This window comes from Carassius auratus, linkage group LG30F, assembly GCF_003368295.1.
Source record: "Carassius auratus strain Wakin linkage group LG30F, ASM336829v1, whole genome shotgun sequence".
In the NCBI taxonomy this organism is placed as follows: domain Eukaryota; kingdom Metazoa; phylum Chordata; class Actinopteri; order Cypriniformes; family Cyprinidae; genus Carassius; species Carassius auratus.
This window is the reverse complement of record NC_039294.1, coordinates 622,777-691,266: the sequence shown is the minus strand read 5'-3', so window position 1 is coordinate 691,266 and position 68,490 is coordinate 622,777. Positions and strand designations below refer to the sequence as shown.

The following is a 68,490-nucleotide window of genomic DNA, read 5'->3' as shown; positions in this document are numbered from 1 at the left end:
TGCCAATTGGATGGCACCTACAAGGTGCATCTCAGTAAATTAGAATGTTGTGGAAGAGTTCTGCAGATTCTCGCAGATGTGGATGTTGATCTCTCCTCTTTCTGCTACCTCCTGCCGATTCCTACTGACAAATAGATTGCGGATATTTCTCAGTAACCTTAAAATCTAATTCATCCCACCCCCTTTCATTTTCCGAATTCAAGATTGCATTTGGCCGATACATGGAGATAGTTTGCTCAACTTTTCCCTATAGACGGCGAAAGCTCAATGATTATCTGGCAATAGTCACGGAACTCGTGCTGCTATTATGGCGCAACCCATTTCTACACGTACCACAAGTCATTCTCAGCCAAATGCACGGTACATGTCGCTCAGTGGAATCAGTGCCCCTATTGGGGTGCCCTGGATGCTGATATTCACAACCGCATATTTTTTAGTTGTTGCAACATATCGTGCGCAATCTGCAGGTTAGTATCTCACTCGACCATCTCATGCCCTCAAATTAATCCTGCTATAATACACTGCCAAGAACCAACGCAGGTCAAATCAACTAGCTACATTCCAAGTTTGGCAACCACCAATCCAACATCAGATTCCAGGAGAGAATGTTTCTCAGTCGCCACTAACCAACAGGTCTGACGTAACTTCAACAGAGGAAATAAAAAAAAAATTAAAACTGATCCTTTCGGTTGCAGGGTCAATCTGCAGTCTGTTGTTCTGAGTATGACGCATATTCGTCAGTGGGAGCCTTTGGTCGCAGTGGGAGCCCTCCATCCGATGCATCAAACCATGCCTCATATTCAGTCGCAAGGGGGCTCTCCCTTCCGGTGCAGCAGACCCACAGCTCCCTTTGGTCGCAGGGTGAACCCCCCGTCTGAGTTATGTTGCATGCTCAATGGTGGCCAGAGATCTGTCTCCCGATGAAGTAGAGCTGCTGGCTCCCTTTGGTTTTAGTGAGAGCCCTCCATCAGATGCATCAAACTGTGCCTCATACTCAGCCACAAGAGGGACTCTCCCTTCTGGTGTAGCAGAGCCGCACCTCCCTTCGGATGCAGCAAGAGTTCCTCATTTGATATCTGGCATTGTGCTCCTCTCATAGCGGCATGGAGGGCTCGCCAGTAAGATGTTGCGAGCCGCAGCTCTTATCGAACACTGCACGGGCTCTCCTGGTTGTTTCTTCACCTTCTCTCTTCTCAGCATGCATATTTTGGGGGGCAACTAAAATTTTGCTCTCTGGCTGCTGTCCTATGCCTTTAAGCTTCTTTTAGGAAGTTCTTTGGGTTTGGGCTATGTTCCGGGCCCGTGAAATGATGTTTTATTAACAAGGTTCGAGAGGAGCACGATCAGATAAAAATCAAATTTGGCATAGGAACATCTCGTTTAGCTATCATCAACCATCTAAACTAGCACAACAAGTGTATATATATATATATATATATATATATATATATATATATATATATATATATATATATATATATATATATATATATATATATACAGGTCTTCCTACCTCTGTCCTACAACAGTTTTTCGGTATCCCTCCTCCACCCCAGCGCCTCACTTCTAATCTATTTTTATCCCAAAGTAGGGATAGGGGGAGTTCTTTGGGTTTGGGCTATGTTCCGGGCCCGTGAAATGATGTTTTATTAACAAGGTTCGAGAGGAGCACGATCAGATAAAAATCAAATTTGGCATAGGTTCATCTTGTTTAGCTATCATCAACCATCTTAATTAGCACAACAAGTGTATATATATACACGTCTTCCTACCTCTGTCCTACAACAGTTTTTCGGTATCCCACCTCCACCCCAACGCCTCACTTCTAATCTATTTTTATCCCAAATTAGGGATAGGGCGAGTTCTTTGGGTTCAGGCTATGTTCCGGCCCGGACCTCTCCCCCAGGACAGCACATCAAAATATGCTTACTATTTGCTATCATATTAGATGTAAGGGTTAACTCATGAACCAACGTTTGGTGCTTTTGTCAGTGTGGCCAAGGTGCCAAAACCTGCTGGAAAATGAAATCAACATCTTCAAAAAGTTGGTCAGCAGAAGGAAGCAATGAAGTGCTCCAAAATTTCTTGGTAAACGGGTACAGTGACTTTCAAAAACAAATACAATGGACCAATACCAGCAGATGACATTGCACCCCAAATCATCACAGGACTGTGGAAACTTAACACTGGAATTCAAGCAATTTGGGCTATGAGCTTCTCCACCTTTCCTCCAGACTCTAGGACCTTGGTTTTCCAATGAAATACAAAACTTGCTCTCATCTGAAAAGAGGACTTTGGACCACTGGGTAACAGTCCAGTTCTTCTTCTCCTTAGCCCAGGTAGGACGCCTCTGACTTTTGTCTGTGGTTCCGCAAATTCCTCGACACATCTGTGTGTGGAGGCTCTTGATGTCTTGACCCCAGCCTCAGTCCATTCCTTGTGAAGTTCACTCAAATTGAATCAATTTTGCTTGATAATCCTCATAAGGCTATGGTTCTCTCAGTTGGTTATGCATCTTTTTCTTCCACACTTTTCCCCTCCACTCAACTTTCTGTTAACATGTTTGGATGCAGTACTCTGTGAACAGCCAGCTTCTTTGGCAATGAATGTTTGTGGCTTACCTTCCTTGCGAAGGGTGTCAGTGATTGTTGTTGTGGAAATTCAAATTCAATAACAATTTGTAGAGACTGAGAATGAAAAACCAAACAAAGGAGTCCAGATCAAAGTCCACTTTGGCACACCGCAGTTTTCTAAGGGGATAAAGAGAAGAATTCTGAACAGAATGATCAAACAAATTGTTTTTGTATTGTTTTAATTCTCTGCAGAGAATGATCTGGTTTACACACAGCTTCCGAGTCTGTGTGCAAAGAGAAAACACACAGACTCACAGCCCACTTTTTATAGAATGTAAAAAGATACATTGAAGGACAGACTTGGACCTTTGAGCCAATCATGTTGCCCAGTGCACATCACATAATAACACATGCACATCTCATGCACATCTCACCGTAGATGCCTGGTAACTCTCAAAAACTGTCCGGCTCTGCTACACAGTTTCCCCTCAAATGTTGTTATTCAACCAAAACCAGTTACGTGCACAAGTTACATTAAATAACTCAAATGTCCCTATGGACTATATATACTACTTTATTCATTGTATGTTAAAAAAGATACTTAAATGAGATTAATGCAATCAATGCCAAATTAACAAAACTAAAAATTTCCATAACATTGTCTTCTGGACAACTGTCAGATCAACAATCTTCCTCATGATTGTGTAGCCTAGTGAACCAAACTGAGAGACCAATCTGAAGGCTCAGGAAACCTTTGCAGGTGTTTTGAGTTGATTAACTGATTGGCATGTCACCATAATCTAATTTGTTGAGATAGTGAATTGGTGGGTTTTTGTTAAATGTGAGCCAAAATCATCACAGTTAAAAGAACCAAAATGTAAACTTAAGACTTAAACTACTTCAGTCTGTGTGCATTGAATTTAATACACGAGTTTCACAATTAGAATTGAATTACTGAAATAAATGAACTTTTCCATAACATTCTAATTTATTGAGAGGCACCTGTATTAGCTGTGTCCCAAACTGAAGTTTGTGGACTCCGAATTGCACATTTGAAGAGAAACTGCATCACAGCATCGATGTAAGCTCTCCCAAAGGCTGCATCTGATCTTTGAAGACAGCATAGATGTATCCTTCGGTGCCTTTGATATCCCACAATCCTGTGCTTTCCATTCTGTGACATTTAAGCCAAAAACTAAAGATGGCATCTGAAAGTTGCGGCCGGTGGTCCTTTTGTGTTAAATGACGTATTTGATATTACACTTTATATGTCATTTCTAGCAAGAAATTAATATTGCAGTAATGGAATATCCACTTAGTTATCACCAAAGCTCTCTATATTTTGCTGTAGATCATTAAACCATTACTCTGCCTTAGAAGCCTGTCCAAAATCAGTTTCATTAGGTGCCTTTGTGCAAAAATGCTGCCTGGAAAGTCATTGCCTGATATGGCTGAGGCAGCAAGTCACCTGATCACGTTTTCGGATGAGGCCAAAGTCAGAATGCAGATTCAATGATGTATGTTAAGCTATGCTAAAAGTGCTATCCCCAGACTCATAGATTTGCTGAATGGATTCAAAAACGTTAAATTTATTAACTCTGGGGGACTTGGAGAATGGAGAAAAAAAGTGGAGTGTTCCTTTAACAATGTTTTACTTTTTAATAAGAAATGGTTAAATCGAACCATACAGTAATTTGAATATTTTAATTTCAAAGATTAAAGTAGATTGCTTTTGCTGATTATAGACAGCAAATGATTCTGTTAAAATTGTATTAACAGATGTGGTGAAACAATTACATAAATTACATTTACAACATACCCGTTTGAATATAAAATTCATGGTAATGTTTAAAAAAAAATGGATTCAAGGATGACACACATGTTTTTGATAGGAGTAAAATGAATATCCACTAACATGTTTTTTTTTTGTTTTTTTTTTTTTTTGCCAAAACACTTTATACAAACCGATTCCAAAAAAGTTGGGACACTGAACTAATTGTGAATAAAAACAGAATGCAGTGATGTGGAAGTTTCAAATTTCAATATTTTATTCAGAATACAACATAGATGACATATCAAATGTTTAAACTGAGAAAATGTATGATTTTTAGGGGAAAATAAGTTGATTTTAAATTTCATGGCATCAACACATCTCAAAAAAGTTGGGACAAGGCCATGTTTACCACTGTGTGGCATCCCCTCTTCTTTTTATAACAGTCTGCAAACGTCCAAGAGACAAGTTGTTCAAGTTTAGGAATAAGAATGTTGTCCCATCCTTGTCTGATACAGGCTTCTAGCTGCTCAACTGTCTTGTCGCATCTTCCTCTTTATGATGTGGCAAATGTTTTCTATGGGTGAAAGATCTGGACTGCAGGCTGGTCATTGCAGTACCCGGATCCTTCTTCTATGCAGCCATGATGTTGTAATGTGGTCTGGCATTGTAATGTTGGAAAATACAAGGTCTTCCCTGAAAGAGACAACGTCTGGATGGGAGCATATGTTGTTCTAGAACTTGGATATACCTTTCAACATTGACGGTGACTTTCCAGATGTGTAAGCTGCCAATGCCACACGCACTCATGTAACCCCATACCATCAGAGATACAGGCTTCTGAACTGAGCACTGATAACAACTTGGGTTGTCCTTGTCCTCTTCAGTCCGGATGACATGGCGTCCCAGTTTTCCAAAAAGAGCTTCAAATTTTGATTCGTCTGACCACAGAACAGTTTTCCACTTTGCTACAGTCCATTTTAAATGAGCCTTGGCCCAGAGAAAACGCCTGCGCTTCTGGATCATGTTCAGATATGGCTTCTTTTTTGACCTATAGAGTTTTAGCTGGCAACGGCGAATGGCACGGTGGATTGTGTTCCCTGACAATGTTGTGAGTCCATGTTGTAATTTCCATTACAGTAGCATTCCTGTATGTGATGCAGTGTCATCTAAGGGCCCGAAGATCACGGGCATCCAGTATGGTTTTACGGCCTTGACCCTTACGCACAGAGATTGTTCCAGATTCTCTGAATCTTTGGATGATATTATGCACTGTAGATGATGATAACTTCAAACTCTAATAAATTTTTCTTTGAGAAACTCCTTTTTGATATTGCTCTGTAATAATTCCCCGCAACGCGTGGGAACTACATAAATAAAACAAAGGGAGGACGAACGAGTGTATAAAGGAGATTGCACAAGCCAAATTAAATAGCCAAACCAAGTTTATTATACATTCTATATCACAGCAAACAAACCCAAAACAAGATACAATTATTCATGTGTGTGTGTGTAAAGTCTCTCAGTGTCCCAACCGTGTACTATATACAGCTCTAATCCACCCAGCGCTAGCGATGCAGATGATCTTTAGGTAAGTATTCCATTCACAACAAAACATCAAAAAGGAAAAAAATATATACATAATCCCCAAGAAGATATCATACAATCCCATAGGGAAAACACAGCCAAGAAGATAGGTACTCCTTTTGTCCGATCGTCGTATTTTAAAGAGACTTTTGAGCGACGCCGTTTTCGAACGCCGGTATTCTATAAATAAAAACAGATTTCCCACTTCCCGTTTGGATGACCCCACATCACGTGACCACGGGGCGCGAGATGACTCTCAAGAAAAGAAAGAAAACAGTACACAGGGAGAAAGCAATCAACAAATAACCAACAGACCATTGCAATTGGTACCTGAAGCTATAAATAAACTTCTCCTTATGTGGTGGTGCTACAGCTCCACTATTTTTCGCCGCAGCTTTTGGGAAATTGCTGATCCTCTGCCCATCTTGACTTCTGAGAGACACTGCCACACTGAGAGGCTCTTTTTATACCCTATTGACATCTTTTTATATTGCCAGTTGACCTAATAAGTTGCAAATTGGTCCTCCGGCTGTTCCTTATATATACATTTAACTTTTCTGGCCTTATTGATACCGGTCTCAACTTTTTTGGAATGTTTAGCTCTCATGAAATCCAAAATGAGCCAATATTTGGCATGAAATTTCAAACTGTCTCACTTTCAACATTTGATATCTATATTCTATTGTGAATAAAATATAAGTTTATGAGATTTGTAAATTATTCCATTCCTTTTTTGTTCAGACTTTGTACAGTGTCCCAACTTTTTTGGAATCGGGTTTGTATATGAAACATGTTTTATGAGGTCATGCTAGGTGTGATTACCTTTGATTATCTTGATTCCAAAAGTGTGAATTTCAGGAACAAAATGTAATAAAACTTTAAAATTGGCCAAATAATGTAACAATTGCATCATATAGTATACGTAATATTTATTTTTGCATTTGATTTGTTTAACTATTACATTGTAAAATTACACAATCTTTTGGTCATCATACAGTACACACAATTAACCATTGACTGCACCGGATGATAAAAAAAAAAAGGTTAATTCTGAGGACATTAACCCATGTCTTCATATATGCAATAGTAGCCTCATATATAACATGAGAAAATTCAAGTCTTCCCCATTAGAAGTGCTTCTGCATACTAGACAGGCAAAAATAACACGCAAAAGCGCAAATAGAAAACTCTGATTTCCCACATGGAAATAACCTATATGAGGATATATGCACATATAAGAAACCTATATGCAGTTTATATGCACATACAGTATATGCTGCATATATATAGCATATATAGTATGCACATATATGCTAATATATATGCTGCACATATGCGTATATATGCCACATATAGGCAAAGTTGAGGTGCATATATGTGCATATACATGCCATATAGGTCTCCTGTATCGCTTCTTTATATCCACATATAAGCCCTATACATAAAAGATATGTCTCCTACTGTATATAGCTCATGGCAGGATCTGGTCATTTTTTAGCTCATATCTCACTCTGGCAACTGTCATACATGATGCCTAGCTCATATTTTCTGTTATTCAATAACTAAGAACTAACTAAAATAAAATTATGCAAGAACTTATGTATGTGCAAACACAGGAGATGGTAAGCTATGATGTCTACACGTTTCCCTGAAACATTTACAAGGTCGATTCTTTCTTGAATGAAGATAGTGGAAAAGAAAATGTATGTCAAAATGGTTTCATTGGTTTGTCGTTTCTTTTTATTTTGTCTTGTACTATTTGATTGTTCTTAAGTAAATAAATAATGCAAATTTCTATATTTTGGGCTTTTATTTATGTTGCCCAGTAGCTATGGATTTTAACAATTTTACTAATATATAGGTAAACATATATGTGAATATATAGGTGCATATTTACGTGCATATATGAACCTATATAGGTATATTTATGCACGTAAATATGTAAACATATATGTACACATGTATACATATAATATATGACAACCATGTCACATATATTAAAAACCTATATCAAAACCTATATGAAAACATATGCTTATATAGATTATTTCCATATGGGTTTTAACATATACATTAATTACGAACAAATGATCTCTCCATATCAATTGCAATCTGGTCAGGCTGTCATGCACGTCCATGTGACATCTTTTTAAGGAGGGGAAAAAAAAGTTAAAAACTTGTTGAGTCCTAAGAGTCTTAATGTTCGTTATTTTTCACCTTACAGTCCTACAATACAGTGGGCAAGTTTTAATATTCCACCATATATAGGCTACACACCTTAACGAAATAGCCTACTTTTAAAAGCAAAACAGAGCAATATAAGAAAATATTTAACAGCCGTTGGCCCATTTATTTGTAACGATAAGCTACCTATCAAATCAGTGGCTGCAATCGTTGAATAAACATATAACAATTTATAACATTTTGTGCACAAACGAACAATTTAATGCAACGTAATCACCTGGTTGAAATGTTTTTTATGATCCGGTGAACGCACAACAGGAAACACATGAATATCCATATATGCTCATGCTCCGCGCGCCCAGTGACGAGTATTTCAGAAGAAGATGCCTTGGAGGAAATTCTATGTGCCGCCCTTATGAAATGGACATTTACTGATTCTGGTGTTTATTTGAGTCGTTTAAAGACTATCTGGTGGATACATCTGATACTAAGAGGTAAGCGATAGAAATATAAAAAGGATTGTAATGAACAGTTTCTAAAGGAGGTAATTAGGCTACTTTAAAGAAAAGAAAGTGAAAGTAAATTAATCTGCAGGCAGACTGAAGACAAACCTGCTACACACCAGGTCAAAATCGACATAAAACTGTTGAAAGACAAGATTATACTTTGTATTGTACTTGGTAAATTAAATTATATGCTTACTTGTTTTACAACATCTTTATCAATGTTTATTTCATGGAAGTATATGTTTGTGGGAAAATAAATTTATTTATTTTAATAAGAGCAGTTAAGATTCACTTAAAGGGTTAGTTCACCCGATAATCAAAATTATGTCATTAATAACTCACCCTCGTGTTGTTCCAAACCCGTGAGACCTCTGTTCATCTTCGGACCACAGTTTAAGATATTTTAGATTTAGTCCGAGAGCTCTCAGTCCCTCCATTAAAACTGTGTGTACGGTATACTGTCCATGTCCAGAAAGGTAAGAAAAACATCATCAAAGTAGTCCATGTGACATCAGGGGTCAGTTAAAATTTTTTGAAGCATCGAAAATACATTATGGTCCAAAAATAACAAAAACTACGACTTTATTCAGCATTGTCTTCTCTTCTGTGTCTGTGTGAGAGATAGTTCAAAACAAAGCAGTTTGTGATATCCGTTTTTTTTTAACCAGTTCACCAAATCTAACTGAATCGTTTTAAAGAGCCAGTAAGATGCAAATTCTTAGCTTCCTATCACTGTTTATAAGTCCTGTACAATAGGTTTAAATCCATCCAAGGTTAAAAAACATTGTCATTTTGTCAAAATATCATTTTAAAATTACCCCAATTCTCAGAGATCCCCAAACGGTTCGTGCGAAGCTGTTCAAAAGATTCAGTTTCCTTAAACCCCACCTTTCGGTAGCATACTGTGTTCTGATTGGTCAACTAACATAGTTTTGATTGGTTGTTCCGCACACAACTTCACGGTAAACTATGCGTTAGCATCTTTTTGGGGTGAATTATGTCTTATTCCTCTCACCGCGAAGCAAACAGTAAAATAAAAAACTTGAACAGTCTCGCTGCTTTTTCTTCTGTGTGGGTGTATTCAAGCCGCGCGCTTCAGTTTGAATCTGAATAGCGCGTTCAGCGCGGGGGCGTGGTCACATTAGACATAATGAAGGGAGACGTGAAAAACGGACATCACGTTGTTTTCATATGGATTACTTTATCACAGAATATCTGTTAGCAGCACTTGTTACACTTCATTTTAATGATGTGTTTGTAAATGAAGATCAGCACAGACAAAGGCTGCAGACAGCACACATACTGATAAGACGCTCAGGAGAAAACAAACACATAACTTCATAATCATACTTTGCGTTGTGATTCGGAGATGCTTGTTGGTCTAAATAAAGTTGGTAATGAACCCTCTTTTATGGCCAAACGCTTTGAAAATCCCGCCTTGTACTCACCGAGATTAGAAAACCAGTCATCAGTGAAATGTTGTGAACACAACAAAACGGATTTGTTGTACTGCTCTGTTATTGTGGTAAAAATGAATTTTAGCCATTGGTTCTTCTGATCTTCATTCTTTGGCAGTGAAAATAAAACAAACTTGCCTTTAAAATTAAAAACACACTGTCTCCTCGACATGATGCTCTCACACCAACCAGAGCGTCTGTGTGGGGGGGTGGGGCGGGTCATAGTTCCGTTTCTCCCAAGACGGTGGGCGGAGATTATTATGCAAAGTGTTCCTAGTGACGTACATAGAGATGGGTAAAAGATTTGAAATCTATAACGACTCGTTTCAGCGATTCAGAGTCGACTCCTTACTTTAGAAGCCAATAACTTTATAGATCGTGTACTTTTTGGTTTAATTACTTTGCACATTGTTTACACTGATGGACAGCTACATTATACACTGTAATATAGTTAATTTTTGATTTCCCATCTGTGTGGCTCTTTAAATGGTTCGCGTCTCCAATACGCATTAATCCACAAATGACTTAAGCTGTTCACTTTTTTAATGTGGCTGACACTCCCTTTGAGTTCAAACAAACCAATATCCCGGAGTAATTCATTTACTCACACAGTACACTGACTGAACTGCTATGTAAAGAGAGAACTGAAGCAGACTGACACACAGCACGTCTGAACTGGACTGGTTCCTTTAATGATTGATTCTGAACTGATTCTGTGCTAGTGTTATGAGCCTGGGTAAACCGAAGGCTTGAATCAAGGGCAATCATCGCCAATGATGCCATTACGTTGAGCGCAAAAGAACCGGTGAACCGTTTTCTTCAACCGGTTTATTGAATCGAACTGTCCGAAAGAACTACTGGTGATCCGAAAACTGATGCAACCGGTTCTTGACTAATGAACGCTGTGTGACAGAGAGGGAGGAGTTACAAGAAAGAATGTGAGGACAAAATAATTTGATAATTTTATGTTTGTAGTTTATTTAGAATATATTTAATTATCACACAACATAATTTAATATTCACTTGCGACTTGCATGCAATTAAACAGTTCATTAGGAACAATCAAAGCTGTCTTTCAAAGCTGAATTTTTTTGCATCATTACTCCAGTCACACAATCCTTCAGAAATCCTTTTAACAATCTGACTTTCTACAAAATACATTTATATTATTTACATCAAGCTTTTGAATGGTATAGTAGTGTATATTATTATTGAAACTTCATAATGTTTCACTTGATTATACATTTAGTCAGGAATTATAGTTTGGAAAAAGTCTAACTAGTAAAATATATACACTATGTGAAAACTAGTACAAGTATATAAATAAATAAAAAGACACTTACTCATGTTTATGATCTCTGCTAAATAAGGCACTTCATTCTTTTTTATCTGAGGAAATCCAAATCTCAAATCCTGAGGTAATCCACATCACATCTTTTTGGGGTGAATTATGTCTTATTCCTCTCATCGCAAAACAAAGAGTAAAATAAAAAAAACTTGAACAGTCTTGTCTAGAGGTCATGAGTTAGTATCTTGAGGCCACAAGTTGTATCTTGGAGCCACGAGTTACTTATCTTGAGGCCACGAGTTAGTATCTTGAGGCCACAAGTTACTTATCTTGAGGCCACGAGTTACTTATCTTGAGGCCACGAGTTAGTATCTTGAGGCCACGAGTTACTTATCTTGAGGCCACGAGTTAGTATCTTGAGGCCACAAGTTACTTATCTTGAGGCCACGAGTTACTTATCTTGAGGCCACGAGTTACTTATCTTGAGGCCACGAGTTAGTATCTTGAGGCCACGAGTTACTTATCTTGAGGCCACGAGTTACTTATCTTGAGGCCACGATTTACTTATCTTGAGGCCACGAGTTAGTATCTTGAGGCCACAAATTACTTATCTTGAGGCCACTAGTTACTTATCTTGAGGCCACGAGTTACTTATCTTGAGGCCACGAGTTAGTATCTTGAGGCCACAAGTTACTTATCTTGAGGCCACGAGTTACTTATCTTGAGGCCACGAGTTAGTATCTTGAGGCCACAAGTTACTTATCTTGAGGCCACTAGTTACTTATCTTGAGGCCACGAGTTACTTATCTTGAGGCCACGAGTTAGTATCTTGAGGCCACGAGTTACTTATCTTGAGGCCACGAGTTAGTATCTTGAGGCCACAAATTACTTATCTTGAGGCCACTAGTTACTTATCTTGAGGCCACGAGTTACTTATCTTGAGGCCACGAGTTACTTATCTTGAGGCCACGAGTTAGTATCTTGAGGCCACAAATTACTTATCTTGAGGCCACTAGTTACTTATCTTGAGGCCACGAGTTACTTATCTTGAGGCCGTAGAATTCATTGCTTGCAGGCGGTAGCCGATCTTTGAGGTGTCGCATGAAGTTGAACAAGCCTAATGGCAACATGACGGCTATGAAGATCAATAAACAGTAAAAGAAAACAATATGTCATATGACAAGAACTAACCAATGAGAGACAGGACACATGACTAAGACAACCAATGAGAAAATGACACATGAACCAAAAAACCAATAGCAGGGTAACATAAGGGCAAGGGAATCGCATAACTGAACAAGGACCATGACCTAAACTCTAAAATAAAAGACATGAACATGAAATAAAACTCAAAAACCTACGTTACATCAATCTCATAATCTCAATTAATCACTACCTTTTTTTTTTTTAATGAAAAGTCTTTCAAGAAGGAAAGAGCAATGGCCCAATCATCACCAACATCACCAAAAAGAAGAGAAACCAGACAAAAAAAAGGTCTAACTGCACCTTCAAGTAAGTCGATGAAAGACTCTTTTTTTATTTTGTAATGACCCAATACCTAATAGGCACATTTTAAATTTGTACATAAGTGTGTCCAAAATTAAAACTAGTAGTCTAGTTGAGTTCATCATTTCTCTTTCTAGTCATGTCATCCTCCCGTGGTCGACTGACTGAGGAGCTTCAGTGCTCTATATGTCTGGATGTGTTCACTGATCCAGTCAGCACTCCATGTGGACACAACTTCTGCAAGACCTGTCTGAATAAGTGCTGGGACAACAGCCGGACCTGCAGCTGTCCTTACTGTAAAGAAACATTCAGCCAAAGACCTGATCTCAAGATTAATATCACACTCAGAGAGGTTTTAGATCACTATAAGAAGAAAACACCTAATAAAAACGCTGAAGTTTTGTGTGACATCTGTGAGGAAAGAAAGCTGAAAGCCCTAAAGTCATGTGTGGTGTGTCAGAGCTCTTACTGTGAAACTCATCTGGAGCATCATTTGAGAGTGGCAGGTTTAAAGAAACACAAACTGATGGAGCCTGTGAGTAATCTGGAGGAATATATATGCCAGACACATGAGAGACCTCTGGAGCTGTTCTGTAGAGATGATCAGACATGTTTGTGTACGATGTGTGCTCTGTCAGATCACAAGAACCACAACACTGTTCCTCTAGAAGAGGAGAGTGAAGAGAAGAAGGTAGAAGTTACTAATAAAACTTTTAAAATGATATCATATCATGAAGAATCAAACATTTTTGAGCTTGTAAAAAAAAAAAAAAACATATTCATTGTGAAAACACTGTACAAACCAGATTCCAAAAAAGTTGGGACACTGTACAAATTGTGAATAAAAACAGAATGCAATGATGTGGAAGTTTACAATTTCAATTTTATTCAGAATACAACATAGATGACATATCAAATGTTTCAACTGAGAAAATGTATCATTTTAAGGGAAAAATAAGTTGATTTTAAATTTCATGGCATCAACACATCTCAAAAAATTTGGGACAAGGCCATGTTTACCACTGTGTGGCATCCCCTCTTCTTTTTATAACAGTCTGCAAACGTCTGGGGACTGAGGAGACAAGTTGATCAAGTTTAGGAATAGGAATGTTGTCCCATTCTTGTCTAATACAGACTTCTAGCTGCTCAACTGTCTTTGGTCTTCTTTGTCGCATCTTCCTCTTTGTGATGCGCCAAATGTTTTCTATGGGTGAAAGATCTGGACTGCAGGCTGGCCATTTCAGTACCCGGTTCCTTCTTCTACGCAGCCATGATGTTGTAATTGATGCAGTATGTGGTCTGGCATTGTCATGTTGGAAAATGCAAGGTCTACCCTGAAAGAGACGGGAATCCAGTATGGTCTTCCGGCCTTGACCCTTACGCACAGGGATTGTTCCAGATTCTCTGAATCTTTGGAGGATATTATGCACTGTAGATGATGATAACTTCAAACTCTTTTCAGTTTTTCTCTGAGAAGCTCCTTTCTAATATTTCTCCACTATGTTTCGCCGCAGCATTGGGGGAATTGGTGATCCTCTGCCCATCTTGACTTCTGAGAGACACTGCCACTCTGAGAGGCTCTTTTTATACCCAATCATGTTGCCAGTTTACCTAATAAGTTTTAAATTGGTCCTCCAGCTGTACCTTATATGGACATTTAACTTTTCCGGCCTCTTATTGCTATCTATCCCAACCTTTTTGGAATGTGTAGCTCTCATGAAATCCAAAATGAGCCAATATTTGGCATGACATTTCAAAATGTCTCACTTTCAACATTTGATATGTTATCTTTATTCCTATTGTGAATAAAATATAAGTGTATGAGATTTGTAAATTATTCCATTCATTTTTTACTCACAATTTGTATGGTGTCACAACTTTTTTGGAATCGGGTTTGTACGTCAGAAGACAGAAAATCTCTGTTATGGTTAATGTGTCTGTGTCTGTAGGCTCAACTGATGAAAACACAGAAAGATGTGCAGCAGATGATTCGAGAGAAAATCAATAAGATTAAAGCCATCAAACTCTCAGCAGAAGTTAGAAAGGTGAGTCTAAAACCATTTATTACACTTGTATATGAATATATCCATATCACCATGTAGCCAGAAGCTAAGCAGGGTTTGAGCCTGGTCAGTACCAGGATGGGAGACTCCTGGGAAAAACTAGGTTTTTGCTGAAAGAGGTGTTAGTGAGGCCAGCAGGGGGTGCTCACCCTGTGGTCTGTGTGGGTCCTGATGCACCAGTATAGTGGTGGGAACACTATACAGTAAAAAGCTCCATCCTTCGGTTGAGACATTAACCCGAGGTCCTGACTCTCTGTGGCATTAAAAATCCCAGGATGTCCTTTGAAAATGAGTAGGGGTTTTAACCTGGCATCCTGGCCATATTGGCCTCTTTCCATCATCATGGCCTCCTAATCATCCCCATATACTGATTGGCCTCATCACTCTGTCTCCTCTCCACCAGTAAGCTGGTGTTTGGTGGACATTCTGGTGCAATATGTCTAGCTGAGGAGATTTTCCCCCCTTCCATGTAAAAGGGCTTTGAGTACCCAGAAAAGTACTATATAAATGTAATGAATTATTATTATTATTATTATTATTAATTTATTAAATAGCAAATAATTTAGTTCAGGTCTTCAAAAAGTCCACAGAGAGTATGACTCTTTCTGTATGTTACATCGTTATACCAATAGGTGGTTACAAGTGACTGTCTTTAGTAAGACACTGCTTTTGATATACGGAAAATACTGATTAATTCAGGAACAAATCTCTACTACAGTGTTGTGGCTTTGTTTTAAATCATTTTCCTTGGTCAGAGCTAATTCAAAGTAAATAGAAACAACTTCTTTTAAATGTAAGTTATTTCGTATTAACATCTTTGAATTGTTAAATCAATATTACAATTGTAATCATGAAATTTAACTCTTCTGTTGAGCGATTTTGAAAAACCTCAAATACCACTGAAGGATGAGCAATAGTGACACTGATTCTTGCATTATCAAACACCACTCATCATTTGCTGCCTGACTGATTGAGCAGAGAAACACAAAGATGGAGAAAGCAGCCCGTGTTGAGTTCTTCACTGATCTGATCCGCTCCATTGAGAGATGTCAGACTGAACAGCTGGAGATGATGGAGGAGCAGCAGAAAGCAGCAGAGAAACAGGAGAACGAGCTCATCAAAGAGCTGGAGCTGAAGATCTCTGAGCTAAAGATGAGAAACACTGAACTGGAGCAGCTCTCACACACTGATGATGCCCTCCACCTTCTACGGGTCAGTCAACATCTCTCTGATCAATAATGATGCAGTATATGACACTCACTGCTCATGCTAAAAGATTTCTCATCCCTCCTGCTGTAGATGTTCTCATCTCTCTGCATCCCTACAAACACCAGGAACTGGCCTGAGATCAGCATGAAGACTGATGTGAGTCTGGAGACTCTGAGGAGAGCTCTGACTCAACTGCAGCACACTCTAGATGAGAAATTCAGAAAAACAAGTATGATAATATCAAATACACCATACACATAGATTTATAATTTCTTATATCATTTAAAAAGAATGAGTCTGAAAGATTTTATTTTAAACCATCTTTTGTTGTTGTGTGTCTCTACAGAGCTGAAGAGGATGCAGCAGTATGCAGGTACAGAGAGCTGTCACACTACAATCATTTACATTCAGAATCTCACCGCTTCATTACTGTACCAAAGTCTAATTTAAAGAGGTCATGACATGGATTTTTGTATTATTTGAATGTTCTTTGAAGTTTACTTATAATGTTAATAAAGTTTTTGCACAAAATATGTGGAAAAGGATCATTTTCAACCCTCATTCTGAACATCTCTCAGAAACAGGCTGTTTTTAAGGGGTGGGTCCTTTAAGGCTTCTCAGTGATCGGTCACTGTTATGATTGGCTAAAAAATGCAGAGATTGATGGATAAATGAATGGATAGATGCATGAATGGATAGATACGTAGATGGATATATGGGTGGATAGTTTCCACCACATCTTGCTATTTTAGATGTATTTTGTCATAAGATGGATGCATGAATAGATAGATGGATGCAAAGATGGATAGACAGATTAACAGAGTACAAAGCACATCAATTATTTTAACCATAGTTTCCAGACCACATCTGGCTGTATTTTCTATGTATTTTGTCATTAGTTGACTTGTGATTTTAACTTCTGATTTGTGATCTTTCAGGTTAAAATTCTAACAAACCTTTGAAGAAACATTGTTGTTGTTTTTTAATAAGGATTATTGTAGTATTACTTTTATTGGAATGCATGAATTAAAGCTTTTTAAATGGTCACCATCAGTTACTGGATGTGATTGTTTATTTTTCTCCAAATCTGTCATGTGACTTGAGTGGAGAAGTCAAGTCATCTTGATGGGTTGTTTCTATATCTACACTAACTGCTTGTTCTTTATTATTACAGTTTCTCACATTTGAGATTAATAGTAGAGTCATCAAACCTATGAAATAATACCAAATGGGAATTACTGTATAGTGACTAGATGTTCAGGGTTAATGCCAGTCTCCATCGCTCTGTCTTCCAGAGAGCAGATCCTCAGTTTCTTCAGGGCACAATAGCAGCAGTGCTGCAGATGCGCTTGTGAAAAACTGCAAACTGTCTGAGGCTTCTTCTGAGTTTGTCACGGGCTCTTATGCATCCTTCCAGGTGAATCTATCTGGCTCTTTTTTTTAAGACTGTGTGAATGTACTGTGGTATTAGTCTAATGTTCTCTAATTTTAGGAGTCCTCTTTGGCTGATTTCGTTCAGGAATTCGTAAGCCATCTGTACTCATCTCCAGGTTCCTTTGAGTCAGAAATCAATTACATCACAGACACGTTGAACAGCTGCGTCACTACAGAGGAGACTCTGCAGGAGCTGGTAGAGCTCATCTACATACAGGTGTGCTTCTGACAACTTTCTGATAATGAATCTGTGTGGGGACCTTTAAAAAAATCCACAGAGAATTTACTTTTTAAAGGAATAGTTCATCTGTCTTTATTTATTCACCCTCATGTTGTTCCAAACCTGTATGATGTTTACTTTTTATTTTTAAATGGAAAACAACAGAACTTTAAAATGACACGAGAGTGAGTAAATGATGAAAGAGTTTTTGTTTTTGAGAGAACTATACCTTTAAAGGAATAATCCGACTTTTTGGGACTTTAGCTTATTCACAGTATCTCCCAGAGTTAGATAAGTCCATACATACCTTTTTCATTTGTGTGCGTTCTGTAAGTGTTATTTGACCCACCCACCGCTAGCCTAGCTTAGCACAAAGACTGGATGTAAATGGATACTGTTAGCATAGTAATCCCAATAAGTGACAAAATAATGCAAACATTTTCCTATTTACAGGTTGTGATCTGTATAGTCACAGCGTGTACAAATAACAAGGCTATATGAGAGAGAGACCATTTTTAATCATATAAATACTGGGAACTATATTCTCACTAGGCGTAGGAGCACAGCTAACGTTACTTGGGCGGAGTGGCTACTTGGGCGGAGTGATTAGCGCAGCACACGAGACGCCTTGTTGATGGTTCCGTAAACAAAACAAGTGACTAGCTAGATGTGACTCGTGATCCAACCCAAAACGCTGAACTGATGAATCGATGGCTACTTGCTCTGGAAATAGATCCAAACACACCTGTAAACACCATCACGAAGTATTTTGTTTGCTCTGAACATTTTACTGTAGACGACTATTTTGAAAAAATGCAAGTTTCCACACGGACCATGAAACGTGTGCTAAAGGATACAGCCATCCCATCGATAATAAAGACAGGACAAATTGGATCACCTGTTGCTGTGGTAAATGTTCCGTTATGTTTTGAGATGACTAACATTAGCCATACTGTAACAGTGCCATGCTAATGTAATATAACCTTAGTAATGACACTATTACGTGAATAGGGGCGCCGTGTATCCCCTTTATTGTTATTATTGTGTTGTCATGAACACACTGCTCGTGATCATTATAACAAAATCACTTACTTGGTGGACAGCTGACCATTAGGTTCACTCGGCATGGGGCATTTCTTCCAGTTGATCTTGTCACAATGGGGAAAGAAATCGACAACTGCCGGGTGTTTTAGGGCAGAGAAATCTTCCGTGGTAGTGACGCAAATATTTTGATTGTCATCAAGCCTTGACATTGATGGCAATACCCGGTCCCATTCATTACAACAAAGGCACTCGGTTCTGTCGGCATAGATTGGCATGTTCCACTTTTACAGCACCAGTCTGTGTTCATTCTGATTCTCCCTTCGACATCTTGTCTTACAGCTTCCAAAGTCTGTAACTCCTCGTCTGTGTATTCTGGCTCAAAACTATATGGTTCTGGATCTTGGTTTGATACACAGTAAAATTCCTCTGAGTCTGACAATTCCTCAAAGTCAGCCATGATCACGAGTCACGTCTAGCTAGTCACTTGTTTTGTTTACGGAACCATCAACAAGGCGTCTCGTGTGCTGCGCTAATCACTCCGCCCAAGTAGCCACTCCGCCCAAGTAACGTTAGCTGTGCTCCTACGCCTAGTGAGAATATAGTTCCCAGTATTTATATGATTAAAAATGGTCTCTGTCTCATATAGCCTTGTTATTTGTACACGCTGTGACTATACAGATCACAACATGTAAATAGGAAAATGTTTTCATTATTTTGTCACTTATTGGGATTACTATGCTAACAGTATCCATTTACATCCAGTCTTTGTGCTAAGCTAGGCTAGCGGTGGGTGTGTCAAATAACACTTACAGAACGCACTCAAATGAAAAAGGTTTATATGGATATTCTCTAACTCTGGGGGATACTGTGAATAAGCTAAAGTCCCAAAAAGTCGGAGTGCTCCTTTAAATGTCACTGTCAAACTATTTTAAATATTACATATTTTAAGAATTTATTTGAAAAAAATATGATTTTTATTATGATTTGATTATGATGACCAAATAAATATAAGTCAATAATTTACATACATATGATCCTGTATTTATTTATAGTGGTCTAATAAATTATACAATTTACATGAGGTTGCCTCTGTAAAATATTGGGTATTATTATATAAAAAAGTAATTTTTGTAATCGGTGAATTAATGGTTCTTTTTCAAATCCTGCATCTGCACTGTATTGATTTTTATTTGTATTTCGAACCAAATAGAACTGAACTTTTCTAAATATTCCTATGCGTGTCTGTACAGCCCTAATCAAAACATAATAACTTTAGCAGTTATTACTGAGATGAATGCAATGAAAGCCGTTCTACATTTGTTTTCCACAGTCCACGTCTATCCCTCACTTCACCTACACAGGAGCGAGGCTGTGTAACCATCTGTCTCATCACATCCATTTTAATCCAGCCAGCGGTAACTTCAGACAGCTGCTGCTGAAGAGGTACATTTGAGATTTAAGTACCCATTTCTGGGTGTTTCATAAAAGTGCCTTGACATTTGGTTCTTAAAGTCAACAGTTTCTTCCCTTTTCCATCTTAGTATTTACTTTCAGTTTCATTTTGTCTCATTTTTGTTAGTTTAATTTATCCTTTAACTCCATTCTGTGTTTGTGTAGGTGTCAAAGTGAGTATGAGCAGAGGGAGCAGGCCGTGAGAGGAGATCCAGACACCCAGAAAAAGTTTCACTCTTATGTGCTGTTTCTGGGGGAGCTTTACATTAACCTGGAGGTCAGTTCACTACCAGTGCTTTTCACTTATTACCACAAAATATAAGACATATGATTACACAGCTCTCTTGGGTACAGTCTAATAACCAATATAAATCAATCAATAAATAAATTGATTTTACTAAATAAATAAAATTAATTAAAAAAAGTATTTATACTAAATAAATGTATATCCATCTAATCCTGTATTTATTTATTTTGGTAAAGCTGTCTGATAAACTAAATAATGTTAGTTTTTTTTATTTATTTCCAATTGGTAATTTTAGTGTTCACTTCAGCTTATTTTGGTTAGTTTCTGGGACGATTTAAAACATTTAGTTATTTATTTAGTTAGTTATTCTTTTATTTTATTCTTTTATTTCAGATTTATCTAAAATAAAAAAAATTGATATTTGATTTATAATAGCATATATTGCCCGCCAGTCATCATTAAAATGAACCCAACAGCAGAGCTTGACCTTAGGCAAAAAAAAGGTTTATCTGCAGATATGTCTTAGGATTCTGTGTTTTTGTGGATACAGATATCCGACTGCTAAGTAGTGATTGTGTTTTTCAGCAATAGTGTGCACCTTAATTTACAGAGTAGATGGAAAAAAATTTTTGTACATTTTTATTTTTTTCTACTTGCTACTTTGCAATTTTTTTAGAAAATGTTTATTTACTATTTATTCAGGTTTTTCAAGGTATGTAATATTTTGATACTTAATTTCCATTAAAGAAATATTCTTTAAAATGTGTTGTAATTTTGAAGTGTGTAGGTCTTCTTTCATTATTCTGCTGTTACATTATGATTATATATTCAGTGGAATGAAATGGCCTTTAAAATGACAATAATATTGCTTATCACAATTATTTCTGGGACAATATATCACACAACAAAACATTTTTATCATAACAGGCCTACTTGACCTGCTACATCTGAGCAAATCATGTAATGCTAAGGTCTAAACTGATTAGAACCCTTTATATCTATTCCTTTGTATAATCTCGTGTATAAATCTTAACATATGTATCTGCTTGAATTCAAATGTTAGAGCTGCATATTTATTCTGCTTCAAAAATATGAGCTGCTAAAATTCTTTAATGTCTTTCAGATAAGAAGTGTAAAGAACAAACCTGGGCGAGCTAATGTCTTACTGCGAGCGCTAAAGGATCTTTTGATCACATTATTTTCTCACCCAAAGGACCCCAACCTCATGTGTGCTGTCAAATTACTCAAGGTTTGAACTATTCCTCTTCTTACACACTGTGAATACACTAAATGGTACTGTTTCAAAGCAAATGTCAGACAAGTCTGTAGGAGTTATTAAGTGACCTCATTTAAGATTATTAGTGACAGTAGTTCTGACATTAACAAAGACTTTGAAATTACCAGGCAACTCAAAGCAACTGAAATGAAATAAGTTATTAATCTTCAGATAATAATACAGTACTGCACTGTTGATGTTGACTTTCATTGTTTCACTGATTTGACAAGCTGACTGGTTCTGTTCTGGAAGACACATGGAAGGAGAAAGGCCAGTCAGACATGGACGAGATAATCAAGAAAATCAAATACATTCTGCTGGATGCCAAATGCAGCCGGTGAGTGAGTCAGGCAACGCTTCAATAACAGTTGATTTATTTTGGAAATGTTCAAGATGCAGTACAGGTGCATCTCAAAAAAATAGAATATCATAGAAAAAGTTATTTTTATTTTGTCTAATTTAATTTAAAAAAGCCAACTTTCTTATATTCTAGATTCATTGCACACAAACTGAAACATTTCAAGATTTTTTTTGTTTTAATTCTCATGGTTGTGACTTACAGTTTAGGAAAATTATAAATTCAGTATCTATCTATAAAAAAAAAAAAAAAAAAGATTTACAAAACAGAAATGTTCAAGATCTCCACATCCATGCGGTCGAGACAAAAGCCCACCAGGGCGGCGCAGAAGACCACCACAACCGTGCGGTGGAGACAGAAGGCCACCAGGGCGGCGCAGAGGACCACCACAACCGTGCGGTCGAGACAGAAGCCCACCAGGGCGGCGCAGAAGACCACCACAACCGTGCGGTCGAGACAGAAGCCCACCAGGGCGGCGCAGAGGACCACCACATCCGTGCGGTCGAGACAGAAGCCCACCAGGGCGGCGCAGAGGACCACCACATCCGTGCGGTCGAGACAGAAGCCCACCAGGGCGGTGCAGAAGACCACCACAACCGTGCGGTCGATACAGAAGCTTACCAGGGCGGTGCAGAAGAGCACCACATCCATGCGGTTGAGACAGAAGCCCACCAGGGCGGTGCAGAAGACCACCACAGCCATGCAGTCGAGACAGGAGCCCACCAGGGTGGCACCAAGGACCACCACAGTGGGATCGATGATGCATGAGAGATCATGAAGTTCACTGGTGACTTGCCTTTGCACATGAATATCAATGGTGACTTGAATTTTCCCATGAAGAACACCGGTGACTTGACTCTGTCCTTGAAGATCACCAGTGACTTGACTTGACTCCTGAGGTCGAACTGTGGTAGTGCTTAACTCATGAGTGTCAATGGTGACTTAACCTGACTCTGGAGTGTCAACGGTGACTTGACCTGACTCTGGAGGGTCAACGGTGACCTGACTGGACTCTGGAGGGTCAACGGTGACATGACCTGACTCTGGAGGGTCAACGGGCACCTGACTCAACTCTGGAGGGTCAACAGGAACCTGACTCGACTCTGGAGGGTCAACAGTGGCTGTCATCCCGTGTAGAGGCGCTGGACAAGCGGCCATCTTGTGCCATGACTCTGGACCGGCGGCAATCCTGGGCAGTGGCGCTGGACCGGCAGCCATCTTGGGCAGTGGCACTGGGCCGGCGACCATCTTGGGCAGTGGTGCTGGGCCGGTGGCCATCTTGGACTGTGGAGCTGGGCCGGCGGCCATCTTGGGCAGTGGCGCTGGGCTTGCGGTCATCTTGGGCCGTGGCGTTGGGCTGGTGACCACCTTGTGCTGTGGCGCTGGGCTGGTGTCCATATTGTGCAGTGGTGCTGGGCTGGCGGTCCTACTGTCTGTAGACCCCGGTCTAGAGTCGGCCATCCCACCGAGAGAGACAGGTGTGGCTGAGGCATCCCACCGAGATCGATGCTGTAGGTAACTGGTGAACCCCCAAAAGTCCAGTATCTCCAGCCCCTTCATCTCCCACCCAGGCAAAGGGTCATCCAGGCAGTCGTTGAATAGGTCCTTCAGGGCCTCATCATTATACCCAAGCCCCACTGCCATTGTCCAGAACATTTGCGCCAAGCCACCCACCTCACTCCCCTTTTGACGGAGAGTGGTTAGGTTTGGAAGTCTCCCCATCCGCTTCTCTATGGTGGCTGGGGAACATATACGAAATCCCACACCGCTGGATCTTGGCATGATGGAGTCCTTCTGTCACGTACGGGAACAGGAGACGGAAGATCCAAGTGCAGTGTGAGTTTTAATAGGGTATCCAAAATCAGAGTCAAAACAAGCCGGGGTCGTAACCAAAATCAGTCCAAAACAGAAACAAACAAACAAACAAACAGGAACAGGAACTCGAAGACTAGGAACGCTAGGAAGCATGGTGACGGAAAGTAAGGACTCCATGAAATAATTCTGATGTTTTTTTTTCTGGTTCAGGAGTTTCTAGGAATGTGACAGCTGTAGCACTTTTCCTGAAGACGTCTGAGTGTGGTGACTCTTGATGCGCTGTCTCCGGCTTCAGTCCACTGTCCCAAGTTCTTGAATCGGCTTTTCCTGACTGTGGCGAGTGGGGCGGGGCCGAGAGGCGTGGGAACGAGGAGTGAGGCCAGGTGTAGTGATTGGAGATCACGCTGACGGGCGCCCACGATATGGAGGGGCGGCTGCCGTCCGTGAGGGAGCGGAGGAGTCGGCACCGTTCGCCAGGGGGCCGGAGCCTGCTGCCTCCGTGAAGGAATCTGGAGGGGCAGGGAACGGGGGACTCCTGCCGGCTGCCCAAAACCAGAGGAGCCGTCGCCGTCCACCGGGCGGCGAAGGAGTGTCGTGCCGTCTGCCGAGGGCCGTCCAGTGCCACCGCCAGGCACCGTGGAGGAGATCACCCAGCTGGTGGAGGGCCGAGCAGCAGTGCGTCTGGGAACTGGATTTTTTTTTTCTCTCTCCCCTCTCTTGTCTCTGTCGCTCCTCCTTCATTCTCCTTTTCTCTCGCCTCGTCTGTCCTACCCCCAGGTTCCCTCAGGTCCCCGTGAGCGGTCCCCCGGAGGGGGGGGGGGGAGTAGAGCGCAGTCTCGGGAGTACCCCCCAGCCTGCGATGGGGCGAGGGCCGAGAGGCGTGGGAACGAGGAGTGAGGCCAGGTGTAGTGATTGGAGATGAGCTGCACCTGCGCCCCACCGCCGGTCTCGAGTCCCACGTAGGAGATGGAAGGATATAAAACTGGAGCGACGATAGTGAAGGATGAGAGAGGACCAGGCCTGGGATCTTAGTTTATGTTTTGGTTTTTATTTGCGCGCACCAGCGCTGTTTTGTGTTTATTTTGAATATTAAAATGATGTTTTGATTGTGCGCCGGTTCCCGCCTCCTTCTTCCCGATGAGTATGGAGCTTTTATCATTACACTGACAATCTTCCCAAGGCTGTGGTCATCCCTGTTGCTTGTGCACCTTTTCCTACCACACTTTGTCCTTCCAGTCAACTTTCTATGAATAAATTTTGATACAGCACTCTGTGAACAGCCAGTCCTTTTAGCAATGACCTTCTGTGGCTTACCCTCTTTGTGGAGGGTGTTAATGATCATCTTCTGGACCACTGCCAAGTCAGTTGTTTTTCCCCAAAATTGTAGTTGCATGTTCTAAACTAGCCCAAGAGGTACCCAGTATTTATACTCAAAATTTATCAAACTAATCAACCTCAAAATTGAATATTCTAATTTTTTGAATTACTGAATTTTTAATTTTCCTATGCTTTAAGTTGTAACCATCAGAATTTAGACAAAAAAAATATTGAAATATTTCAGGTTGTGTGTAATGAATCTAGAAAATAAGAAAGGTTGCTTTTTAAATTAAATTATAAAACAATAAAGATTTTTTTCCATTATTTTCAATTTTTTTTTAAATGCACCTGTATTTCAAGATAATTATACATATCTAAAACTATTTCGCAAATGGCAAAACACTAAATATCAATGAAACTATAATAGTATTTCAGTGATACTGAAATTCACTGGTTCAGTGTAAGTTAGTATTGAGCACGGTTTGTACTTGTAACGAACCAGAACTCGACATGTGATCCATAATGCAGGCTTTATTGCAAAGACTCGTAGTCGTACAGGCAATGGTCAGAACCAGCAATATCAACAACGTGGGAAGAGCAGAGAATCAAAATCCAGTAACAAGCAAGGGGTCGGTAGGTAGGCAGCAAAGGTACGTAAAGGATAACAAACAGGATCGGTAACAGGAAATCAAACACGGGTAATAATTCTCAGAAATGACAGACACAGCAAATCAAGACTTCGCGTTTGAACTACTGTGGAAGTCCAGCTTATATGCACAGTCTTGATGGGTGGCACCTGTGCAGGTGATCAGAGTCCAAGGACGGGGCTTATGGGAAATGTAGTGTTGTCAGTATAAGTGAATGAATGGATGCGTGTGTGTTAGTATTCAGGTGAGGGTGCCCTCTGCTGGCCATCAGAGGGAATCACGGGGTTCGTCTCCGTGACAGTACTCCTACTGTTTATTATTTTACTTTTGCATAAAGCGGAGTTGCATTGCCAATATTTGATTTTGTTCATGACACTGGAGATCACTTTGTTGCTGAGTATCAGTGTCAGTGTGAACTGCTCTTAGATTGTTGAGCTGTACAGTTCATTATTGATATGTACTGTATCTGTTTTATTGATGTGTACTTTATGTGTGTGTTTGTAGAGATGTCAGGACGATGCTGTTGAAACTGGTGGAGTTGCGATCCAGTAACTGGGGTCGAGTTCACACAGCCGCTGTGAGCAGTTACGCTACACCTGACAACGACCCCAACTACTTTATGGTGCGCAATGCCAAAGAAATGAGATGTATTCAATCAGGTTTTGTAATAAAATATGTAATCTTTGTAGCCTCTTTTAATGTGTTTCTGCATGGTTTTGCTCCTCAGAATGAACCAACTTCTACACAGCAGATGGGACGCCTTTCACAGCAGCGGATCCTGGTGAGTATCGGGAACATCTTCAGTCTGCTGTGACCCACACAGACTTCAGTGTTTTATTAAGCGGGCCAGTGTCCCAAAACCATGATCGGGTTCAAAATCAAAAGAAAATCAGAAACTACATTTTAAGGGAAAGAAAAAGCAAGTTTGTTTTAGGACTATTTTGGCTTGCATTACTTTTTATTTTCATTAAATTAATTGTTTTAGTTTTATTTATTTTTCACTTTTTTCTTCTTCCATATTTTCATTACCAAAACATGTAAAGACTTTTTATTTATTCTTTTTTTTTATATTTATTACAACTGTATTAACCCCCCCCCCCCCCCCCCCCAGAATTCTCAGAGAAATAGCAGGAGATTCTAGACAGAGAAGATTGCTTCCCTGATGCATATGAAGAGGATGGAAATGATTCGTAAGTATTTGTAAAAATATCCAAAGTTTTGTTTGCTTGCAAAGGCCAGGCAACAAGGGGAGACTGTAATTCACGTGATGAGTTGATGAGTCAAAGTTTGTTTGTAGTTTATTCATAATATTAAAAATGCACAGATTAAGGGAAAGGGTAATGTAAATTTATAGCTTTTGCTTTTTTTCATATGTTTAAAATGAATCTCTTATGCTCACCATTGCTGCATTTATTTGAATAAATACAGTAATTAGGAATTATTATATCCATTTTAAAAGTAAGAAAAGCGGAAATTTCAACGGCTATAATTAGTTTAATGCATCCTTGCTGAATAAAAGAACTTTCTGTAATCAATAAAAGATGACAGAAAAAAAGTCTGAATTGAGAGATATATTCTCAGAATTGAAAGGGAAAAATGTCAGAATTGTGAGATAAAAAGTCGCAATTAAATTGTTGTTTTTCAATCTTCCATCCATACACTTATAATGAAGGAATGCTTCTATGTTGCAGCTTCTGCAGTGATGAAGATGAAATGGATCCGGAGATTGAGGAGGCGTTTGAGAAGTTTTGCATGGAGTTGGATGCAAGAAGAAAGAAATGAGAAACTGTGATGGTCATGTTGATGCCACACCCGACCAGCTGGAATGTTTCAGAGCGGAAAAAACAAGAACGTTTCGATTGATTTTCATTTGATTTGGCTAAAGTGACACTGGATTTAATGGCTGGGATTACTGTTTAGATGTAATGCAGCATAATTGACAAGTCTGTCAGGCCATCTGTTCTGATTTGTCAAAAAAGTTTGAATTGAGTTTGCAAAAAAAGTTTACAGCATCAATATCCAACTAAATGCAAGAAAAACTGGGTTTTGCATTTTACTCCTCAGTATTTTGCCATGTAGATCCGAAGAGCACAGGGAGAAAGACAAAAACGTAAAAAAAAATACATTTCTGTTCTTCCTTTATCATATTCTCCTTGAACCTTTTAAGAGTTTTTTTTTAATGTATGCACGTTTGAAGAAAAAAGGAACCTCGAATTTATAGTTGGTTTGGTTTTTCAAATGCAGGATTAAAGTTTTCACATTGGTCAAGTGTATCAAATTGGAGGAAAAGTTGGGTTTGCACTTTCACAGCATAACAGTTCTTAATTAAAGAGGGACTGTTTTTTTAAGTGATCAAATAGTTTTAGTTGATGCAATATGACACTGGTGGGTGTGGCCACACCTCAAAGGAAGGCTTCATGGTGAAAGGTAGAAAACCCTTCGACTTAAGATTGCTCTCTAAATGGAAATAAATATTATTGGGACATTTCCTTTTTTTTGTTTTTTGTAAGGTGTATAAATATTGCTTGCCCACTTTGGCTGTATGTATTAGATGAAATGGGCCGGTGGGATTCAAGAAAAGTGTGTAATTTACGTAGAATAATGTACAAGTATCCTCAAGTTTTGTTTACCAAAGGCTTTATTTTACTCAGAAATTGAAAAACCCCTTAGAAAGATCTTAGAACCTGCGGTTCATTTGGGTTCTGATGTCATAGTTCCAGTTTTCTGGATATTGGCCCATGGGTTAGGGATAGATTACTGCCATTTGTAGGTTGAAGGAAAAACTTTAGGAACTACGGTTAAAGAAATAAAGTACAATGACCACATATATCCAGCTTGACTCCTTTTTAATGGTTAAATTAAATTTCATTCATCAAAAAGCATAATTAATTAAAATCATCAATTTATTAAAAGTTTAACAAAAATTACTTTTAGGGCCTTATGAAATGTTTTATTTTTCTTCACCATATGTTTTATTATTACCTTATTCTGTGTTTTAGCATGTTTAATTATTTAAATGCATAAAAACAACTTTATTTTCTTTAAAAAAGCCCCTTTTTCTGGGAAAATCTGTTGTGTATATACATTTTTCTGTTTATCAAATGAAGGCATAAAACATTAATTTAAGAAAACCTTATTTTTTGGTAAACAAAGGGGATTTACTATTCAAATTAAAATATGGAAGAAATGGTGTGTGATTATTCGCTAAAAAATACTTTTTGTTGCGTTTCATTTTGTTTCTTTTCAGTTTTTATTTCTGGCAAATTAAACCAGACTTTTATTTTGACAAGTTGCTGTGAATACCTTTACAGCTCTGTGTATGTGATATGACCATAACCTGTATATTTAATATATATAATCTCTGTGGCTCTCAACAAAGGCGGACACATTTTCTCTCTCTCTCCCTCAATTACCTTCCCTGCTTTGCTACTCTTGTCTCGTTTTTGTCTATTGTCTTATGAGAGACTCTCTGCACTGCTCTCCAAACTAAAAATCATGGATTTGATCAACTGGTCTCTCAACGCATCTTCTCTACAAGAAGCTTGCGTTCAGGGGAACCTGAATGCCCTGCCGGGACATTCGTAGATGGCAACAACAACAACAACTCTCTTGCGTTTCTCCCCCCTCTCCACAGACACCTGCTGATTGTTGACTCTGTCTGGGACCTGGTCAAGGCTGTCTCCATGGCAACTTGCTGTGTCGCCTAGACAATCTGCGGGCTGTAGAACCTGGATTTGATGCCAGGCGTGGCAGTTCTCCAGGCCTACAAATACACAAACTCTTACAAACGCACACACTAGGGGTGACACCGAATCGTCGACGAATCGATGCTTTGGTTCAAGGAGCCTGATTCGACTACCAATCTAACAGTTGAATATTCACCGGATGTTATTGTTATGCCATGTTGACTGTATGGGAGAGCTCAAATGTCTGATTTCACTTAGAACTACCGGTTTTCTCCCAATAAGTTAATATGCAGCCTATTATGATAAAGCTGTAAGAATCTGAAAAGAAAGAAGCTTCAAATTCATATTTTAAAGTGCGAGAATTTCAGGCAGGAACCACTTTAGCAAGTTTGCTTGAGTTTATTGAACACAATTTATCTTTGGCGGTGTGGTTCCTAAGAGGGGGTTCTTGCTCCCAGAATAATTGAACATACAAGAGCTTTAACATTAACATTAACCCCATTAGTTTTGCTCAAACAGTCAAATACTCATATAGTAACTCAGTGCAGTTCTGGAGATGTTCTTCATGTGTTTATGTCCTCATTTAGTGTGATGCCAGACGCTAAAATCACCACGAGTGTCACACGCTTCAGTAGCCTATGTGTGTAATAAACGAAACCGCGTGTCTGCGCCATTCATTAACAGAGCTGAGCAGAACATACAGGGTTCATATTTAAATCGACTTTTCCGGCTTAATATTTACAGATATTAGTCCATATTGCAATTTCAATTAAGTGTAATGACCTACTTTTGATTAATTCATAAAAATTTTGACAAATTCTGTTAAACTTTAAATTTCCGTTTTTATTACTGGATTCCGCGTTTCCGTCCACAATTTCCGCATCGTGGAAATCATAGGTCCCTATATATATTTTGTGAATATATATAAACATTCTAAAATATATTGAAAAAAAAAATCTAAATTTTTGTCAAAAGTAGATCTTGTTGTCTGATGTCTTTTGAATTGTCTGCTTTTGCAAATTACAGTATGTTACATAAATTTGAATCTAAATAAAGTTAAATAAATTTTAATCTAATAAAAATTTTCTCTCTCTCTCTCTCTCTCTCTCTCTCTCTCTTTGTGTGTGTTTGTGTGTGGTGTATGTTATGCCTACCCTTTCACATTGTTGTGCATTTATGTTTTGTGCATTTTATTAGCCAAAATCTGCCCTGGAAACCTATGTCACACCTGTATCTGTGTGTGTGTGTGTGTGTGTGTGTGAACATGCTTGTTCCATGTTGCATTTATGCTGTCATACCTTTTCTTCATTTATGAGTGGAAATTGTTATATTTGACAGATTTGATGATTTTATATTCCAATTTCTATAAAATGCTCTTTATTGCAGTCACGCGTGTGTGTGTGTGTGTGTGTGTGTGTGTGTGTTTGTGCATGAGATGAAATACTCATTCCAATTTGCATTTGTGTTCTAGATCCAGGCCTTTATAAAAATGTAAAACATTCCAGATTTGAACTGGGTTTATAACTTTTTTTGACAAATGAAACTTAAAATAAAATAAATTAACTTTTCCCATCCATTTTTAATTTCACCCCAAGGACCTTAAACAGTTTTTTTTTTTCAGACCTTTTGAACAACCAAATCAGGTCCAGATTTTTTTTTTTTGTGTGTGTGTTTTATATATATTAAGTAGAAAGAAAGAAAAATCACAGAATTTCATCCCCCTGAGATGTAGGGAACACTTCAAATGGGGTCAGCTGGACCCAAAGGGCTGTTTAAGATTTGTTTGCAGCCACATGAAGCTGTTACGAAGCATATCGATTGAGGATTTATTAGATTATAACTATTAATATTAAGAAAATCATCATCACAGAATCTATGGTTTATTTGTGATTCATGTTCTTGGTTTTCTCTATTTTAATTACTATGTAAATGGGATTTAGGAGTGGCCAGAGAATCCATTAACAGGAAGGGAGAGAGATCACAGTGAGTCCAAGTGATGGATACTGAAAAAACTCTATCCATTTCTCGGCCCAACATTAAACAATGAAGGTGAAAACTCAGCCCCACTGATCATCACACCTGTCAATTACTATAAATAAATGTACAATACTTAAATTAAATACTAGATGAAAATAATGCTTTGTTAGGGAAGTCGTGGCCTAATAGTTAGAGAGTCAGACTCGCAATCGAAGGGTTGTGAGTTTGAGTCTCGAGCTGGCAGGAATTGTAGGTGGGAGGAGTGCATGTACAGTTCTCTCTCCACCCTCAAAACCACGACTTAGGTGCCCTTGAGCAAGGCACCAAACCCCCAACTGCTCCCCAGGCGCCGCAGCATTAATGGCTGCCCACTGCTCTGGGTGTGTGTTCACAGTGTGTGTGTGTGTGTTCACTGCTCTGTGTGTGTGCACTTCGGATGGGTTAAATGCAGAGCATGAATTCTGAGTATGGGTCACCATACTTGGCTTTAAATATTTGTGTTTCTACACAAAGTATGTGAATATATTAATGTCAAGTATGCAAAAGTTCTAAATGTGAATACATTGCAAAAGTAAATAAATGCTAAAAGCAGTCATTGAGGAGTAATGGCGTGCTCTACTGGAGATTTCTGGAAATTACTGCTTCTTGTCTATGCTTGTATTATTCCAAGATTAAAATATAGAAATAACTCTTAACTTTGTTTGGTTATGTCATGTCTCTACAATGACTTGCACATATGAAATAAATGAAATCCACCAGTGGCCAGAGAATATCAGGGAAAAATGGAGAGAGGCAAATGCCCTTAATAAATATAGTTAGTTAGTTTAGGGTGAAACAAGGTTAAAAATAAATAAAATCAATGTCATTTTTTTATGTTAATGTTGATTCTACATCCCTGCTATGGAATTCAATGGCTACTGATCTGTTTGGTTACCAACATTCTAATAAAACTGTGGAATTGAAAACTTTTGTTATAAAAAAATTATTCTTTATAATTCTTTTAATTTTAATTTATATAAATAAATTATACAAAGATTATCTCAGCTGCATATCTTTAAAACAAAGCTGTTCTTGTGTATTAAAGGGATAGTTCACTCTCAAATAAAATTTTGGTATGTTTTAGCTTACCTCAAGGACATCCAAGATGTAGGTTTCTTTGTTTCTGCAGTATTTCCCATTTTGATATTTTTAGGTCCAACCTTTCTTGTCTGTGACTCATATAATGCAGGTCTATGGTCACCACCTCAAAGAGCATGCAGAGAGGAGTCCAAATTAAACAATTCCCCATCGTAAATACACACTGATGACCTAAGACATGAAACAAGTGGTTTGTGTAAGAAAACGAACAGTATTTATATCGTTTTTACCTCTTGTACACAACCACGTCCAACTGATCTGAGTGCGCGAGTGCTTCTTGATGTGAAGTGCGCGCGCTCTGGCTTTAGTCTGTGCAAGCGCGGAAAGCGCCGGAAGTGATCTCTCACGCGTGAACTTCACTCATTGTTTACTGTTTACCACACGATACACCAACAATCTGCACTGTCTGAAATATAATGCAGTAATTGGAATTAATTAATTTGTTTATAATGCACCCTATAATCGTTATAATCGATTATAATAAAAATACAACACATTACTCACTCTATTGACAGCATGCCATTGGGTCCCTCTGGCATTGGACGTCACCTCCAGTTTATAAAAAAAAGAAAACTCAGGAACTTCAGTCAGGCAGGTGTGTGATGCGATACTGTCAATGTCCTCGTCGTCGTCTTGTAGTTGTTCCATTCGTGACAACATATGCTCTCCACTTCTGTTGGCATCTCACAACACTTGCTACTAAAACACCACCAATTTTGAAGATACCTCTGTCTCTCTGAGGCTAGAAGACGTGCTGCTGCAGCGGATCGCTCCTGAGTACTTGGTCTGTGTATTCTGGTTCAAATAAATATTTTGTCCATTCCAATTTCCTGTAAGTCTAAATATGTTTAGATCTTCACAGTGAAAGGTAACACTTCCGAAATCTCTGTGTAAACCATAGACAGTAAGTGTAAACAATGAGTGACGTTCACGCGCGAGAGATCACTTCCGGGGCTTTCCGTGCTTGCGCAGACTAAGCCAGAGCGCGCGCACGTCACATCAAGAAGCACTCGCACACTCAGATCAGTTGGATGTGGTTGTGTACAAGAGGTAAAAACAATATAAATACTGTTCGTTTTCTTACACAAACCGCTCGTTTCGTGTCTTAGGTCATCAGTGTGTATTTACGATGGGGAACTGTTTAATTTGGACTTCTATGTGCATGCTCTTGGAGGTGGTGACCATAGACCTCCATTATGTGAGTCATAGACAAGAATGGTTGGACCTAAAAATGAAATACTACGGAAACAAAGAAACCTACATCTTGGATGTCCTTGAGGTAAGCTAAAAAATACCAAAATTTTATTTGAGAGTGAACTATCCCTTTAATAATATATTGTTAACCATTTTATGTAATATATACAATAGTGCCACCTTGAGGTAAAAAGTTATCATGAAAACCTACTTTTTCGAACTCTTCGTCCGAAGGTCCGATTTTCAACCAAAATCTAGTCATATCATCTTCAGACCTGTCACAGAACGCACACAATCATGTAGCTCAAATAGAAGTGTTTATTGGGGTAATTCAGAATCAAAAAACCAGCCTAGCAAGGTCAAAATCCAGGTTAGCAGTCCAAAACAAGAAACACGAACATCAGCAAGGGGACACGAAATAACAGGGTGACATTAGGACTATATGAATAAAAATTACCCTAAAAATATCACTCATTTTCAGTGCACTTAAAAGCAATACTGAGCCTAACTCATTCCCTCTTAACATTTTCATTAGTGACTGCTGACAGATGATCAGCTTAACTGAAAAGCAGCAATGATTCAGAGCAGCACACACACGCTTTGGAACCGAACCAGCAAGGCAGTCCCTAATAAGGAAGGGCCTGTATAAACTATATAAACCAGACCTGAGCCCCCCATAAGGCCTCCCCACCCCTGCCATTAACATCTTGTGTGTCGGCTCCTCCAAAAAAGAACTCATTAGAAAACTTGCCTCCAGTCTTTTTCCACTTGTATCTTCAAGCTGGATCACATTATTTGAGTGAGCGCCTCTTGCTCCCAAATTTTCTAGAACTATTAAGATAACAGATAGTAGGATTTAGTTCCCATTACTGAATGTTTCTGTAAATAGCCATTTGTAAAGTAAATGGAACAACTATTATTACAAGTGGATGCAAAAAGTGTGAAACTAAACAAATGATTTGATGGAGTCAGTTAGCGAGTGGAAAAGTTAATGAATGAAATTTTTCATATGTTTAACTGTTCATGTGTGAGTTTGTGAGTGTGTCATTTAAGCCAAACTACTCTTTTTAGCTTGCAATCATTTTGTGCTGTTGTAAGTGTTGTTGTAACAAAACAGCATCTGCGTTTATATAATTTCACTAAGATTATCGTATTATGTTATCAGTATAATTGTATTTAATATTGTTACACTAAAATTATTTTTACAATTAATGAAAAAAATAGTCTAGTAATGCTCAATGAATGAACAAATAAGTTATTGTATTTCATTTTACTGTTGTATTTATAGATTGCAGTGTTATAGTTTATTGTTATATTACAGCTTATTATAGTATTTATAGTATATTGTTTATTCATCAGTTTTTTTAATTAGCTTTTATTTTTATATTTTCAGTTTCCATTTAAATTGTAGTATATTTCGTATTGTTGTTATTTGGCTTTTGTCATTTGTAGTAAAATATTTTTTTTGTAAAATATATGTTACTTCTAAGGTTCATATTTAATTAGTAATTTTAGTGCTGCAACTTAAACTTAATTTAGTTAATTTAGCCAAGTCAACATTTTTTGTGTAATATATATATATATATATATAGAGAGAGAGAGAGAGAGAGAGAGAGAGAGAGAGAGCATCAAGAGTTCACATCAGCGTTACTCTGGAAACAGATGAGGAAGACCTGCACGCGCTCATCATGGCTTGTTCGGTCACAGCTGAGTCATCAGCCCGCTCTCTGGGGTATTTATTTGAGGTCTCCTTGTCGTGTGTTCTTTCCACCCCATGACACTGGTTGAGAGACTGGGCAAGTTAACCGAAGATGCACCAACGAATGATCTCCGTCCATTCGCCCTTTCTCTGTTTTTCGTTTTTTCCCCTTTTTCCCTTCCAGGTGGTTTCTCCTCCCCGCAGCATGGACAAAGTCCTTCAACGGCTGACAGAGGTTAGCATCCGCCACCAGCAAATAGTCAAGCATCTTGCCACACGACAGTGGGGAACCGAGCAGGAGCCCGCTGCCCTCTGATTTGCATGGCTCAATACTTCCATGACTTGGTCTATCAACCCTGCTTGCCACCCCGTTCCCAGGCCACCGAGTTATATCATCTTGAATAACAGTGGCTGTTAGATGTGGATCCCACGGCCGCCCAAGAAATGGAAAGTGTGGTGGTTGATAGACTCCACCGGGCTCTGCCCCATACCCACCAGCAAGGAGTGGGGAAGCGGAACCCTGCGACGACCATGGACCTCGTGGAGGTGATAGAGCTGTTGGAGGCAGCCCACTGATGGGATGTTGGGGAGCAAGTTCCACCTTTTCCCAGGAGGGTGGTCCAGGAGCAATGTGCATCAGAGGGCATCTCTCAACCAGTGAGTAGGCCGGCAGCTCCAACCCTGCGGGATGAGCCAATGGAAGTCACCTCAAATCCCACCTGGACTTGGCTGGCAGGTTGCATCGTACGTCAGGATTTGCCGGTAGGAGCCCAGGAAGTCCGCGTCAAAGTCAATGGCCACACATTTCAGGCTCTGTTGGACTCTGGCAGCTCGATTAGTCTTACCAAAGCTCACCTCCTTTTGCCCTGCAGCAAAACCAAGGCTGTCCTGCCAATAACGTGTGTGCACAGAGACACGCAATGCACTTAATGGCCCACCGCATGATGATCTCTGCCGCCTAAGATTCCTGGCCAGTGGAAGTCAGCATAATGAAGGACCTCTCCATACCCATCCTCCTGGGAAGAGACTGGCCAGTCTTTGACAGTCTGTTGGCTGCTATCAAGCAACCTGCTAGCCCAAGAGGGAGCCACGAGAACGACGTCTGGCAAAAGGACCTTGTCGGCCCCCGTTCTCTTAGCCTCGGACAGTGGGAGAGATGGTGAGTCCCCCTCCAATAACTCTAACCTCTATTATGATGTTTTCCAGCAGGTGACAGGAGGGGACTTCTTCGGCCAAGCTTAGCATTAAGATGACTGGTTTAAGCATTGCTGGATGCAGGTGCATTCAATAGAGGGCAAGAAGACTAGGCCAGTACCGGGTGATACCCTACTCAAAGACGCCATCCAATGTATCCGTGACCGGTTTCACTGGTCTGGCCTGGAGGCTGAGGTAAAGTACTTTTGCTAAGCCTGTCCCACCTGCCAGAAGACCTTACCCAGGTCTTCTCCCACCAGCCCACTAATTCAGCTGCCCATAATAGAGGTGCCCTTCGAGCACATCGGGATGGATCTTGTGGGGCTGTTGCCAAAGTCTGCCCGGGGGCATGAACACATTCTGGTGATTTTCAACTATGCCACCCGGTACCCAGAAGCATTTCCTCTCCACAGTTGGCATCCCGGCTGAGATCCTGACTGATCAGGGCACTCTGTTCATGTCCCGGCTAATGGTTGCCCCTTGCCGGTTGCTCAGGGTAAAACAACTGAGGACCACTGTGTACCATCCTCAAACAGATGGGCTTGTTGAATGCTTTAACCAGACCCTAAACAAATGCTGTGATGGGTGGTAGTGGAGGAAAATGGGACTGGGATCTGAAGCTGCCATACATGCTCTTCAGGACACAATAGGTTGCTCAGGCGTCCGTCCACCTGCTTAACCAAAGTGAGCTCCTTTTCAGCAGACAATCCCGGGATTGCTTGATGTGGTAAAGGAAGCTTGGGAAAAACCCACACCCCAATAGTCGGTCATCGAGCACGTCAACGAAATGAGAGAGAAGATAGACCATGTCATGGCATTGGTCCGGGAACACCTCGTCAAAGCACAGCAAACCCGACAGTGTCATTGTCATTGTCATTGTCAATTGTCAAACCAATGTCATTATATCACCCCCAGGGTTCATACCTGACCAGGAAAGGGCAGCCAGAACGAGTACCCTGGAACATAGACGTTGAAAAGGCCTTCCAGTAGGTGAAGCAGGTGCTCACTTCTGAACGTAAATAGTAGAAATAGATAGAGAACCTAAATAGAGAACATCCCATACTATTTTAAGCAGGAAGCTGACCTTGGCTGAGAAAAATTATGCAACCGTGGAAAAAGAAGATCTGGCGGTAAAGTGGGCAGTCCTGGAGCTCCGCTACTACCTACTCGGCCATAAGTTCACCCTCATAACAGATCATGCGCCCCTACAGTGGGTGGCCCAGGCCAGGGACACTAACACCAGGGTGACGCTGTGGTTCCTCGTGCTCCAGGAATTCCACTTTGGGGTGTGAAGAGTGTCCTGAGCTCACATCAGCGTTTTCCTGGAAACAGACAAGGAACACCTGCACGCGCTCATCACGGCTTGATCGGTCACAGCTGAGTCATCAGCCCGCAGCCAGATAAGCTGCGTGAGGCCAGCGGTGATTGAGACACCTTCTCCCTGAAGCTGAGACCTAACATGTTTTCTCCCTTTGCATTCCAGAAACCAGTGCGTGACCAGCCAGCCCGAACACAAACATCACATGGACACGCTGCCACTGGAACTCACCCACGGAAAGCACCTATTCACCTCAGATTAAATCCACACTCTGTGATATTTTTGTTATGAGCTCTCCTTGTCGTGTGTTCCTTCCACCCAGTGACAATATATTATAGTTGTAGTTTTTTATTTATAGTAATAACCCTGATTATTTGTATGAATTTTTGATTTATATAAAAAAGGCTCTTGTATTACAGTCATTTATTAATATTAACTGCATTATTAAGAATCTAATGAGAACCATGAAAGGAATTAAAAAGTGTTTATAGCATAACTTTTAGATTCAATATGATCATGAGACATGATTAATTATTATACAAATAATCTTGCAATTCACAAAAAAATAAGCTTTATTCACTTCATGCAAATTCACTTCATTTATTTCTTATTATTTATTTCTTTAATTTTGGGCTGACCTGAACATTTTGAGATTCACCCTCAGTTTTTGTCTGTTGTGAACATGAAACACATCACAAGCTGCTTTGCAGGAGGATAACAAAATATACTTTATTTCACAGGATTAGAGGTTATCCATTTAATATGCTTTAAATGTTTTTTAGAGTATTTTATTTAAATACAATACAAATAAATAACTTATTTATTTCAAAGCAGTCCAAAACAGTTTTCAGAAGATACAAATTTGCCATATACATCCTCACTCTCTCTTTCTCTGTGTGATGCATTAAGCTTCAGAGCCTCTACAAGATAATCATATCCATCAGAAAAAAATGAAAGCAGATGTTCTTACGCACATGATCCTATTAAAGAGAAAACTCTTGCACACATAATCCCTAGTCTTAGATTATTGGAATGATGTACAATGGAAATAAAAGCTTGTATTCATAAACTTTGCTCTTTTGAGCATGTTTACTATTTAATGTCGACCAGCATGAGGATAACATTTCATCTAGTGCCATGAATCAAAGAGCTCAAAGGAGAGCAGCCACTACAGAGAGTCGCATGTATTCAGTCTTTCTCTCGATCTCTCTCCATCCCATCAGCATTATGAATGAAAGTCAAACCAGTATGGGTAAGAAGTGTGTAGCGGTGTTCTTCCTGCGGGTTTTTCTCCCGCGCAGAGGCCTTCCATGAGCGCTCAGACCTACAAACATCTGGCGCTTCTTGTTCCTCCATTCAGCGGATGCGTATGTGTTATACCCATTCTCCTCAATGCGCTCCTTCAGACGGCAGTTTAAACCATAATTTCTCTGAAATGCATGAAACAAATATTTATTACATTTCTGCACACTTAATCATGCTGGTTTTTGAAACATGGCAGCAGCTTTCTGCTGGTCTAAAGTGGTCTGCTAGCTCTAACTAGATTTAGCCTAAGTTAGTAAACAGGCTAGCCATCTGATTCATCCTATAGACCTGCTTGGACTGGCTTCTGACCATAATGGTAATCTTGGACCAGGTGGAAACCATTTAAATGGATTCACTTAATTGTTGCTTTGTCAAAAGTAACAATTTTAAAAGTAATGCATATATTGTATTGGATGCTAAAATAAGTCAGTTATTAGTTTGTTTTTTCCTCTAAAAAATTGTAAACACGATGATTAAACCCCGACTACATCAGCACTGTCTCAACCAATGGCATGAATGTTGGGCGGGGCTAAGTTTTTGTCTTTGTCCGATTAACGATTAACAGTGCAGCATAATTATTATTTTTAATGATTTATTTGTGGGACAACTAAAATATAAGCTAAAATATAAGCTATATATTTCTGTGTATAAAGTCCCATACATACTGTGAAAAATACCAATAATATAAGTATGTGAAAAAATGATCTTTATAGTGCGTAAGTGAAATATAAATTACAAAATAATAGCAGCACAAAACTGTAGTAATATCAAACGAATTAACTTTTTTTTTCACCTGCACCTCCTTATTTATTAATAAATTAATAATTATATTAATGTTTATCATATATCCTATTTTATTTATTTATAATTTACACCAGCATCCTCTTGTGGTTTTATTTTATTTTTTCACCAGCACCACCTAGTGCCCGCTAGATCCCTGTAGTCCCTGTTAAATTGTAAAATCGCCCAGTCATATCTCTATTTTTATGGCTTTACGTTTGATATTTCTATGGTTTTAAGATTTGGTGCAGGATACTCACGGCTCCATACAGTTCTCCCTTCTTACTGATAGCCAGGTAAAGGTTACTGCTGATTCCTCTGATGGCAACGATCCCAACATCCACTGATGTGATTTCCAGAATACCTGAAATACACAACATATTAACTGCAAGGAAATATAGAGGCTTTCATTTAAAACAGAGCAATGACTGCTTGAATTTTTAGTCAGTTTGTTACCTAATTTTGTCTTTTATTATTATTATTATTATTTAGGTTAAATTCTAACCATTTTTTTATTAAATTAATTTTAGTTTAAGTTTTAGTTCAGATTTATCTAACAATGACTAATAAAACCTTTGCAACCACAAAGCAACAATTTGAAAGCATGGCAGTGACTTTTGCATGTGCAAAACCTCCAATTTATTTTTCTGGTTGTGCTTTATAAACTCAACAAGAAGTAATATTTTGGCGGAACAAATGAAATAATGTTTGCATGTGTGTGTTTGTGTGCAGAGGTCAGAGGTGAAATTACAGTTTTGGTTGACCTTTGCTCACCTGCACATTTTAATTCAGCTCTTGAAACACCGAACACACACACACACACACACACACACACTCTCTCTCTCTCCCTCTCACATGGGAGCATGTGACGCCTGACTATCGGAGGCTGATAACCCCAGTGGCTGCGGGTGTGAACCCTGCGGCTGGACTTGCGGGGGTTTGCTGCGGCTGCCCTTTGATCAGTGCAAATGTGTCGAAAGATGCTTCTATCATGACAGCTAGAGTCACCACTCAAAACAGTTCTGCGGCCCCCCTACGAAGAGGAAGATGCACTGGATGCTTCCTCTGTACAGCAACTCACAGATCTGTGTTTGTATTTCTCAGGAAATCACTCCTGTCCTCTGTGGCTGCTTTCTGATTTGATAGAGTTTGTGTGTTAATTGGTTGTGTGTGTGTATCTTTATATGCAGTATATCAGTGAGCACATCACTATCAGTCAGTATTTTAGTTTTTCTTAATTATCTGTATCAGATTATGCTGATAATGGATGCAGATAATTAGCTGCTGTGGAAACTCTCAAGTAGTTTATTCCTGAATTAAAATTTATATATATATATATATATATATATATATATATATATATATAAAATATTAAAATTATTCATGATTAAGATACATAATATTAAATACACTATATTTAAGATGTCAAGTTTAAACTACTTGTTTTTCTTTGCATATTATATGTATAATTATTACTTTAAATAAAATCTAAAAAAATTCTAAAGTAATAGAAATAAAATTAATAAAATCAGTAAAGTAATATTTAAAAAAATAAATAAAATAAAAACAACAAAAACACAACTAAATCACTAAAACGAACTAACTAAAATTATCGATTTAAACCTTTCGTTATATTGAAAATATATAATGTAATTTTGTTATAACTTGATATCATTTAATGATAATTGGTTGGGAAGTTTTCTCTAATCTCTAATATGTCTGAATATATATATATATAGAAATACACATATTAAAGAGGACAGATTTATGATGATTTTTCCTCATAAACAAACCTCTTTTTTCAATACCAGGTTTTAAAATTACTAAGCAGTTATCTACATTGTTTACTGTATATTGTCTGAATTGGCAATCAAAATGGTTTTCGGCTATCACATAAAAATATCTGTACTGTATCAGCGACATAATGTGTGAATGTGAGGGAGTGAATGTATGTGCAGGTATAGTGTGCACTCATCTATCCGTTTATGTGTGTGTGTGTGTGTGTGTGTGTGTGCGTGTGTGAAGTGGCTCCATTGGGGTCTCGGGTTGCAGGTATCAAGTGAGATGGTAAAACTATCCGAGGGCTCTGTGTCCTCTCAGCGCTGGGATGAAAGCATGAAAGGAAGGAACAACACAGACAGGATGACAGTGAGACGGATTAGAGAAGCTTCAATGATCAGTGATCAAAGACGACAGCAGAACGGAGCTCACTGCAAAAGACCCAGTGAAGCTCCCACACACACACACACACACACACACCCATTCAGACCCAAACCACCAACGTTCACGTGAAGCACAAATGCAAGGCTGACGTACATGCTTGTCCGACTACCATATGTTTGTACCACACACATACAAAACACATCAACCAGAACCAGGTACATCGCAGGTTAACATGCTCTACTAGTCAAAAGCTGACAGAAATCAATTTAATCTAAAGGAAGATGCTATAAATTGTTAAGTTTCTATACAAAACATTTTTTTAAAAGATGATTGGAGCAGAAAAGCAGCCAGTAAGAGTCCTTCATATCACAATTATAGTTAACTAGAATTAAAACCACAAAAAATATTTGTTACTTAAAATGCAATAAATGTTATAATTTAAATAAAATGTATTAATTAACTAATTGCCAATGCAACATGACCCATTTTCATTTTCTAAAATAACTAAAACTAGTATTAAAAACTGTAATAGTATCAAAGCTAACATTGCATTATCCTGAAGAACAAAAACAAAGAAGTAGTATAGAAACAATTTTCACTCAGAAACTGTTAGTAAATTTGATAAATAATGCAGTGAAATGGCAAGTAACCCACTGAATTAAATATAAAAACTTTAATACCCTTTGTTTGACTTTTTGAAAAATATTTTTGCTAATGTATATTTCTCCCTCAATAGGGAGGATGCCCCCCATAGAGCTTAAATATAACAGTTCTCGCATATTCCCACACACATCTATTAGTGTGAATAGTTTTGATGACGTTACTATTATTCTAAAATGACAAAAATAAAGCGCTAATTTCTACACTGAGCCTTGCTTTGAAGTTCCATGTCAGTGAGGCCACACTTGAGTAACCACAAAAGAGAGCTCGGAGAACAAGCCAAGCCATTACAGTAAATGTGTTTGTAATCCCACCTTCCAACGCATACGAGCCAAACACCTGCGAGAGCAACCGAAATGGAGAAAAACCTCAGCAGATGTCGAGCAGCGCACCAGGAGGTCAAGTTTAAACTGGGCCTATTTGCTGGTTTTTCTTTACATGCTGCCTTGTTTTCCCGGGCATGTCATGCTCTGCTGCACGTTACTAAACGCTGCGTCGTTGGCTTGCAGTTGTTTGCGCAGACGTGCATTTTCCACAGCCTTCTGCCAAAATCCACTTGTGTTTTTTTTGTTTTATTTGTGCTGGCCTAATGTCTGGTGCCTAAAAATGCAAAATAAACCGTTGTCGTTTTTTGAGACCGAGGAAAACAGCATTGCGCAAATCATTGCATCATGCCTAGTTGTCACTGATAGTGAGGCGTTTGGGGGAGCTGTGAAGCCATCTGTGGCACACATTGCAGTGTACTGGTGGTCTCCTGTACGTCCGGCTCATGCCTGAAGCATCCTGACTGCTTCCTGTGACAACTACAAAGAGGATGTTTGAAAACATGATAGTGGACTTTAGTTCAGACGCAGAAAAATAAACCATTCTGTCATAACTGATATTTAATCTTTCATTCCATTTAAAGGAATTAGAGTATACACAAATAAACACAAATAAGTACATCAAAGAAGCCACTGTCTCAAAAAAAAAAAAGAGAAAACATGATATACATGAGTAAATGTTAGGAATTGTACCATTGTACATGTTGTACTGTATATGAGAACGTGTCAATCTTTCGTTCGTTATCTGGCTCGGCTCGGTGTTCATCTTCAGTTCTCTCTTCACAGCAGTTCAGTCAGTGTACTGTTTGAGTAAATGCATTACTCCGGGATATTGGTTTGTTTGAACTCAGAGGGAGTGTCAGCCACATTAAAAAAGTTACCAGCTTAAGTCATTTGTGGATTAATGCGTATTGGAGACGTGAACCGTTTAAAACGATTCAGTTCGATTTGGTGAACTGGTTCAAAAACATCCGGTTACATCGAATGATTCGTTCACGAACCGGATATCACAAACTGCTTTGTTTTGAACTCTCTCACAACAGACACGGAAGAGAAGACAATGCTGAATAAAGTCGTAGTTTTTGTTATTTTTGGACCAAAATGTATTTCCGATGCTTCAACAAATTCTAACTGACCCTCTGATGTCACATGGACTACTTTGAAGATGTTTTTCTTACCTTTCTGGACATGGACAGTATACCGTACACACAGCTTCAATGGAGGGACAGAGAGCTCTCATACTAAATCTAAAATATCTTAAACTGTGTTTCAAAGGTGAACGGAGGACTCACGGGTTTGGAACGACATGAGGGTGAGTTATTAATGACATAATTTTGATTATTGGGTGAACTAACCCTTTAAAGCATAATAAAATTGAATAAAAGCATCTACAAAATGAGTAAATGCAAATAATAATAAAAACATGATTATCACAGTACATGTAAAAAAAAAAACAGATTGGCTATATGTTGGGAAAAAACACTTAGTAATTATATGGTATTCCAATGAATTTCACAAATTCTATGCTAGTACCATGTTAGTTCAGACCTGTCTAATTTTTACCCAAGTGACAGACTTTAATCCAGTGTGCAAATATTCAGTGTCTGTTGGTCTTTTTTAAGCATGTGGTTTAGTAAGCATGAACCATTACTGGCATCAAACACCAGTGCAGTCAGACAGACAGCTGACTCCCACTTTATCAAACAGCATCAGGATACACGTGGGACAGCTTTACACTGGAATCCCCATAAAAGCTCATAAATCTGTTGGAGTCTCTCTCAAGGACAGACCAGACGCTGGGTTTAACACCCCCACTGCGCTTTAATCATTAGTCTGATTCAATTCCTTAAAACTTTTACATACAATTCAACCTGCTACTCAATGTAGGACACCAGCAAAACTCTAGTCTTCAACGTCTGACGTCTGTTTTAGTGTAGAACAAATAATGCTAAAATCCACTGCGAGAGGTTTATATCCAACCAGTTCAAATCTAATAAAATTACATGTGGTGTTACAGCTGTGTAATAAATAAAAAGTTGCTAAAAATAAATTGATTGATGCAATTTTGAAAAATAACAGTTTTTTGGTGCTGTTAGCTAAAAAATAAAGTCATTTAGGAGGCAAAGTTTTATATATTTTGATAAAAGATTAAAAAGGCAAACCAAGATTTCATTGGAATATTCTGCACTGACGAAAGAACACTAAAGATAAAACTCGATTTTGATTTTGTGTTTTTACCTGATGGGGTCCTTAACAATTGCTTTTCATAAACTGAAGTGTACAGAATTATATTAAATAGCATTTTATTTCAATGCAAAAAGTGTGGGGTTGGTATTTAATGTTATTTTAATGAAAGGAATCTCTTATGCTCACCAAGGTCTCATGTAATTGATAAAAATACAGTAAAATCAGTAATATTGTGAAATAGTTTAACAATTTAAAATAACAGTTTTCTATTTGAATATATTTTAAAATATAATTTATTCCTGTGATGCATAGCTGAATTTTCAGCATCATTACTCCAGTCCTCGGTCTCTTTCAGAAATAATTCTCATATGCGGATTTGCTGCTCCAGAAACATTCTTATTATTATCAATGTTGAAAAGAGTTGTGCTTCATATATTTGCGAACTGTCAATTGAAATAGAACCTTAAAATGATAAACGTCTTTACTGTCACTTTTGATCAATTTAATGCACACTTGCTTAATAAAGTATACATTTTTTGAAAAATAAATAAATCTTTCTAAATGGTAGTGTGCATCAAGTATGTTTTGTTTTTTTCATGGTTTTACATTAACATAATGACCTGCATCTAACATTATCCCAAAAACAGATTCATTGATGCACTTGTGACATGAGCTGCTGAAGCTGTGCATCATGGTCCTCAGAATGATGTCACTTCCCTCACAGACCCATTGTTTGTGTTTTTCCCAGCCAGCGGTCTCTTCATTCAGGAGCACAAAGGCCAGTGTTTCCCAAATCATGTCTTGCCTAAGGACAGCGTCACTACTGCAGTATCCATTTCCACCAACACTGGATCTGCGCTATAAAGACTAGTGTAATTTCACCCGCCGAGGATTATTCTTTTGTCAGAGCCCATTACTGAACGTGAAAGACGCTCACCTTTGATGTGTCGCGAGCGATATTCACATCACGCCATTCATGAAACTCTGCCTGCAGACTAACAGTAGCTGCTCTGTTTCTAATTCAACTAAATCACGCACAGGATGTGATGCACTAGTAAGTATTACACACAAATAGGTTTAAGATACTGTATGTCAACATGTAGAATCTTACAAGAGAAAAATAACTATTTCTACCATTTAATTGCATTTTGTTTGAATATTGCAAATTGCATATTGGTTAAAAATGCATTGGCCAAAAGTGAATTTTATAGGTTCATTCATGAATTATCTTTAATATCTCAATAGTTTCTCAAAGAGAGAATTTTCTAAATTAAACTGAGCTTGGTTGTTTAATAGTTTTTCTTTCTCTCAAATAAATGAATTAATTTGCTCAGCAAGGATTCATTAAAGTAATCCAAACTGACAGTAAAGACATTTATATGAATGCAAAATATTTCAATTTCAAATACATGTTGTTCTTTTGAACTTTCTATTAATCAAAGAATCCTTAAAAAATAATGCATCACTGTTTCTGTAAAAATATTATTGTGAACTACGTTCACAGAAATGTATCTTGATCAGCAAATCAGAATGATTTCTGAAGGATCACATGATACTGAAGACTGGAGTTATGATGCTGAAAATTCAGATTTACAAAAACTTATTCCCTTTTTTAAAATATATTATAATAGAATGTGGTTATTTTAAATGATAATAATATTTCACAATATAGCTGTATTTTTAACCAAAGAATCTGCGATCCGATTTGCTCAAGATACTGAACCAGCAATCAAAACCCAATATGATCCCTCATAGATTTCTCATCAAATTCAGCTGCTCCACATTCATTTTACAGCTCTGTACTCATACAGTGTGTCAACAATTGTCTCACTTCTGCCTATTTTTACTTCTTTCAGGATAAACATCTGAGATAAAGTGGATATGGTGGAGCAGTAACATGTTCCTCTGGGATCACATGTTGATCACTGACACATTTGTTTTGCTCGTTCTCACCGTCAAGAACTTTAACCAAATGTGATGTCCGAGTCTCTCAGGAGGCTCTTTAGGGCTGGTTAAAGTTGAGAGCAGTTAAGTGAGAACATGTGTATTACTGCTGTTGTTCCTGACACACACACACACACACACACATACTGTAAGCTCATTCCTATAGAAATAAGAGCAACCAGCTGTGCTGTACACCCCTTAAATTAGCTACTCGCTTGTGAATAAATGAGATGTGAAATTCAGAAAGACAGGGTTAAAATGGGACAGAGCCACAGAGAGATCCATGTATGTTTAGTTTAGCACTCTGACGCTGTTTCTAAGGCATCTTTGCTAATAAAGCACATTAAACTAGAGCTTACCAATGCAAAACACACTGACACAATGCTAAGGTAAGAATTGATATGTTTGCTTGGATGAGTGTTTGCTCGGGTGTTCTGGGTGGTTGTTTCCGGGCGTAAATCAAATGATTCCTCAAGTCTGTTTTATCATCCAGCAGGCAAAAAAAAAAAGGTCTGATCACCTGATGATGATTGCTGATGATGTTTGACTTTAGCTGGGTGTAGTTTGCTTAGTCTGGTTGAGTGTTGTGTGTCTGTCTCACAGATGAGACTATCAGGAGGAAACTACTCACGCACACACACACACACACACGCACAGATCTGACAGACATTTCCTCTCAACGCCTGATCACCTCTGAGAGTTACATGTTAATCAAGTTACATGTTTACACATGATGTCACGGTGATGTCTGATGCTAGACAAACACACATTGGCCCCTAAACTCCCCTAGCCCAGTACATTTCCATGCTGATCTCAAATAACCTAAAAAAAAAAAAAACTAGAGGGTGGACTTTCTTAAATATTTAGGATTTCAAGTATTTTTTATTTTTTACAAAAAGATTGTTCAAAACAGAAGCTAAGGAGGTCAGATCAAACTTTTATTGCTCAGACATTTCTCTTCTATAGCTCAAAATACTTTACATTGGGTTCCATTAAAGATTTTTCTTCTAAAAGAAGAAACATAAATAAAACCAAATGAGTGAACAGTTGTCCTACTCCGGAAAAAGGTTCAAAAGTTGTCACAGGGGCAGTACCTTTTCAAAAAGTACACTTTTATATCTTTTAGGTACTAATATGCACACCTGAAGTATTAATATGTACACTCCAGGTACTAGTATGCACATTATGGGTACTAATATTGAGATTTTAAGTACTAATATGCACACTTGAGGTACCAATACGCACATTTTTGGTTCTAATATGTAAGCTACACTTTAGGTACTAATATGCATCTTTAAGGTACCATAATGGACCCTTTAGGTACAATGATGTACCATCCCAGTGACAGCTTTGAGATATCTTTTCATAACACAGTTTGAGACCGTGTTGAGATCTCTTCTGAAACCCAAGAGGAGACGTACTTTTTGTCAGAGGATAATCTGAGAAACAGAAGACATCTCACTGTTGTCTAGGAGAAACAACGCATACAACCACACACGGCTAAATCAAGACGCCCCGTGGCGTTAAAAAGGAAGGGATGTCAGTGCGAGACACCAGACAAACACACGCACACACAGAGGAAACAGGAAGACCCTTATCTGCAAATGGGCTCCATATGAGTAATGGCTAATTAACTTGTTCTGCGTAAAACACCGAAAACACATTGTGCATCTCCCTGATGGGCTTATAATATTTGAAAACAAACCAGAGACAATCTAATTAGAGATCCATGAGTCTGTTAGGTATATACACAGCCAATGCAAACAAAAGCTTAACCTTTGATCACATTATAAAGGATGGATTTCCACCTTTGCTGTGTCAGGGGAAATATTTACGGCAATATGTGGGTTAATTGCTCTCAGGTTTCTGGGTGTCAGGACACAATTATGCATTTAAAAGTATATTGCATTCCTTAACGGCCCATTAATTTTGTTTGTTTTATTAGAGTGGCTAATTTCATTTATGGGGTTTAAATATTAGTAATATTATTCCTGTGTGGTTCATTTAGACGGACCAGCCTGAATTTAGTTTCACATCAGGTGTTTTGCTTAGATATAATATGCAATAATTTGCTAAATGTTTTTAACAAATATTGCAGGCTATAGAAATGTTATATGAATAGAAAGCCTATATAATAGAAATGCCATAAAACATTTGATTTATATGCACATTTGAATGTAAAAATTATCTATTATTAACAAACGTATTATTTATTAAAAAGTAATTCCTTTAATTATAAAAGTAAAGTTTACCAATAAAAGTAAAAAATATTCCTACTCTTAATGATTTTCCGACTTTAAATTTAAATTAATTAATAAATATATTAATTTAATTAGAATTCAATTCATTCACAATTTCGCAATTAATTACATTTAATTCCATGTCACAATAATCAATATTTTTTACTATAATTACATAATCCAGAAACAAATCCATAAACAAAATAAGGATATGGGCTACTGAATCTATCTATCTATCTATCTATCTATCTATCTATCTATCTATCTATCTATCTATCTATCTATCTAATCAATTAAAAAGAATTAAAGTACTTTCAAACTTAGACGCTTTATTAAACTTTAAATATTGTGAGAAATATTAACAATAGGTACATAAACTATTGGTTTAAGTGATTTGCAATTAAGAATGCAATTAAGAATCAACAGAGTTTAAAACCAATTAAAGCAAATGAACAGCCTATAAATGTTCATCTTATTAATATTATTATTTACATCGGAGCTTTTTTATTTGTATTTTTTATGTGATTTAAATCTAAATTACACAATGCAGTTCATAACTTTTTCATTACCAATATTATTGCACGATTAGCAGGCTAGCCTACTTCCAAACACGTCAATTGTCAAATTCTAATCGGGATTAATAAAACTCTAAATTGTGCTTCTCGCTGATGAACGCATTTTCTTAACAGTTAAGGCGATGTACACTTGATAACGTTTCCAAACGTTCGCAATCGCGACGTGATTGTTTGGCCACAACTGAATAAACAGTATTGTTGTGATTTATTATCGGGGGACTCACTGCAGGGATCGTCTTTGGTCTTGGTGCCGTTGACTCTCCCGTCTCTCCCGATCCTAAGGAAGAACTTCTGGAAGGAGAAGAGTTTCCTCTGGCGCACGTCTCCCTGGAGGTGCACGTAGCTGCGCACATGCCGGCCGGAGGTGGAGGTGGATGCAGGGGCGGAGGCGGATGAGGAGTTGGCGACCCTGAGCGCCCGATGCACGGGACATGCGCTGCGGCAGGTGACGTTGGACGCGAAGGTCACGGAGACGGCGAGAAGATAAACGACACACACCGACCAGCATGCAGACACACTGTTACTCACTGTCCATCTCCTCATGGTACTCCTCATGGAACATGCTGCTCAGTGAATGTGCATGGATGCCTCTCGCCCAACAGAACTCCACTCAAGACCGGAGAAGAAAGCATGAAGTTGTGGATTTAGGTTGAGGAACAAGTCTGTGAAGCTTCTGATGCTGAGATTAATCCCATTTGGGAATGATTATCATGGCAGCACTTATTCCTCCTGCGTTTCGTGGGAATGTGCTTCAAAACGACCCTGTTCTTGGCATTCTGTCTTCTGATGTGATCTCCTACCTCCAGGAGGTTCACAGAAATCTCTCTCTCAGTTTCTCACCCCTCCCTACTCCTCGTCTGTCATTCGGTCCCTTCCTCTATTCTCACACTCACATGAAGCATTTGCTCCTCCTTGTTGTCCCGTCCCCCCCAGAACTCCCTCTGGTCGGGGTCTGTAGGTGCGGGGTTTGTCTGATAGGGCTTTTGTGAATGGCTGTTATCTGGAGCTCTTTGATAGTGGACTAGGAAAAGAGCACAGACGCATGAGAAGATGAACGAACCTAACCAGAGGCCACTCTTGATTGGTCCCATCTGATGATAAGAAGCTTTTAGTTCGATAACATTTCAGAATCATCATGTTTTGTCCTTTCTTTTTTCGCGGATCACATCCCAATTTCACATCATCCAATATCCTGAGGTCTAAATCAACAGTGCTTGAAAAGACAAGACATTGGTTTTGTCTGTTACACATTACATGTCATTGTTATTCTGTGGAGCGTGTTTATGAATTGATTATTTTCTTAGAATATTAGAGATTTTCCTTTTTTGAATTTTCATTTTTAATTAGGCATTGCATTGTGTTGTGTTTTAGGATTATAGGAAATGTCCGTAAACTTAACAGATAATGTCTTGGCAATTTCGCATTTTACAGAAAGAAGAACATTAACTTCAATGCTGCTCCAAACCACTTTTATTTTTCAGTTGAACACAAATGGAGATGTTTTGAAGAATGACCACACTGCTCTCTATAAAAAATACTCTCTCTATGTACTCACACAAAAGAAGACACATTTGAGAATGTCAAATTATTTTCCCTTTTTGAGTAAACTAGAACAAGAACTAAACACGCCTCCATTTCAGCCTTCAGAACTCAGTGGAAAAGTTGACTTCTGCAAAGATCATTGATCCCACAGTTTTATGGTGTGTTGATGAACTAAAATGTGTTTTCAGTGACCAATGGCTTGTGTGCTTTGGTTTATCTGCCTTCTCAAACATCACTATCTTATCTGCATTTCCTGCTTTTTTTCCCCCTAAAAGCCTTTTCTGGATTCTTCACTGGAAGTGAGGCTGGTTGGTTGCCCCTCTAACGATCACACCAATAATCGGTTTGTTTTTTCTTGAAATATGCAATCATAAAAAAACCATAGTGCTGTAAACCTTATCCAGTCTAGTCACACATTCCTGGATTTTAACATGCTGCGAGTGTGCAACATGCTTTGCTTTCTGTGAGGCTTTATTTTTTGTAACCCACGGATAAAACTCAAATAAAATCAAATGCTGCTGTAGCCAACAACCACTCCGAATGTGATCTCACGGTCGTAGATTTTATTTGAAAAACATGCAATAGTCAATGCAATTGAAATGTGGCCTTTCCCGTCTCCTTTTTTGGGCCACATGTAATATAAGAAAGATTTAGAGGACTTGTGCAGAAGCTAGAGATCTGTCTTTTTCTGTGATCTGGGTTTTAACGGTCAGTTTTATCTCAATAGATCTATCTCTTGGTAATGCTTCTCAAATCCAGTTAGAAACAGCACAGTTACCCGACTTCCAAAATAACAGCATGCTTACAAAGAACATTGAGTAAAAGTACGGGTAAAGTTTTATTTAACAAAACTAAAAAATAAATGCATAATTAGTTTCATAGCTAATAGAATATTATATTTATTGCTATTTATTTATGTATTTATTTAAGATATAAGCACACTAAAAAAACAACTCATATTTGATGTCTTTCTTTCAGTTGACACTGATACTGTATTTCTGTACTTTTAATACACCTTCTGATGTTCATTAACATTTATTTATTGCTACAACTTGATAGGACATAGGAAAAGACTCGTGCTAGCTGCCTCTAAAACTGACATGTGGACTCTAAAGCGATCTGTATCTCACATAAAATAAAATATAAATAATTACAGATGATTGCTTGTATCAGCCAGTATCAATTATTGGCCGAAACACCAGTGCATTCTTTAAAAAAAAAAAAGAACGTAAAAATGTATATTTGTATTTGAGTATTTGTGATTAGTGATGCTTTATATTTATATTCAGTAGATTTGAAGCTAGCTCAGAAATCTCTGTCTCTTTGAATGTTATTCGTTTTTGTCCATTCTGGCCGTGAGCAGTTTTGCCAGTCACTTTAAGTAAATATTTGATGAGGCAAGTGTCCATTGAAGGTGTCGGGGTGTCCGCTTTCAGTGATGGTTTCTTATTTTCCGGCTTCTGGACATGCTTGTCATGAATTCCTGGATCATGTGACCTGACCTTACATCATATGTAAACCAATGGATATAATATAAACACTGAATAACCAAAGCTATATCCTGTAAGCTGTTTAAATGAACATTTATTTGAACTTGTTCACTCCAAAAGGCGCTGTGTGCTCGTGATGTCACAGTGCGTGCGCCTCCACTGACGTGCCGCCATTCAGTCCGAGGTGTAAAGCTAGACAAGCTGTTCCAGTTAAGTTAATATTATGAAGTGATCTGCTTTTAGTTTAATCAGGACCATTGAATCTGCTCTGACTGGACGCCTGAATTATTTAGTGGTACACAGGAAAGGGAAGTCGCCACGCTGCCATTTAAGAATCACACTACGTATGTGGCCCTTCTTTTGCTGGATGCACATTACGGTAATGTGTGATTATATAACTGAGCTAAAATCAAGGTTGAGGCATGAAACACAAAATCTAGGGCGCTAATATGGATTGACACTGCTGACAAATGTGGTCATTGTGTGACCTAGCTGACAACGTTGCGGTGCCAAGTGGGTTTCAAGTTATAAGGGATAGAAAAACCGGCCAAATCTGGCCTAATTAAACCCGACCTCTGTAATGGAGCCTGAATCGACATGGTTTGGATTGCAGAGTCACCTCTTACCATTTTACAGTGACCTGAAAAAGTGTGGCTAGTAAAGAACAAACAATGGGTGAGTGGCAGGCTACATTTAGTAGTGGACTAAGCTTTAAAGTCTTCAAAAACATCAGTATTTCTGCATGTCCTGTCCAAACCCTTAACAATTAAAGGTACAATTTTTAAGATATTTGCAGTAAAATATCCAAAAACCAATAGGCTAGTGTTATATATTTTGTCCAGCTGATTACTAACAATATCTCTAATGTTTTCAACTACTTCTTCTTAGTTTTATGGCAGATTGCAACCATGGCTTATCAGGTGCACACCGCCACCTACTGTATCGGAGTATGTAGCATGGTTATGAATCTAATGACGTTAGTTACCCTTCGTTACCACCTTTACTGACGTAGAAACCACATGACAACAGTGTCGTGGACAACTGAGGAAGTAGCTTTGCGACAAACTTCAACAAGAAAGAGATACCGATCTCGCTTGTCTTTTAATCGATAGGTGAGTTGTTTTGATTTGTATCTTTACAGAAAACGTATGCTATTATAACAATCAACAAGATTAGTATTATGGGGCATACACGCCAAACGCGGGGGATCGCGTCTGATCTATAGTCTGATTGCATCTTTACATTGACTTTGTATGAAATCTACTCGCGCAAATCGTTGAACTTGTGTTAAATCCATGATTTATGTTTCCATCTGATTTGATGGCTGTCAGCGGTTGGGTAGAAGACAACAAATCTCATAATTCCACGCTCCTTCTTAACATCATCAAACCAAGCAATTGTTATTGTTTTGATAGTGCGCCCTCTAGTGGCAGGTCCTACAACCTGTACCTTTAACAAAGAGTTTACAGTACTATCTACTTCAGATGGCATCCAAAGGTATGAACCTACATCAAAATCTTCAAAAATATATAAATTTTTAAAAATGCTATTTTATTTAAACTTAGGATCATCTGACAGTGAAGATGTGTTATTATGCTGATTTAGCTTTGCATTACAAGAATAAAATAAATTTTAAAATATATAACAAATTATCCTTCAAACATTTCATATCATTGTGGATGTCAACAGTGCTGCTGTGATTAACACAAAATTAATTGAGAAAAATCAAATACTAAGACATTATGAAGTTCATACTTAGTTTTCAGTATTTACTATAGTTAAATATTTGGTTAGGTTTCCTAAACCAGTTCTCACCAATATGCAAAAACTGAATCCATTAGTTTAAAGAGAACGTGATGTTCTTATAAGCAAAATAGAAAAAATACTGTTCAGAGTTTTGGGGTTGGTAATTTTTATGTTTTTGAAAGAAATCTTTTCTGCTCACCAAGGCTGCATTTATTTGAACAAAATACAGTAAAACAGTAATATTGGGAAATTTTGTTACAATTTTAAATAACAGTTTTTTATTTTAATGTATTCTAAAATGTCATTTATTCATGAGATTCAAAGCATCAAACTTCTAATACACTGATTTGTTGCTCAAGAATCAATTCTTGTTATCAATGAAAAGTTTTTGCTGTGTAATATTTTTGATGAAACATTTTATTTCAGGATTCTGATGAATAGGAAGTTCCAAAGATCAGCATTTATTAAAAATAGAAATCTTTTGGAACATTATAAATGTCTTAACTGTCACTTTTGATAAGTCTAATGCATCTCTTGCTAAATAAAAGTATTATTTACTTTAAAAACAAAATAATTTAATTGTACCCCTAACTGCAACAGCATTAGGATCTCATGGTCTCAGAATAATCTGAAAGCAATCAAGCAAATCCAACAGCAGAAGACAGAAGCTCTTGCAAACATCATGACTGCATTTATTTATAATCGTATCAGCAGTACAGTTGAGCAGTATAAAATGTTCAGAGAGGATTGACCTGCAACACCTCCATCCTCAGTGATAATGTGCATTTAAATGGTTAACAATAGCCGCATTTCCACTGTCGGGCCAGTGCGAGCCAGGGCTTAAAGCGGGCCGGGCGGGGCTCATAGCCCCGGGTCAGTAGCACCGAGGCCAGAGTAGCGGAGGGTTTCCACAGTGGAGCTTGAAGCACCGCTGCACGTCACTAAAACACGCCCTTTACACGCCTCTCAGAACAACGTCATGCTACCTCATTATTTCACCATCAAAGAGAAGTTATCAGAAAACTAAGAAATAAGTCACTGGAACATGCGCGATCACAAAACGAACATGATAAAAGCGGCCATTTGTTTGCATGCTTTGTTATATATTCAAATTCAAAAGCATCAATGTTTTAACTGTAGAATAAGTGATACATTGATCATATTGATTTAATTTAAAAAGACTCAAAATTAATCACACATAAATACACTTATTTCTATTTTATTTATTTATTTTTAACGCTTATGAAAATAGCCTGCTTATTCAGTCAAGTCTGTTTCTGTTTATTTGTAGCATATACATCACATTAATAATGAATCATAATATCTCTATTTTTATAAAGGCTCCCGAACAAAAACATTATTATATTTTTATGATAGGCTACGTGGAGCTAAACTCTCGAGACGAGGCTTGTGACAGATAATATAAGTTAGCCTACTAAATAATTACACGATTGTGATAGAGAATAAGAAGCTGACGTCTGATTTCTTCAAGCAGTTATATTTACCATGTTTAATGTTATGCCCAGCGTGCATAGTCTTTTACATCGCTTATAAATATTTTTGCCTTGTATGGTGATTATAATCCACATTGGATCAAGTTATTTCAAACACTCGTTGCTGACTGAAAGTGAGTTTTGAGCTTGATGTATTAAAAAAAAAGTGTTTAATGCTGGTGTTAGCTGTTATCTTTCTGTTATGATCCACAGCGCAGACTCTCTATTTTTATAAAAGCTCACAAACAAAAATCATTATTGTATTTTGATGATACGCAACGTGGAGCTAAACTCTTGAAACCAGACGACAGATAAAATGTTAACTTACTTAATAAATACACAGTTGTTATAGAGAATAAGAAGCTGATGTCTGAATTCTCCAAGTGGTTGCATTTACCATGGTAATGTTAATGTTTAGCGTGCATAGTCTTTTACATCGCTTATAAATATTTCTGCCTTGTTTAGTGATAATAATCCACATTGGATCAAGTTATTTCAAACACTTGCTGCTGACTAAGAGTGAGTTTTGAGCTCAACTGATTTTTAAAAGTCTTTAATACCCGTGTTAAAGCTGTTATCTTTCTGAAATGATCCGCACTGACACTCTCCAGACACGGAGAAACTCCGCCTTTGATCGTAACCCCTCCTCTAGCCCCAGCTGGCCCGCTTTGGCCCAAGGATTTAGTCGGGCCGAAAAAACCTGGCCGTTGGCCCCGAGGAAGCCCCGACGAGGCACGATCAAGCCCCGGAAGTGACAGTGGAAACGCGACTGGCCCTGGCACGCACTAGCATGCCCGGTCCTAGCTCGATAGTGGAAACACGGCTAATGTCTTAACCGTTTGAGCACCCTGATAATGCATCTAAAGCATAGAGCACCAACAGTTTGCAGCACCATAACAGCACCATGAGCCGCACCAATACAACATTCACACAGCTGGATGACGTTAACAAAAGCACATTAACTAGAAAAACTCTGGTTACAAATGTAACTGTGGTTCTATGACTAAGTGGAAGACCGCCAGAGGCAGTCCTGAAAGCACCAGTGGAAAACTCCCCACGCTTACGCTTGACCGAGAATCAAATGACAAAGTTGTCACCTCGTGACTCGTGATGTGCCATGAACTATAATTTCCCCTTAGCACGTCACCTCTATCTTTTAGATCATTCTCATGACCAGAGACTTTGGCAGTCTTCCACTTAGTCATAGAACCACAGTTACTTTCGTAACCTGCATTCTATTTCCTTTCGCTCCAGACCGGCAAAGGCAGTGCTGAAAGCACTAGTGGAAGACGAATACCTACACAGTCATGAGGGATCCCCTGCGAAGCATCCGGGCAGGCAGAAAGCACACACTGCTGTCAAGGGAGTCACATTCAATCAGTAAAAACATGAACATATACATGATAAAGCCCAGGTTTCTGCTGCACAAATTTGAAAGAACTACACCCCTTTTAACACTGCCCAAGATGTTGCCAAGGCACGTGTAGAGTGACAATAAATAGATGAGGGAGCAGACTTTCCTGCTTACTTATACGCATGTAAAATAACCTGTGCCACCCAGTGTGCCAGTCTGTTTAGAAAGTGCAGCATCTCTCCGCATTTCACTAAAACAATCAAACAATTGGACCGTCTTATGTCAGGCTGGTGTCCTATCAATTTAAGTCCTCAAGGACCTAACAGGATATAGCTCCAACCATATGTCACAAGGAACTGAGCACCATACTTAAATCCCATGTCAGACTCCGGTCTGCCTGTGGAGGACAAAGACGATCAGCTCCTTTCAAGTAGAAAACAATCAGCTGGTCAGACCCAAGTGAAGAAGCACCAAACTCGGACCAGTGAGCAGTCAAAGCCATCACATACAAGCTCCAAAAGATGTTGCAAGAAATCTAAAATGCATCCCACTGAACATTGTAATGGATCAATATAACGGATAGAACACGAATCACAGGATACCTTCCATTTACATGAATACAACTTATGTGTAGACACAACATGTGTATTCAAAACAGTGTCCTTGGCCCTCTGCGAACAATCCAAGAGAGGCCCGGTGAGCCCAGAGGCCACACCCACAGTTTCAACCGGTCTGGAAGTGGGTGCCAAACTCTCCTTTCTAACTGACTCAATAGGTCTGGTCTTTTCGGCAGATGTCAAGGTGGCCCTATTAACACTGAAAGAAGGGTCTGAAACCACACCCTTGTAGGCCAGTGAGGAGCCACTAACAGTAGACAGTGCCTGCAGTCACACACCTGACACAGATTCTTCCGAATCAGTGTTAATGGGGGGAAAGCATATAGGATCACGTCTGGCCAGTCATGGGCTAACGCATCCAGACCCAGAGATTCTGGTTTGTCCATCGGGGAAAACCAAAGAGGACAGTGAGAAGTGTGACTGTCTGCAAACACATCTACTGCAGCGGTCCCATATGTTCTCCATATCATACGTCTGAATGTAGACTCCAATCTCCCTGTAACACCCTGTCACGAGAGAGAGCATCTGGAGCTGATTAAGTTGTCCTGGTAGGTACTCTGTGACCTGGTGCCTCCATGATGATTGATATAAAAAATGGGCACTCTGTTGTCCGTACGCACCAAGACATGCTTTCCCCTGAGAACAGTTTAAAAAAGCAAAAGGGTAAGGAATACCGCTGTCAGTTCCAAAACATTTATGTGCATTGTGCGCAGAGCCCTTCTCCAGGTGCCATTCACTCCTCTCACGCGCCAGACCCTCCCCCGGCATCCGTCCTTATGACTTCCCAGCGTGCAGGTCCTAATGGAACTCCTGTGGGGATAAAATGCCGCTGTGACCAAGGTGCTAGTGTTTGCATGCAGTGATATGTGACTCTGATTTTTGTGTATTTGTCTTGTATTAGACACAGGCATTGCCAGCCCTGGATTGGCCTGAGCCACAATAATCAGAGTGGTACTACTGTTGCTGTGAGCTTCTCAAGAGTGCCACATAGCACTGAGTGTGACCCACCCGAAGCCTCTTCATAGCTCTTAGAATTGACCCTATTCTCTTTTAAGTCAGGTAAACCGACATTGTGAGTTTAGAGCAAGGTCTATGTAACTGGTTGACTGCGATGGAACAAGCTTGCATTTGTCCCAGTTCACAGTGATCCCCAAAGATGTGATGTGTTCCAGCAGGTGAAGAGCTTGATCCATTACCTGCAGGGGTGATGCAGCACAGACAAGCCAGTCGTCCAAGTACTGTAACACTCTCATTCCTGTCCTCTAGAGTGGTTCCAATGCTGCCTGGATGAACTTTAAAAAAATTATTGGTGCCAAAGCCAAGCCAAACGGAAGAACCCCGAACTGAAACATTTGACCCCCTATTGCAAATCGAAGGAACCGTGCTCTGGTGCAATATGAATATGAAAATAATTTTGCTTACAAGTCTATTGTCCAAACCAATCTTGCAGCATTATGACCTGCAACACATTCTGAACAGGAGAAACTTGAGAAAACGGTTTAAGTTTCTTAGATCCAAGATAGGGAGAAACTCTATTCTTTTTGACCAGAAAATATATGGGAAAAAATCCTCTGGGATGAACTTGTGGACCAGTGTATTTTATGGTACCTTTGCGCTACAAAACCAGGACTTTGTGCGCAAGTGCCTGACGTGTATCATGAACTATTGTCTGTTTCACACCGATGTGAACAGGAGTTAGACAGCGAAACTGTATATGGTACACTCTTGAAAGCGTAGTCAAGACCAATTGTTTTTATTGATCTCCAATGAATCAAATGACTTTCCATGAAACAGCCCAATGTCGACATATGAGTGTCCATGCTCCCACAAAACGCTTACATGTAGAAGTGGGGGGGTGACGTTGGGGACCTGGGGGTTGGATGTGAGACTGATGTCCACGTGGTTAAGTCCCACCATGTCTGGGAGGTGGAGCAGGTGGTGTTGGAGTAATCTGAGAGTTCCGATGGTGGAAGGCTTCCTGTGCAGCTGGTCCAAAAATTATACCAGGTGCCAACACCAATGTCCAGAAATTATTCCTACATAACCTCCGGCAAGGAGGACTGGGCCAACCTAACTTGCTGTCGAGCTTGCACAAGAGTACCTAAGGCTGTTCCACAGTGACTGGCAATAACACCCACAGTCTGCAATGTAAATCAGTCAAATCTGTCACTAATGGGTCAGATAAAGTTTCTCTCAGAGAGGACTGTAGAGCCACAAGCATATGCGCCAAAGAATTAGAAACACAACCACGGCTTGCTGTAGCATTTGTGCACGAGACAGTAACTCATCAGTGTGCCTGCACTCAGCATTGGGGCAGCGTACATTCTCACAAAGCGCCTCATTGGGAGATACAATAAGCGCTGCCACACTAGATTCTATAGGTTGCATGCTACCATGTCCTACTGTCTCTGGGTCTTGCATTACAGCCAGTGTGTGGGCTAACTGATCTGGACATGTAGCCTTCATTGAATTTTGTAATGCAGACACCAATACAGATGTAAAGTTGGCATTGTAAATTATGTTCTCTGTGCACGCAGAAAAATATTCTCAGAACCCACTGGTTGAGGGGGATCTAGAGTGATGTGGGCCAGCATAGCTTTTAAAGTTCCTTCCAGGGATACAACAACTGAAGATGACCCACCTGATTTCTCAGACACCATCACACTGCCAGAGTGCTGATTCACGCTGCGCTCAGACACGTATATGCTCTCAGCCGAGGCAGCCAGGGCTTCCGAGTGTAAATCATCACAGAGACATTCAATCCAGCAGATTTTAGCCTCTTGCTTGATGCAATCCATATCTCACGATCGCTATGTGCTGCAAGATGCAAGTCCAACAATCAGAATACTAAAGCGATTTAATCAAGATGAAACAGCTCGCAATATATCCTGAAGATCTCTTCAGCAGCAAGCACAAAATATCGTTACGTTAAAAATATCGTTAGAATGAGAAAGAGATTGAGGTGACGTGATAAGGGGTAATCATGAGGTGACAACTTTGTCATTCGATTCTCGGTCAAACGTGAGCACGGGGAGTTTTCCACTAGTTCTTTCAGCACTGCCTCTGGCAAATAGAGCTACAAACACAGTGCAGATAAAGGAACAGTTCACACAAAAATTAATATTTTGCTGTAAATGTATTTGCCTCAGGCTATTCAAGATATAGAAGAGTTTGTTTCTTCATCAGAACAGATTTGGAGAAATGTAGCATTTTATCACTTGCTCACCAATGGTTCCCTTGCAGTGAATGGGAGCCATCAGAATGAGAGCATAAACAGCTGATAAAAACATCACAATAATCCATAAGTAATCCACATCACTCCAGTCCATTAATTAACATTTTGAGAACTGAAAAGTTAGGTTTTGTAAGAAACAAGTCCATGAAGTTTTAACATTAAACCATTGCTCCTGGACAAAATAAGAGTTCTCTATTCATAATATTGCTTCCTCCAGTTAAAAAATAAAATAAAAATTAAACTAGGAAAATCTTTTCTAATGAATAACTCATCTTTGATGGTCTAAGGGTGAGTAATGTTAAAGTAAAAAATATCTAAGATCCTGTGTAAAGATTCATTCAAAAACTATTTATGGTTATTATTTGTTAAGTGGTAAGAAATGCAATTTTTATTAAAATAACAATAAGTTAAATGGAAACTAAAGTAGACTAAATCTTTTGTAAGGTCAAAAATTTTGATGCTTCTGGCTGCTTTGGTTTTTGTTTGTAACTGAAATATTCATACCTGCATTTTTATCACAACACTAAATATGATTAATGGAATGACAAGAACACTATTTAGTTTATAAAGTACCATTTCTCATCTCAGTCATTTCCTTTTCGTATGTTTCTTACTTTACAGTCATTTCCTTTTTTAATTTTCTCTACATTTATAAAGATTAATCTTAGTCATCATATGTTTATAGCAGGACATAGATTCTTTTTCAGGTCATTTTTTTAAAATGACAGTATCCACTGAATGAAAACTAATAATCCAAAAAAAATAAAACAAATGTGGAGAAAAAAAAAACATTTTTTTTTTTTTTACAATTCTTAAGTTATATTGAAAAGTTAGTGTTGTTATTTTCTTTGTCCATGCAAATTAAAAGTATCTTTCATAGCAAATAAAATAAAACAAAAACAACCTGAGACTGTAACATTTTTTCATGCAGCCTATTAATATACTATCTAATAACAACTTGGGCTAATTAGTTAATCATTTTGCACACATATCCACAAATACTGAGTTAACCTAAGCTTTGTGCAAAATAAGTTAGTAAAACTATACTAATGTAAGAACTGCACATTTTGACTGTGAAAGAGTTGCGTAATGTTCATCAGACAGTGGTCACATGACACTTCAGATAATAACAGCTACAGTTTATAATGAATAACCTGACTATCAGCCTGTAAGTGCAAAATGTTTTGCTTGTTTCATGCCAGTTTCCAACTGATCTAAGATTTTAAAAAGTGGGTCTGTAAAGATAGGTGTCTTGGTGCGTCTTTAACCTGTTCTTGACTGGTGAACCAGTCAAAACACACCTTTTTGGGTTAAAAAGAAGAAAAACAAAAATAAAAACTACAAAACGAGTGCAAAAACTAACATATATGTTAACTGTCTAACTGATGTTGAATCCTGTAACTAAATCTTGATGTTTTTGGAAGCATTTCAAGGTGCATTTTAAGAAAAATGGAGTCAAATGCCTAGGATTCCTTTGTTCAAGTAAAAACCACATATTTTTCTATATTTGAGAGGGTCGTCTTTGTGTCCAGTAGTTTGTGCTTTTGGTCGATGACCCAAGCCTGACCTCTGTGGTGTTACATCATGCAAGTGACACAACACTGCTTGCGGATCGAGCGCAGCGAGCAGCGACCCAGCAGCTTGAGTTTCTCACAGAAACGTGTCGACATGCTGTTTTTCTTACAAACTAGACCTGCAAAGAAAGGAAACAAAATAACAAAAACTATTAAAGGGCTTTAACATAAAAAATAAACTAGAAAGCCATGGGATGGTATATCAGAAATGATCTGTTAGCACAACTTTATGTTTTTGGGGAGTACAACTTTTGCTTTCTTACACAGAAAAGACCACATTTTTAATAGATAGAACCTGAATACAGGGGCACATATAAGTCATGCTTAAAAATGTATATATCGTCATTGCATTAGATAACAAAATATAACCAAACAACTTTTATTAAGCTCAAAAAGAAGGTAGTTGGGTTTTAGTGAAATAACCAGTTGATAGTGGATCAGGATGTAAGTGGATCATGTTGATAGTTAATGTAATGAAATACACCTGTTTTTTTTCTGTGGTTAGGTCACCAGTGTAAACTTGAGGAGAACGGTCTTAATACATCCACTAAAAATCTATGTAATAATAGTATCATCAAGATACTAGATTTGATAAATATTTGAAATCTGTTTTTATCAAATGCAACGACATTCAGGTATTTTTAAGTGTGCAAATACATTTTGGGACCACTGAAACTAACAGAATACAATATTATATAATGCAGTTTACCTAAATCAGTTTTACACTCCTCTGGGTTGCAGTTCTGCACACTGTCAGGTTTACTGTTTTTTGCACACAGTGACACCTTTTCTTCCTCGCCGGATTCCTCATTTATGCACCACACGGCTCGCTTCTGCACCCCTCCACCACAGCTTCTGGAGCACTGTCAATCAATAAAAATCAGGGAGGATCAGGAAGGGGCCTATACCAATTTTTGTCCAATAAAATGCTCTTTTGAATGAGAACGTCCAGCACACTTGATTATAAATACTACACAGTTACAAGGCTGGTTACCTGACCCCAGGCTTCAGTGGCCCAGCTGGTGCAGGGCTGCAGGTTGCAGGACTCAGTGTTGTTGGGTTTGAGCGTGACGTTGCAGCGCTGGTACTCAGGGCAGTACACACGTCTCTCCTTCACTCCGCGCCCACAGCTTTGTGAGCACTGTCAAACACAGATATATATATATAATATAAACAGTCAGAACTACTCCGGGCCAGGGTTATTATAGTTAACTATAACTGTTACTTGGAATAAAATGAATTTTAACTGAAAAAAAAAAACAAAAAAAAAAAAAACATTTATTTCAGCTAGTTGCCAGAACAGCTAAATAATAAGTCAAATAATTAAAACTGAAAAAAAAAAAAAATATATATATATATATATATATATATATATATATATATATATATATATAAAATCTATATAGACTTTTTTATTATTATTTTTAAAACATAATAAAAGCAAACATAACATAATATAAATCAACCATAAAAAAAATAATTATAAACAAAACAAACAAAAACACACAAATTAATAAAACTTCAACTAAAATTAAAGTGAAAAAGAACAAAAAACTATTCAAAACATATGATAATAGTTTATCAGAAATATTAAAAACAAAAACTAATAAAAATGACACAATATTTAGCTTAAAGTAAAACGAAAATAGAACATAAGAAAAACTAATTTAAAATATTAGCAAATACTATAATAGTAGGTCAGTGTTACAAAAAAAACACACACACAACAAACTTTTTAAAACTTTAAAATGGAAAGAGAAAACATAAAAAGAAACAAATACGAAACTAACAAAAACTATAATAGTACATTAATGATACTAAAAACAATGATTAAAAATTAAAAAAACACAACTTAAATTACTAAAAGTTGAACATTTAAATGAGAACAGCAATCATAAAAATAAAAGCTAATTCAAAATGTTATCAATTATAGTATATCAATTATACTGAAAACAAAAACTGAATTACAATTACTAAAGTGAAAATATAAAAGTAAAAAAAAAATGTAAATATTAACAAAAACCAAATAGCATATCTATGCTACTAAAAACTAAAACAAAATTACTAAAACCTTGTAACATTACTATTTCAAAATAATAACAATATAGTATATAGTAATATAGTATAATAGAAACAATAATAGTATGTGAATGATACTAAAATAACACTGCTCTGGACAATTTATCTTAGAGTACCATTAGTATTAGTACCTCTGCCCAGGGTGAGGACTTCCACTGCAGGCAGGGCCGGGTGCTGCAGGGCAAACTGCTGTGTGGTTTGTATGAAAGAGCCTGACAGTGAAAAGGCCTCAGTGGACGTCTGCTCTGAGTGTTGATGCACTGCACTTCTCGATGCCTCATATCAGTCACACAGCCTTCAGGACACTAAAGAGAGGAGGGCATCACAGCTCACTGCAGGATACAGGATATGTTTTGAAATCGTGGCTTTACCTCGGACCAGTTTCCACTCTTCCAGGTGGCACAGGGTCGCAGGTTGCATCGGCGGGCAGGTTCTGGCTTCTTCACACTGGCACAATCTTCCTCACGCTCTGAGCTGCAGGCTACTGACCGCCACACCGCACCAAGACCACACGTAGTGGAGCACTGGGACGAACAATACATATTAGGTATGCATTATCAGTACTGCATTAATGCATTTTATTACTTTTCAAATGAACATGGGTTGCTTTAAGTAATGTGCAAATAAACAGGTACACTAGCACTCAAAAGTTTGGGGGCATTAAGATTTTTGTGCAAGAAATGAACACTTTGATTCAGCGTGGAACATGAAACATGCTAAAAAAAATAAAAGAATTCAGCTCCATAGTAATGTTCTGACAACAAACGTCAAAACTCCTCTCATTTTCAGGAAATTTAGCAATGAATTCAGCTTGAACCACTTAATGTACAGACCCATTCAAACTTTTCTTTTTTAAACTTTATGCCTTCAATGTGCAATTTTTTTATAAACACTGTACTGTACTTTTAATAGAAATTTAAGATTACAGTTTGAAAATCTCCCATTTATTTAAATGATTAAAAGTACGTTTTAAAATACCATAATGTTGTTATGTGTCAGTTTCATCCCCTGTATTTCTGTCAGTACATACATTTAATTCAAAAGGAAAATAAGATCATTTTTCTTACCCCATTGGCAAATATATTTTCTCATTTTAAGCATAAACTCACAAAATGTTGATATATATGTATCAGAAAACTTGACCTTAACATCAGAGATTATTTTGCTTTTCAAGTTAATGTATCTTGATTTAAAGGTGCAGTAAGCGATTTCTGAGAAATGCTGTTGATAGTGGATCAGGCCGAGCACCAAAACACACTTGTAGCCAATCCCCAGTAAGGGGCGTGTCCAGTAGTGATGAGGGAGGTGCCTGTGTTGAATAGCATGTTCAGAAATTTTGGGGCGGAGGCAAGATAGGGGTGTGATTCTTTTGGTGATTTCAAATATTAACAACATTTGTCAGAAATCGATTATTGCACCTTTAAGAACTTCTCGATATTTGCACTGGAAAACAAAATCAAAAACACTGAAGAAGAAATTTATATTTTGCAGTGTCTTGACAACAGGGACTCTTAAGCATCATGTCATTTAAAGCCTAAACTTGCCCAAACATTTAACACTATTCTTTTGCTGCCATGCAAGCACTAATATTTCCTTCTGGGAATGCAATCTTAATGTAAATCATAATTCAATGCATGTAATATAATATAATGTAATCGCCTTAGGTTTGCATTCTTACATCACTCCAGTTGCCCACTTTCCAAAATGCATTCCTGCTGATGGGATCTCGTGCATTCAGGTTTCCATAGTCATCAGTGGTGGTCGCCGTCTCTGGCTTCTGCCTGACTGCTTTAGGAGCATTGCCTTTGCTCGGACTGTTTGGTGTTTGTGAGGCTTTTCTCAGTATCTTCACTGTAGGAACAGTTGCTTGTGGAACTGTTGGGTTTGGGGTGGTATATGGTTCATATGAGCTTGTTGTTTTCTGCAACACTGGGGATGTTGTCAAATAATCACTGTATTGGGTTCTTCTAGTAGTGTCTGGTTTTGTTGTGGAGATGTTAGTTTTCAGTGATTGAACAGTGGATGTGGGTAATTCTTCAGGCATGCTGGTGAACATATTATTCTCATGTGCCCTTTCTTCTCCAGTTGGATCGTCTACTATATAATCATAACCTGGCGTGTAGTTTTTATCTGTGGGCCGCAGGTCTGCACTTCCCTCCTCATCCTCAGTATTTGTGAGAACCGTTACAGGACCATCACTGCCTTTGCGATCGTCCCTCACCAAGATTAAGTCTTGGTCGTCTTCATGGATGATGTCAGATGTTGTGGATGTTGGAGAGGTGTTGGTTGTATTGGTGTTTGGGGACACAATAGTGGTGCTATATCCTGGTGTCTGGGTCCCGGGGGCCTGCGTGGGGATTTTAGGAGGGACTCTAGGTCGGAATCGTGGTCGGAATGGAGAACCCGTCCATTTGTTAGTGGACGAGCAGCTCTGGAGGTTACAGAGGATCGTGGAACGAGGTCGACTGGCAGGGTTGCATTGGCCAGGTTGTTTTGCCACACACTTGATGACTCTGGACTTTATCCCTCCATCGCAAGACAGAGAGCACTGTGGGATGACACACAATCATGAGTTTGGGTAACACAAAAATGAAATAATATGACAATGCAGCTAATTATTATGCTAAAAATGATCTGGTGAAAATTTGGAGCGTTTGAAGGCAGGCGTCTATCAGCGGATGCGTCTATGATCAGATATATTAGGGATGCGCTGATAGATACGGCTTTCCAATGCTCCCGTGTATATCTGTGTAAGCCCTTGTTGAAGAGCGTGAAAGTGTATTTACAACATGTTTTTGAAGCGATGATCATTGGAGCCCATCACAGATATATCTGGACACAGTGGACAATCAGAAGTGTTAACGAATCCGCTCAACAGTGCTCAATATGCCAGGGGGAAATGCTGGTATTTACACATTTTTAATAAACACAATTTCAGTACTGATATGGTACTGAAGTTAGTACTTTTGGCAACCCAAATAGACTGACGCAAGTCAAAGTGAAAAAAAAGAGTCATGTGGAACA

The 68,490-nt window shown here is 38.5% G+C and overlaps 3 protein-coding genes across 3 annotated transcripts in view; 1 reads left to right on the top strand and 2 right to left on the bottom strand.

Moving 5' to 3' along the window:
• The first annotated feature begins 8,470 nt into the window (after positions 1 to 8,470).
• Positions 8,471 to 28,865, top strand: LOC113067971 (E3 ubiquitin-protein ligase TRIM8-like). The gene is made up of 17 exons (XM_026240482.1): positions 8,471 to 8,609; positions 12,785 to 12,878; positions 13,010 to 13,563; positions 14,822 to 14,917; positions 15,914 to 16,147; positions 16,235 to 16,373; positions 16,491 to 16,517; positions 17,440 to 17,561; positions 17,637 to 17,795; positions 20,173 to 20,285; positions 20,460 to 20,571; positions 21,665 to 21,790; positions 22,048 to 22,154; positions 26,459 to 26,576; positions 26,682 to 26,735; positions 27,066 to 27,144; positions 27,646 to 28,865. The coding sequence occupies exons 2-16, from the start codon at positions 12,806 to 12,808 to the stop codon at positions 27,093 to 27,095; spliced, it is 2,064 nt and encodes a 687-aa protein (XP_026096267.1). The 5' UTR covers positions 8,471 to 8,609; positions 12,785 to 12,805; the 3' UTR covers positions 27,096 to 27,144; positions 27,646 to 28,865.
• Positions 28,866 to 38,862: 9,997 nt separating this feature from the next.
• On the bottom strand, positions 38,863 to 51,595 carry LOC113067970 (fibroblast growth factor 10-like). The gene is made up of 3 exons (XM_026240481.1): positions 50,561 to 51,595; positions 40,505 to 40,608; positions 38,863 to 39,589 (listed from the first exon to the last, which is right to left on the bottom strand). The coding sequence occupies exons 1-3, from the start codon at positions 50,889 to 50,891 to the stop codon at positions 39,398 to 39,400; spliced, it is 627 nt and encodes a 208-aa protein (XP_026096266.1). The 5' UTR covers positions 50,892 to 51,595; the 3' UTR covers positions 38,863 to 39,397.
• Positions 51,596 to 62,937: 11,342 nt separating this feature from the next.
• Positions 62,938 to 68,490, bottom strand: part of adamts12 (ADAM metallopeptidase with thrombospondin type 1 motif, 12) — a 31,666-nt gene continuing 26,113 nt past the window's right edge. Inside the window, exons 19-24 of the mRNA XM_026240480.1 lie at positions 67,145 to 68,014; positions 65,838 to 65,990; positions 65,598 to 65,771; positions 64,382 to 64,528; positions 64,097 to 64,250; positions 62,938 to 63,506 (exon numbers count right to left, since the gene is read on the bottom strand). Coding sequence (XP_026096265.1) covers positions 63,391 to 63,506; positions 64,097 to 64,250; positions 64,382 to 64,528; positions 65,598 to 65,771; positions 65,838 to 65,990; positions 67,145 to 68,014 — 1,614 coding nt within the window. The 3' untranslated portion in view covers positions 62,938 to 63,390. The remainder of the gene's footprint in view (positions 63,507 to 64,096; positions 64,251 to 64,381; positions 64,529 to 65,597; positions 65,772 to 65,837; positions 65,991 to 67,144; positions 68,015 to 68,490) is intronic.

Coding starts and splice junctions, on each gene's coding strand:
- LOC113067971 (XM_026240482.1), top strand. CDS start 12,806: ATGGCCCAATCATCACCAACATCACCAAAAAGAAGAGAAACCAGACAA. Junction 20,572..21,664: donor AGCTTTACATTAACCTGGAG/GTCAGTTCACTA, acceptor AATGTCTTTCAG/ATAAGAAGTGTAAAGAACAA. Junction 26,577..26,681: donor ACGACCCCAACTACTTTATG/GTGCGCAATGCC, acceptor TTTGCTCCTCAG/AATGAACCAACTTCTACACA.
- LOC113067970 (XM_026240481.1), bottom strand. CDS start 50,891: ATGAGGAGTACCATGAGGAGATGGACAGTGAGTAACAGTGTGTCTGCA. Junction 40,609..50,560: donor GACCAAAGACGATCCCTGCA/GTGAGTCCCCCG, acceptor TGTGTATTTCAG/GTATTCTGGAAATCACATCA. Junction 39,590..40,504: donor AGGGAGAACTGTATGGAGCC/GTGAGTATCCTG, acceptor CATGCATTTCAG/AGAAATTATGGTTTAAACTG.